A 72089-nucleotide genomic window follows, 5' to 3' on the forward strand; every position below is an offset into this window, starting at 1 on the left:
CTTTTCTTCCTATTCTCGTCGCTAGATTCCAACTTCCAGTTCACCCCCGCCGCGAACAAGAGGCAACCGGCGACGACGAAGGCAGAGGAGGACGAACCTTCGCACTCGCAGGGCGATGACCGGAGGCTGCCGGCCATGGATCATGTCAGGAAGCGCCACCAGGAGAAGGGCTTCCTCTATGACTGGTCAGTAAATTACATGTACACAGGCGCACGCTTGATGCTGTCGTTCTATCTCTTCTTGGTGTCTGCTTGCAGAGTTGCAGCAGCGTCCGTGTCATTGATCTAAGGGTTTTGTATAGCTGCAACTGTGGAAAACACATATGTGTACATAATATGTGGTGCGTCATGTTTTCTTCCTTCATTTGATTGCTGCAGCTTCTTCATGTTGTGCTGCTGCTTCTTCTGCCATGAAGCCTGCGAGCACTGCCTCAAGCGCTTCTGCTGCTGCCGCAACAAGGACGAGTGACCCACCAACCGGTCCGGAATCGGCGCTCATCCGAAGATAAACCTTGTGGATTTGTGATTGTATATTTTCAGTTTGGTTGCCAATTTGCACCATTTTAGTGCACTGGTGTAGTAAAGTCCGTGCGTGTACATCTGGAATTGGTCTTCCCCTGCATCTGAACACTGTACACCAAGAGACCCAGAGTAAGAAAACTGTGGTATTCTTTTTTTTAACCGTAAGGAAACTGTGGTATTCAGCAGATGCATACAGACGTTCCTTGTTGTTGTTGTTGTTGTACAATATCAGTTTGTTGTTGTTGCCTATGATTCTCCATTTCTGCATCATCTCAACAAAAATGCAGTCCCGATGACATTGCGTGGCTAGGAAGTGCCCAACGTGCTTGCAACTACAGTAAGCAGTGGCTGAGCCAATATGAGCCATGTATCCAGATTTCCAATACAGTGAGCTACTGAATCAAGCTTGCAAGGGGAAAAGAAAGAAAGAGATGTGACACCCGACCGAACTAACAGAAAAATGGTGCGTACGACACTATGTTTGTCGCAGAAAATACTCAAAGCATGATTGGTCTCTGGGTCCCCTTTGTTTTGCATGATTTTCACAACGAAATTTGTTTCCTATAATCCTGGCACAGCCGTCATCTAAGAGCGACTCTAGCGGTCATATATGATCAATAGCCACAATAATTGGCTGCACGACGATTTTGCCCACAAAGGCCGATCTAGCTGAGTCGCCATTCCGCGCTCGAATGCCATATTTGAAGATCACTCTGAATCGAGCCGGCGAGTCTCCATACTTGGAAGTAAACCTGATCATTTGTCGGGCCGGGTCGGGTTCAGGCCGGGCTTGACAAAGGCCGAAGGAAAAATCCCAAGCCTGAGCCCGGCCTGAAGTACATGAACAGTGGCATTTCTTAATTAAATTAATTATTTTTGAGATATTATATTAATTTATTATACCTATATTTTGAATAAAAAAATTATATGTACATTTCGGGCTTTATTTGGGCTTTCGGGCCGAGTTTCGGGTGAGAAAGTGAAGCATGAGCCTGGTCCGAATGTCGGGCTTCAGGTTCGGGCGGGCGGGCCGGGTTTTCCATGAACAGGTTTACTTGGAAGCACCGAAGAGACCTTTGGAGCACACTCCATCTCGAAAAACAGTTTGGTGCAAGCGACATTTCCACTCCAGCTCCTCTTTTTGTCGGCACCTCCCCTACCTCACCGTAGCGCCGCCTCCGGCTGCCTGCCCATAGTCCACGGACTCCGGATGGACCGATCCCATTCCATGCCCTCAGTTTGGAGGCTGATCCCACGACTTCCCCATATATTGTGCCTCCTGCTCCTCTATCGGCCCTGAAGGCAGCGCCTAAGCCAACAACTCGTCCATGTTGCCACCAGGCATCGTAGACTCAAGGCGTCGGCCTCCCCTCCGTAGGTGCCACATCAAAGAAACAGAGGAAGAAGGCAGCGCCCCACGTTCGCCCCCTCATCCCTTCATCTCTGCGGCATGCGAAACTCAGGCACCTACCCGACACACTCGGAGATTTGCCAATGAGTTTAAAAAAAGACCTCCCTTATCTTGTCTTTCGGATGGTTCAATTGAATGTAATGTGATCATGGAAGAGTGGTGGTAATTGTGCAATATTTGTGTTCAGTGATGATTTTGTGCATTCAAGGATGATCAGTAATGAATCATTTCTAGATAGTATAATGGGTGATTCCGTTGCGACCAATGATTTCCATCTTGATGGCACATTAGTGGCGCACTTTAAATAGTTGGATGCTCGCGAGAAGGAAAGCAATTCTGGCCGCAAACTATAGAATGAAAGAGGATGTTGCTCTTTTGAGGGCATGGCAAGAGATCACACTAGATGCGCTCGCTAGGAAAATCAAACGAATGCAAACTGTTGGAGGCGCATCGAGTATTGCCATCAACACCTTGGGCCTAAATTGAATCGTGTCTCAAATCTCTCACAAATGAATGGGGTATGATTCAAGAGATGTGCAACCATTGAGCGGGTTTTTTGGACCAAGTGAAGCACGCTCCTCCTAGCAGTGTCACCATTGACTAATATGCCAGCACTCTCACTGTTCTTTGATTGCCATATGTGAAATTGGGTGAAGAGATTGCTATGTCGGAGCAGGAACTCGTGCGCGTATATATATAATAGGAGAGATTTACAAAGGTTGCTTCACATTGTGCGAGACTTAATCTCTATGATAACTATACAAGAGATAGGATCAATCTGTACAACAATCTGAATTGGGTTACAACAACTTGAAGATGAATATAAAAATGTACATGCACAAGAATATTACATAGGTATTTCAACATCCCCTTTCAATCAAACTTGTCTAAGTTGAGATTGCGCTGAAAAGTTTCTAGCTGCCTTACTATAGGAGGTTTAGTAAACCCGTCTGCAACTTGATCTCCTATGGGTATAAACCAAATATTGAGTAACTTATTTGATACTCTTTCTCGGACAAAATTACAATCAACTTCAATATGCTTGGTTCGAGCACGAAATACAGGATTTGTTGACAGATAAGTGGCATCAAGATTATCAAAACATAAGGTTGTTGTTTGTGATTGATTAATACCAAGTTGTAACAGACACTGCACCCAAATTACTTCTGTTACATTTGCAAGAGACTTGTATTCTGCCTCAGTGTTGTACCTTGATGTTGCAGCTTGTTTTCTTGCAATCCATGAGACAAGATTGCATCAAAAAAATATGGCAAAACTTCTGGTGAACTTTCTATCATTAGGATACCCTACCCAATCAGGATCAGAAAATACACTTACAAGAGATGAGTATGACTTCACAATTTTGAGTCCAGGAGAGAATGTATATCTGGGATATCTAATGATTCTTTCTACTGCTGACCAATGAACAGTTGTAAGAGCATGTAGATATTGACATATCTTATTTACTAAGATGATATATTAGGCCTAGTTAGTGTTGGATATTGCAATGCACCAACTATGCTTTTGTACCTGGTAGAGTCTTCTTCCCCAAGTATTTCACCCTCTGTCGTTGACAATTTCTCTAAACTAGATAAAGATGTGGTGACTGGCTTACAATCATTCATGCCAATTCTTCTAGTTATGTCTGCAATATATTTTCCTTGAGATAAAATAATCCCATTGTATACTGGTGTTACCTCTTTTCCCAAGAAGTAATGCAAGACTCCCGGATCATTCAATGAGAAATCCCAACGCAAATCATGGAGTAGGGCTTCAACTACCTTTGGACATGCGCTTGTGACAATAATATCATCAACATAAATAAGCACATATATGGTTATTCCATTTCTACCTTTGAGGGAGTAAACCAAGTGACTGTAATTTGGTGAGTACACGAGTGTACCATGCACTTGCTTCATATTTTAGCCCATATAATGCTTTATCTAGCTTGCACAAAAAAACAGATTCTTGAGATCCTCATATCCTTATGGTTACCTCATATAGACCTCCTCTTCCAGAAAGCCATGAAGAAACTCATTATACACATCTAACTGTCGCATACACCACCCTCTTGACACAACAACGGAAAGAATTAATCTGATTGTTGTTACCTTGACTACGGGACTGAAAGTGTCTTTGTAGTTAATACCACAATGATGCTCTACATGTGCCTTGTACATGTCAACAATACCATCAGATTTTCTTTCAACCACTTACAGTCAATGACGTTGTATCCCCTCTAAAAAGGAACTACATGCCACATCTCATTTTTCATGAGAGTAAAATACTTGACATCCATTGCATGCTTCCACTTCACATCACCAAAAGTTTCCAGTAAATTTCCTGGTTCCCTGTACTACAAAAACTAGCCAAATGAATACAATCGTTGTTTTATTATTTAGGACGAAAAATACCATATTTTGCGTGTGTGTGCACATGGAGAGGCAGCTGGGAAGGCTTGGGCACATAAATGATGGAATATCCGGCGGCAGCAGCATCATGTATGCCGGGGACCAAAGGGTCAGCGGCGTCAGAGCAAGTACAATAGCGTGATGTAGACGGGCTATAAGAGAGCCACACCGGATGTGTGCCTAGTTGGACGAGAGAGGAGAGAAGAGAGAAAAGAAGCGGGCTACAAACTTACAGCCAGCTATAGCACGAGCTCCAACACTCTTTGTGAGGGAAAGAGGTGGGCCATATATTAATGGTATAGCATACTTGTATGACTAACTATTGTATGAGTGGGCTATTATGTTGGCCATACGGCCTCTTCCAATGCTCCACCATGTACAGATGCTAAGGCTACCAAGTAGGCATAAAATCTGATGTGGCGAGTTATTAATTATGAAGAGAGAGACTAGTTTGGTGACCACAGGAACAAATGGTGCTAAGCGCATGTACCTAGGTGGGAAGACAATTTTGAGTTTATAGCTAATTAAATGGAGGAAGCTTAACAACAAAAAATAAATACCTATGCATTGAGGACTTCAGTTGCTAAGCTATTTAATGCACTTAGCACCTCATCTAAGCATCTTTGCATTGGAAGAGGTCTAAGTGATGTGGCAACTCCATATAGTCGGATGTTGGTTATACTATTAACCATGCTCTCGGCTTCTGGTGAGAGGGGAATCCGCTCGCTGGAGTGCGCCTGACGAAAACTCCTCACATGGTGAGCCATGGTTGGTGCAAAGGGTGGACATCGTGTCCTCCTGAGAGGCGGCGCCACTTGGGGAACCCAAAGAGATCGGCAATCACGCGGGACCGTGCGATGCAGTTTCCCCTTGATCCCGCGTGACGAACGTTAATCCAAGAGTGAGGTTGATCCCGAGGCAGATTCGCTACCAGCTTCCGCACGCGATCACTTGTGAGCGGGACAATCGGTCTTGTTGCTTGTCTCCTGATCTTCTATGGTTCTTTGATCCTGCATATAAAATCACTTATGGAAACACCATTTTAGGATCCTTGTGTATCATTAGTATTAGAACTAGACATATTATCATTATACGCATGACCCCCATGACCCAAAGGCATAAATGGATTGAGAAGGAAAGGTGGTAATATGAGAATTTCATCCCGGAGTTGAGATCCAACATGAGGATGTAAATCGGCAAATGGAAATTTGAATCATCATACATTACATCTCCAAATATATAAACTTAATCGATGATGACATCTAGACATTTGTATCCTATGTGAAGGCCACTATAGCCTAGAAAAAACACATTGTTTTGAACGAAGTTGGACCTTATGTTGGTTGTATGGATGAAGATTAGGCCACACCGCACATCCAAAAATTCATAAAAAAAGAATAGTCTAGTTTAGCGTGCAAAAGACGTTCCATGGGTGTTTGGAAACTAATGACCTTGCAAGGGAGTCTATTAATAAGATAGAAAGGAGTAAGAAATGTTTCATCCCAGAATTTAAGTGGAATGCATGCATGCACAAAAAATGACAAAAACAAGTTGAACTATATGACGATGTTTTCGATTAGCGGAACAGTTCTGTTGATGAGCACAAGGGCATTAAACATGATGTGATATACCAATGTGATTGAAAAATTAATCTAACTAACTATATTCACCTCTAAAATACATGATGCTGAAAATCATGAAATCTCTAAAATACATCAGATTTATTTTTCAACAAATATATATGTATAAATTTGTTGAAGTCATCAGTAATCTTACATAGAATTTATTTCTACCGACTGAAGGTGTGGTAGGACCCGATACATTAGAGAAAATGAGCTCCAAAGGAGCGCTAGAAACACTTTTGAAATAAACCATAACTTTATTCATTGGAAATAACCAATACATCATTTATGAGGATCGTTAAAGTTTCATTTGATGCCTCCTTAAACCAATCAGAACTTAAGGAAAATCTAGCTAATCTAGCAAGGTCGTGAGCAACTATATTTGCTTCTCTATTACAGTGTTCAAACCTAGTAATAATGAAACTATAGGCAAAATGAAAACAATCATAAAAGAATTGCCGCTGCCACACCCGCCGACCATCCTCCATCTTTCATGGTATCAATCACATCTAGATTGATAATAACAAGGTGATTGCATCCTGTCCTTTGCGCAAGCGAAAGATCAAGTTTGAGGGCCAAAGCTTCAACTGTTAGGACATCCGCACAATAGTCTATCTTCTCATTCCCCCAGCGATAAATCTTCCTTTGTCGTCCCTTAGGACTGCCCCCATCGTGCCCTAAGCAGGTCATGGTCGAAAGAAGTATCAACATTAAGTTTAACAAAATCCACTAGAGGGTCAGACCGGCCCCATCTTTTCATAGAAGGCTTTGGAGAGGAGGCAGTAACAAAGTTGGTCGTAAGAGATAGTATCCCTGTAGATATTGTTGGGGAACATAGTATTTCAAAAAAATTCCTACGATCATGCAAGATCTATCTAGGAGAAGCATAGCAATGAGCGGGGAGAGTGTGTCCACGTACCCTCGTAGACCGAAAGCGGAAGCATTTAGTAACGCGGTTGATGTAGTCGAACGTCTTCGCGACCCAACCGATCAAGTACTGAACGCATGACACCTCCGTGGTCTGCACACGTTCAGCTCGGTGATGTCCCTCGAACTCTAGATCCAGCTGAGGCTGAGGGAGAGTTTCGTCAGCACGACGGCATGGTGACGGTGATGATGAAGTTACCAGCGCAGGGCTTCGCCTAAGCACTACGACGATATGACCGAGGTGTTAACTGTGGAGGGGGGGCACCGCACACGGCTAGGAACAATTGATGTGTGTTCTAGGGGTACCCTCCCCACGTATATAAAGGAGGGAGAGTGAGGGAGGCAGCCTAGGGCGCGCCCAAGTAGGAGGAATCCTACTTGGGCCCCTAGTCCAATTCGGCCCCCCTACCATATTTGGACAAGGGGGAAAGGAAGGAGGGCGGAGGGGAAGGAAGTAGGAGTCCTACTTCATACTTTCCTTTTCCTCCTCTCCTGTCCATTTCTCCCCACGTGGCTGGCCCTATAGGGGGCGCACCAGCCCCTTGTGGGCTGGTGTGTTCCCTTACTTGGCCCATTAAGCCCATATCTTTGCTGGGGGGTTGCCCGAAACCCCTTCCGGTGACCCAATATCACCCGAAACACTTCCGGTGTCCAATTATCATCGTCCTATATATGAATCTTTACCTCTCGACTATTTCGAGACTCCTCGTCATGTCCGTGATCTCATCCGGGACTCCGAACAAACTTCGGTCATCAAATCACATAACTCATAATACAAATCGTCACCGAACGTTAAGCGTGCGGACCCTACGGGTTCGAGAACTATGTAGACATGACTGAGACACATCTCCGGTCAATAACCAATAGCGGAACCTGGATGCTCATATTGGCTCCTACATATTCTATGAAGATCTTTATCGGTCAAACCGCATAACAACATACGTTGTTTTCCTTTGTCATCGGTATGTTACTTGCCCGAGATTCGATCGTCGGTATCATCATACCTAGTTCAATCTCGTTACCGGCAAGTCTCTTTACTCGTTCCGTAATGCATCATCCCGTAACTAACTCATTAGTCACATTGCTTGCAAGGCTTATAGTGATGTGCATTACCGAGAGGGCCCAGAGATACCTCTCCGATACACGGAGTGACAAATCCTAATCTCGATCTATGCCAACCCAACAAACACCTTCGGAGACATCTGTAGAGCATCTTTATAATCACCCAATTACGTTGTGACGTTTGATAGCACACAAGGTGTTCCTCCGGTATTCGGGAGTTGCATAATCTCATAGTCAGAGGAACATGTATAAGTCATGATGAAAGAAATAGAAATAAAACTAAACGATCATTATGCTAAGCTAACGGATGGGTCTTGTCCATCACATCATTCTCTAATGATGTGATCCCGTTCATCAAATGGCAACACATGTCTATGGCCAGGAAACATAACCATCTTTGATTAATGAGCTAGTCAAGTAGAGGCATACTAGGGACACTCTTGTTTTGTCTATGTATTCACACATGTACTAAGTTTCCGGTTAATACAATTCTAGCATGAATAATAAACATTTATCATGATATAAGGAAATATAAATAACAACTTTATTATTGCCTCTAGGGCATATTTCCTTCAGTCTCCCACTTGCACTAGGGTCAATAATCTAGTTCACATCGCCATGTGATTTAACACCAATAGTTCACATCACCTTGTGATTAGTTCACATCGCCATGTGACTAATACCCAAAGGGTTTTACTAGAGTCAATAATCTAGTTCACATCGCTATGTGATTAACACCCAAAGAGTACTAAGGTGTGATCATGTTTTGCTTGTGAGAAAAGCTTAGTCAATGGGTCTGTCAAATTCGGAGTTGTATGTATTTTGCAAATTTTCTATGTCTACAATGCTCTGCATGGAGCTACTCTAGCTAATTGCTCCCACTTTCAATATGTATCCAGATTGAGACGCGGAGTCATATGGATCGGTGTAAAAGTTTGCATCGGCGTAACTCTTTACGACGAACTCTTTATCACCTCCACAACCGAGAAATATCTCCTTAGTCTTCTAAGGATAATTTTGACCACTGTCAAGTGATCCACTCCTGGATCCATATCGTACCCCCTTTCCAAACTCATGGCAAGGTACACAATAGGTTTGGTACACAGCATAGCATACTTTATAGAACCTATGGCCGAGGCATAGGGAATGACTTTCATTCTCTTTCTTTTTTCTGTCGTGGTCGTGTTTTGAGTCTTACTCAACTTACACCTTGCAATATAGGCAAAGAACTCCTTCTTTGACTGTTCCATTTTGAACTACTCCAAAATCTTGTCAAGTTATGTACTCATTGAAAAAACTTATCAAGCGTCTTGATCTATCTCTATAGATCTTGATGCTCAATATGTAAGCAGCTTCACCGAGGTCTTTCTTTGAAAAACTCCTTTCAAACACTCCTTTATGCTTTCCAGAAAATTCTACATCATTTCAGATCAACAATATGTCATTCACATATACTTATCAGAAAGGTTGTAGTGCTCCCACTCACTTTCTTGTAAATACGGGCTTCACCGCAAGTCTGTATAAAACTATATGCTTTGATCAACTTATCAAAGCGTATATTCCAACTCCGAGATGCTTGCACCAGTCCATAGATGGATCGCTGGAGCTTGCACATTTTGCTAGCACCTTTAGGATTGACAAAACCTTTTGGTTGTATCATATACAACTCTTCTTTAATAAATCCATTAAGGAATGCAGTTTTGATATCCATTTGTCAGATTTCATAAAAAGTGGCAATTGCTAACATGATTCGGACAGACTTTAAGCATCGATACGAGTGAGAAAATCTCATCGTAGTCAACATCTTGAACTTGTCAAAAACCCTTTTCGACAAGTCGAGCTTTGTAGATAGTAACACTACTATCAGCGTCCGTCTTCCTCTTGAAGATCCATTTCATTCTCTATGGATTGCCGATCATCGGGCAAGTCAACCAAAGTCCATACTTTATTCTCATACATGGATCCCATCTCAGATTTCATGGCCTCAAGCCATTTCACGGAATCTGGGCTCATCATCGCTTCCTCATAGTTCGTAGGTTCATCATGGTCTAGTAACATGACTTCCAGAACAGGATTGCCGTACCACTCTGGTGCCGACCTTACTCTGGTTGACCTACGAGGTTCGGTAGTAACTTGATCTGAAGTTTCATGATCATCATCATTAGCTTCCTCACTAATTGGTGTAGGCATCACCGGAACTGATTTCTTTGATGAACTACTTTCCAACTCGAGAGAAGGTACAATTACCTCATCAAGTTCTACTTTCCTCCCACTCACTTCTTTTGAGAGAAACTCCTTCTCTAGAAAGGATCCACTCTTAGCAACAAAGATCTTGCCTTTGATCTGTGATAGAAGGTGTACCCAACAGTTTCTTTTGGGTATCCTATGAAGACGCACTTCTCCGATTTGGGTTTGAGATTTATCAGGCTAAAACTTTTTCACATCAGCATCGCAACCCCAAACTTTAAGAAATGACAACTTAGGTTTCTTGCCAAACCACAGTTCATATGGTGTCGTCTCAACGGATTTAGATGGTGCCCTATTTAACGTGAATGCAGTTGTCTCTAATGCATAAGCCCAAAATGATAGTGATAAATCGGTAAGAGACATCATAGATCGCACCATATCTAATAAAGTACGGTTATGACGTTCGGACACACCATTACGCTGTGGTGTTCCAGGCGTGAGTTGTGAAACTATTCCACATTATTTCAAATGAACACCAAACTCGTAACTCAAATATTCGTCTCTGCGATTAGATCGTAGAAACTTTATTTTCTTGTTACGATGATTTTCCACTTCACTCTGAAATTCTTTGAACTTTTCAAATGTTTCAGACTTATGTTTCATCAAGTAGATATACCCATATCTGCTCAAATCATCTGTGAAGGTCAAAAAATAATGACACCTGCCGCGAGCCTCAACGCTCATCGGATCGCATACATCAGTGTGTATTATTTCCAATAAGTCAGTTGCTCGCTCCATTGTTCCGGAGAACGGAGTCTTAGTCATCTTGCCCATGAGGCATGGTTCGCAAGCATCAAGTGATTCCAAAAGCCCATCAGCATGGAGTTTCTTCATGCGCTTTACACCAATATGACCTAAACGGCAGTGCCACAAATATGTTGCACTATCGTTATCAACTTTGCATCTTTTGGCATCAATATTATGAATATGTGTATCACTACGATCGAGATTCAATAAACCATTCACCTTGGGTGTATGACCACAGAAGGTTTTATTCATGTAAACAGAATAACAATTATTCTTTTAAATGAATAACCGTATTGCAATAAACATGATCCAATCATATTATGCTCAACGCAAACACCAAATAACATTTATTTTAGGTTACTAATCCCGAAGGTAAAGGGAGTGTGCAATGGTGATCTTATCAACCTTGGAGTTACTTCCAACACACATCGTCACCTTGCCCTCAACTAGTCTTTGTTCGTTTTGTAACTCCTGTTTCGAGTTACTAATCATAGCAATCAACCCAGGGGCTACTATGAACACTAGTAAAGTACACATCAATAACATGTATATCATATATAATTTTGCTCACTTTGCCATCCTTCTTATCCGCTAAGTATTTGGGGCAGTTCCGCTTCCGGTGACCATTTCCTTCGCAGTAGAAGCACTCAGTTTCAGGCTTGGGTCTAGCTTTGGGCTTCTTCATGGGAGTGGCAACTTGCTTGCCATTCTTTTTGAAGTTCCCTTTCTTTCCCTGGCCCTTTTACTAGTGGTCTTGTCAACCATCAACATTTGATGCTTTTCTTGATTTCTACCTTTGTCGATTTCAGCATCACGAAGAGCTCGGGAATCGTTTTCGTCATCCCTTGCATATTATAGTTCATCACGAAGTTCCAGTAACTTGGTGATAGTGACTAGAGAACTCTGTCAATCACTATTTTATCTGGAACATTAACTCCCACTTGATTCAAGCGATTGTAGTACTCAGACAATCTGAGCACATGCTCACTGGTTGAGCTATTTTCCTCCATCTTGTAGGCAAAGTACTTGTCAAAGGTCTCATACCTCTCGACATGGGCATGAGTCTGAAATACCAATTTCAGCTCTTGGAACATATTATATGCTCCGTGGCGTTCAAAACGTTTTTGAAGTCCCGGTTCTATGCCGTAAAGCATGGCGCACTAAACTATCAAGTAGTTATCATACCGAGCTTGCCAAACCGTCATAACGTCTGCATCTGCTCCTGCAATATGTCCGTCACCTAGCGGTGCATCAAGAACATAATTCTTTTGTGAAGCAATGAGGATAATCCTCAGATCACGGACCTAGTCCGCATCATTGCTACTATCATCTTTCAACATAGTTTTTCTCTAGGAGCATATAAAAAATAAATGGGGAGCTACATCGTGAGCTATTGATCTACAACATAGTTATGCAAATACTATCAGGACTAAGTTCATGATAAATTAAGGTTCAATTGACTTAAGAACTCCCACTTGGAAGGACACCCCTCTAATCATCGAAGTGATCACGTGATCCATATCAACTAAACCATGTCCGATCATCACGTGAGATGAAGGAGTTTTCAATGGTGAACATCACTATGTTGATCATATCTACTACATGATTCACGCTCGACCTTTCGGTCTCAGTGTTCCGAGGCCATATCTGCATATGCTAGGCTCGTCAAGGTTAACCCGAGTATTCTGCGTGTGCAAAACTGGCTTGCACCCGTTGTATGTGAACGTAGAGCTTATCACACCCGATCATCACGTGGTGTCTCAACACGAAGAACTGTCGCAACGGTGCATACTCAGGGAGAACACTTATACCTTGAAATTTTAGTGAGAGATCATCTTATAATGCTACCGTCGTACTAAGCAAAATAAGATGCATAAAAGATAAACATCACATGCAATCAAAATAAGTGATATGATATGGCCATCATCATCTTGTGCCTTTGATCTCCATCTCCACAGCACCGTCATGATCACCATCGTCACCGGCTTGACACCCTGATCTCCATCGAAGCATCGTTGTCGTCTCACCAACTATTGCTTCTACGACTATCGCTACCGCTTAGTGATAAATTAAAGCAATTACATGGCGATTGCATTTCATACAATAAAGCGACAACCATATGGCTCCCGCTAGTTGCTGATACCTATTACAAAACATGATCATCTCATACAACAATTTATATATCGTCACGTCTTGACCATATCACATCACAGCAAGCCCTGCAAAAACAAGTTAGACATCCTCTACTTTGTTGTTGCAAGTTTTACGTGGCTGCTATGGGCTTCTAGCAAGAACCCTTCTTACCTACGCATCAAAACCACAACGATTTTTCGTCAAGTGTGCTGTTTTAACCTTCAACAAGGACCAGGCGTAGTCAAACTCGATTCAACTAAAGTTGGAGGAACAGACACCAGCCAGCCACCTGTGTGCGAAGCACATCGGTAGAACCAGTCTCATGAACATGGTCATGTAATGTCGGTCCAGGCCGCTTCATCCAACAATACCGCCGAATCAAAGTAAGACGTTGCTGGTAAGCAGTATGACTATTATCACCAACAACTCTTTGTGTTCTACTCGTGCATATAACATCTACGCATAGACCTGGCTCTGATACCACTGTTGGGGAACGTAGTATTTAAAAAAAAAATCCTACGATCACGCAAGATCTATCTAGGAGAAGCATAGCAACGAGCGGGGAGAGTGTGTCCACGTACCCTCGTAGAACGAAAGCGGAAGCGTTTAGTAACGCGGTTGATGTAGTCAAACGTCTTCGCGATCCAACTGATCAAGTATAGAACGCACGACACCTCCGCGATCTGCACACGTTCAGCTCGGTGACGTCCCTTGAACTCTAGATCCAGCTGAGGCCGAGGGAGAGTTTCGTCAGCACGACGGCATGGTGACGGTGATGATGAATTTACCGGCGCAGGGCTTCGCCTAAGCACTACGACGATATGATCGAGGTGTTAACTGTGGAGGGGGGCGCCGCACACGGCTAGGAACAATTGATGTGTGTTCTAGGGGTGCCCTCCCCACGTATAAAAAGGAGGGAGAGTGAGGGAGGCAGCCTAGGGCGCGCCCAAGTAGGAGGAATCCTACTTGGGCCCCTAGTCCAACTCGCCCCCCTACCATATTTGGACAAGGGGGAAAGGAAGGAGGGGGAGGTGAAGGAAGTAGGAGTCCTACTTCATACTTTCCTTTTCCTCCTCTCCTTTCCCTTTCTCCCCACGTGGCTGGCCCTATAGGGGGCGCACCAGCCCCTTGTGGGCTGGTGTGTTCCCTTACTTGGCCCATTAAGCCCATATCTTTGTCGGGGGTTGCCCGGAACCCCTTCCGGTGACCCGGTATCACCCGGAACACTTCCGGTGTCCAAATACCATCGTCCTATATATGAATCTTTACCTCTCGACTATTTTGAGACTCCTCGTCATGTCCGTGATCTCATTCGGGACTCCGAACAAACTTCGGTCATCAAATCACATAACTCATAATACAAATCGTCATCGAACGTTAAGCGTGCGGACCCTACGGGTTCGAGAACTATGTAGACATGACCGAGACACATCTCCGGTCAATAACCAATAGCGGAACCTGGATGCTCATATTGGCTCCTACATATTCTACGAAGATCTTTATCGGTCAAACCGCATAACAACATACGTTGTTCCCTTTGTCATCGGTATGTTACTTGCCCAAGATTCAGTCGTCGGTATCATCATACCTAGTTCAATCTTGTTACCGGCAAGTCTCTTTACTCGTTCTGTAATGCATCATCCCATGACTAACTCATTAGTCACATTGCTTGCAAGGCTTATAGTGATGTGCATTACCGAGAGGGCCCAAAGATACCTCTCCGATACACGGAGTGACAAATCCTAATCTCGATCTATGCCAACCCAACAAACACCTTCGGAGACATCTATAGAGCATCTTTATAATCACCCAGTTACGTTGTGACGTTTGATAGCACACAAGGTGTTCCTCCAGTATTCGGGAGTTGCATAATCTCATAGTCAGGGGAACATGTATAAGTCATGATGAAAGCAATAGCAATAAAACTAAACGATCATTATGCTAAGCTAACAGATGGGTCTTGTCCATCAGACCATTCTCTAATGATGTGATCCCATTCATCAAATGATAACACATGTCTATGGTCAGGAACATAACCATCTTTGATTAACGAGCTAGTCAAGTAGAGGCATACTAGGGACACTCTTGTTTTGTCTATGCATTCACACATGTCCGAAGTTTCCGGTTAATACAATTCTAGCATGAATAATAAATATTTATCATGATATAAGGAAATATAAATAACAACTTTATTATTGCCTCTATGGCATATTTCCTTCAGATATGTGTCACTCATTCTAAGTTGTCTTCTTGTGCACCAATTTTTTCTTTCCAACCACAAATACCAGGCTGAGATGGCAATCATTTCACACACATTCTGATGACTCATAATACACAATTCTTGTTCTGGCAGAAGAAGTAAATACTCCAACACCGCCTCACCAGCACCATCAACTTCACAGGCTTTATCAATAATATCATCCACCCCTAAGCTTTTCCAAACCTCCCTTGCTTTGTTGCAGAGAAATAGCAGGTGCTTTCGTATCTTCTAGACCAGCAGAGCATGAAGGAGAAATGGGCGAGATTTTCATATGTCTATTTGCAAGCGTAACACGACATGGCAGAGTGCCATGTAGCTTACGCCAGATAAATATTTTAACCTTTATCGGGCAAGATAATTTCCATATCGTAGAGTACAATAAACACTAGTTGAAATAGGATAAGGGAACTGATGACTCTTTGCCTTTTGACAGGCATCACAAACTGACTCCTAACTTTTATTGAAGACTGGAAGACCGTTTTCTCGAAGAACTTTGTCAACCACCATATACGAAGGATGCCCTAGACGCCTATGCCACCACCGAGAGGAAGATGGTTTGCTTGCTTAAAGAGCTTGCCGGCCATGAACAGACCTTGTGTCCTTAAACCTATAACCATCTTTCAGCTAACCTAGCCTCCTCCGTGGATTACATTATAGGGGATATAGTCCACCCCCTACTCTGAGCGTGTAGCAACACCTTCCCCATTACTTGATCTTTAACAGAAATAAATTCTGGCCAAAAATCTAGGTAAGTGAGGTTATCTTGGGTAAGTTTATGGGTAGAAATAAGATTTTTTGGATGTGGATGAAACATGTAAGACATTCTTGAGATATAAAGGACGATCCTGCGTAGGAAAATGTGTTTTGCCAACATGTGCTATTTCCATACCTACTCCGTTAATCGCATGGACTTGATCATTGCCGGTGTAGCGATCATGTACTATGAGCTAGCTTTGTTCACCCGCGATGTAGTCGGTTGCCCCGGTGTCGGCATACCAATTAGTATCCACAACATCGGATTTTGCCACTGCATCCGTTGTCTTCTTCGAGGTTACTGATGGTGTTAGAAAGAGCTTATCATGCCTTTTCCAGCAGTGGTACGCTTTGTGGCCTTCTTTGCGACAAATCTCGCACTTCTCTTTAGTATCACCCCGTTGTTGCCTTGACATTCGCCTCCAACATGATAGCCGCTCCCACCCTGGTAGCCACCACCAGGATGACCACCGCTAGGATAGGAACCGCTGCTGCCTTACTTCATTTTGGATTGGTAGCTGCTACTGCTACCACCATCACGATCATCATAGTCGTTGCCATTATTCCAGTGTGGACCCCAGTAGACGCCCGCTGTGACGCCCCCGATTCAATTGTACACTAATCATGCACGTAAACGTGTACGATCAAGATCAGGGACTCACGGGAAGATATCACAACACAACTCTAAAAATAAATAAGTCATACAAGCATCATAATACAAGCCAGGGGCCTCGAGGGCCCGAATACAAGTGCTCGATCATAGACGAGTCAGCGGAAGCAACAATATCTGAGTACATACATAAGTTAAACAAGTTGCCATAAGATGGCTAGCACAAACTGGGATACAGATCAAAAGAGGCGCATGCCTCCTGCCTGGGATCCTCCTAAACTACTCCTGGTCGTCGGCGGCCTGAACGTAGTAGTAGGCACCCTCGGTGGAGTAGGGGTCGTCGAAGGTGGCGTCTGACTCCTGGGCTCCAGCATCTGGCTGCGACAACCGAGAAGAATGGAAAGGGAGAAAAGCAACCGTGAGTACTCATCCAAAGTACTCGCAAGCAAGGATCTACACTACATATGCATGGGTATTTGTGTAAAGGGGCAATATCGGTGGACTGAACTGCAGAATGCCAGAATAAAAGGGGGATAGTTAGTCCTGTCGAAGACTACGCTTCTGGCAGCCTCCATCTTGCAGCATGTAGAAGAAAGTAGATGGCAAGTTCACCAAGTATCATCGCATAGCATAATCCTACCCGGCGAGCCTCTCCTCATCGCCCTGTGTGAGAGCGATCACCGGGTTGTATCTGGCACTTGAAAGGGTGTGTTTTATTAATTATCCGGTTCTAGTTGTCATAAGGTCAAGATACAACTCCGGGTCGTCCTGTTACCGAGGATCACGGCTATTCGAATAGATAAACTTCCCTGTAGGGGTGCACCACATTACCCAACATGCTCGATCCCCTTTGGCCGGACACACTTTCCTGGGTCATGCCCGGCCTCAGAAGATCAACACGTCGCAGCCCCACCTAGGCACAACAGAGAGGTCAGCACGCCGGTCTAAATCCTATGTGCGCAGGGGTCTGGGCCCATCGCCATTGCACACCTGCACGTTGCGAACGCGGCCGGTGAGCAGACCTAGCAACCTCCATTACAAAGGAAGTTGCGTTACGCGGTCCAACCCGGCGCGCGCCGCTCAGTCGCTGACGTCAAGAAGGCTTCGGCTGATACCACGACGTCGAGTGTCCATAACTGTTCCCGCATAGTTGGTTAGTGCGTATAGGCCAGTGGCCAGACTCAGATCAAATACCAAGATCTCGTTAAGCGTGTTAATTGAAGTATCCGCGAACGCCGACCAGGGCCAGGCCCACCTCTCACCTAGGTGGTCTCAACCTGCCCTGTCGCTCCGCCACAAAGTAATAGTCGGGGGCCGTCGGCAACCCAGGCCCACCTCTACCGGGATGGAGCCACCTGTCCTTTCAGCCCCTACATCAGAATCACTTGCGGGTACTCTACAAGCCGACCCGACTTTAGTCACCACATGTATCATATAATGTATACAAGTATATACCCGTGATCACCTCCCGAGTGATCACGGCCCGGTAGTATAGCATGGCAGACGGACAAGAATGTAGGGCCACTAATGGAATACTAGCATCCTATACTAAGCATTTAGGATTGCAGGTAAGGGTAACAACTGTAGCAACAATGACAGGCTATGCAGCAGAATAGGATTAACCGAAAGCAGTAACATGCTACACTACTCTAATGCAAGCAGTAGAGAGAAGGAATAGGCGATATCTGGTGATCAAGGGGGGGGCTTGCCTGGAAGTTCAGCCGAGGAGGGGTCGTCAACACCGTAGTCGTACTGGGTAGCAGGGCGTCGGTCTCGGTGTCTAGCGAGAGAAGAGGGGGAAGAAACAATAAATATAATGCAAACATATGCATGACGATGCATGACATGACAATGAGCGGTGCTAGGTGTGCCCTAACGCGGTAGTAGGTGATACCGGCGAAGGGGGGAACATCGGGGAAAGTATCCCCGGTGTTTCGCGTTTTCGGACAAAGGAACCAGAGGGGGAAAGTTGCGTGTTTGCTATGCTAGGGATGTGTGGCGGACGAACGGGCTACGTATCCGGATTCGTCTCGTCATTCTGAGCAACTTTCATGTACAAAGTTTTTCCATCCGAGCTACGGTTTATTTTATATTAATTTAAAAAGGATTTTATCTTTTTCTAGAATTAACAGAACTAATTTAATTAGAAAAGGTAATTATGATGTCAGCATGATGTCAGCATGACATCGACAGTCAACGTTGACCGTTGACCTAGTCAACCTGACAGGTGGGTCCCACTTGTCAGGGACTGTTTAGCTAATTAACAGTGGTTAATTAGGTTAACTTGTTATTAGGTTAATTAATGTTAATTAGTTAATTTAAACAGAATTAATTAAGTTAATTAATTAATTGATTGATATTTTTATTTTATTTTTTAATTCCTTTTTTAAAAACGTTCTAGGGGCTGGGCCCCTTGTCCAGTGGCCCAGGGCCTTAACGGGCACAGGGGAAGCGGGCGCTGGGTGATGCGGTTACGGGCGCCGGGGCGTGCTGGCGCCCGAGCGGAGGCCGAGCCTGGGCGGCGGCCAACGAGGGGCCGCGGCGGAGGCGGTGGCCGGCGCAGGGCCCGCGGACCGGCTGCGGAGGTGGGCAGCGGCAGGGGAGGCGCTGGGAGTTGCGGGCAGAGGCGGGCGCAGTGGCAGGGGCAGGGGGGTCGCGGTGGCCGTCGGGGGTGGCCGCGATCGGGTGGCACACGGGCGAGGCGGCGAGTGGGATGGCGGGGCCGTTGTCCACGGCGGACGAGGCAGGAAGCGAGGCGAAGGGCGAGCATGGGTGCGCGTGCCTGAGCGGGACGCCGATGCGAGCGAGGGAGCAGCGGGATGGCGCGGGGCGGCGGAGGGTCACTGCAGAGGTGCGGCGAGTCGCGGACGACGACGGCGAGCGCCGGCGAGCGAGAGGCGCCGGTGCAACAAGGGGGTTGCGAGCACGCGGGGAGGCCAGAGACGGCGCAATGCTACCTCTTGAGCACTGCATTGGTTTTCCCTTGAAGAGGAAAGGGTGATGCAGCAAAGTAGCGTAAGTATTTCCCTCAGTTTTTGAGAACCAAGGTATCAATCCAGTAGGAGGCTACGCGCGAGTCCCTCGCACCTACACAATACAAATAAATCCTCGCAACCAACATGATAAGGGGTTGTCAATCCCTTCACGGTCACTTACGAGAGTGAGATCTGATAGATATGATAGGATAATATTTTTGGTATTTTTATGATAAAGATGCAAAGTAAAATAAAAGCAAAGTAAAAAAGCAAAGGAAATAACTAAGTGTTGGAAGATTAATATGATGAAGATAGACCCGAGGGCCATAGGTTTCACTAGTGGCTTCTCTCAAGAGCATAAGTATTTTACGGCGGGTGAACGAATTACTGTTGAGCAATTGACAGAATTGAGCATAGTTATGAGAATATCTAGGTATGATCATGTATATAGGCATCACGTCCGAGACAAGTAGACCGACTCCTGCCTGCATCTACTACTATTACTCCACTCATCGACCGCTATCCAACATGCATCTAGAGAATTAAGTTCATGGAAACAGAGTAACGCCTTAAGCAAGATGACATGATGTAGAGGGAGAAATTCATGCAATATGATAAAAACCCCATCTTGTTATCCTCGATGGCAACAATACAATACATGCCTTGCTGCCCCTACTGTCACTGGGAAAGGACACCGCAAGATTGAACCCAAAGCTAAGCACTTCTCCCATTGCAAGAAAGATCAATCTAGTAGGCCAAACCAAACTGATAATTCGAAGAGACTTGCAAAGATAACCAATCATACATAAAAGAATTCAGAGAAGATTCAAATATTGTTCATAGATAATCTTGATCATAAACCCTTAATTCATCGGTCTCAACAAACACACCGCAAAAAGAAGATTACATCGAATAGATCTCCACGAGAGAGGGGGAGAACATTGTATTGAGATCCAAAAAGAGAGAGGAAGCCATCTAGCTACTAACTATGGACCCGAAGGTTTGAGGTAAACTACTCACACTTCATCGGAGAGGCTATGGTGTTGATGTAGAAGCCCTCCGTGATGGATGCCCCCTCCGACGGAGCTCCGGAACAGGCCCCAAGATGGGATCTCGTGGGTACAGAAGGTTGCGGCGGTGGAATTAGGTTTTTGGCTCCGTATCTGATCGTTTGGGGGTACGTAGGTATATATAGGAGGAAGGAGTACGTCGGTGGAGCAACAGGGGGCCCACGAGGGTGGAGGGCGTGCCCTGGGGGGGTGGGCGCGCCCCCCTACCTCGTGGCCTCCTCCTTTTTTTCTTGACGTAGGGTCCAAGTCTCCTGGATCATAATCTTCCTAAAAATCACGTTCCCGAAGGTTTCATTCCGTTTGGACTCCGTTTGATATTCTTTTTCTGCGAAACTCTGAAATAGGCAAAAAACAACAATTCTGGGCTGGGCCTCCGGTTAATAGGTTAGTCCCAAAAATACTATAAAAGTGGATAATAAAGCCCAATAATGTCCAAAACAGTAGATAATATAGCATGGAGCAATAAAAAATTATAGATACATTGGACCCGCCCCCCTTTGTTGGCATGATTGGCAGATTATTCGCCCGCCTAATTTTAGGCTTCAGGGCGCCCTTTTGCTACAAGAAGTTTCCCGTACAAATTGCCAAGGGACAAGGACAACTATTTGCACGACTAGTCATTGCAGAGATGGCAAAGACAGAAGGATTATAGTTGTTGTCCAGCCCCGCAAGGATTTGTGAGATCAGATCATCTTCGTCCACCTTGTTCCCGATGGTTTCCATCTCATCTGCTATTCTTTTCATCTTGGTGAAGTTTGCAGTCGACGTCATGCCCCCTTCTTTGTATTTGCGAGCAAGGTGCGAAGTTGAATTTCTCAGACACGAGATTGAGACGAAAGCATCACTGTAAGGAGCTTCCAAAGTGATGCAGAAAAGGTGATATGGGAGACTTGAGCGAGGACCTCTCGGGAGAGGGATCCTGATAAATCCAGATTTAGTGCAATGGATTTGATACCTTCTTTGTGCCAGATTTATCCGGCTCCTAGACCTCCACCTCGTTCCGGTGGTGCCGTTGAGGTAACCAAACATCCTTGTGCCTCTGATCTGTGGGGTACCTGAGCTTTCCAGAGAAGGAAATTATCTGGGTGAGGCACTCCGTGACCTGCTAACTCAAGGGATTGGTATATAACAGGAGAGATTTACGGAGGTCGGTTCAAGTTGTGCGAGACTTGATCCCTACGATAACTTATAAGAGATGGGATCAATTTGTACAACAACATGAACCGGATTACATCAATTCCAAGATGAATACAACAACGTACACACATAGAAATACCGTATAGGTATTTCAACATCACATTTGCAACACTTTGAACATTTGTATGTTGTAGGATGAGATTATCCAACATAGGTATCGGTAAATGGCCAAGTTGTAGTATAAATATTTGGCCTTCAACATTATTAGAATGTGTTGGAAAGCAACGACAAGTGGAAATCAAGGAATGATGACGCTGCTCCAATGCATGGGAAGTCATGGAACATTTTTCTTCCAAGATGGACGACGGTGAGGAAGATGGTGGTGATGGAGAGGAAAGTGTACCTAGAAGTCCCACTCCATCATCTAGGATGGGTTGGCTTAATGGAAGGAAGGTGTCAATGGAGATGCTCAAGAGATAAGGAGAGGTTGAGGCGATGAAAAATAAGATCGATGAGTTTATGAAGTCGGGGAATAAGTTACTGGATATACGACCCTTAGCTCGTTTGGGTGCAGTGTAATTAATGATTTAATTTGTTATGGCTTATCTTCCTATTATTCACTTGTTTCTTTCTTTCTACCACTAGGCCACAAGATTAAGATGCAAATATAATCCTTAATCCGATTAAATGCAATACAGAAGTAAGAGACAATGCACTTTGATAATTATCTAAAAAAATCCACTATCTATGACATGTCAAGTTAAGAGCCAGTACATTAGAGTTAGTGTCGGTGCTACATGTTGTATATGATGTCAAGTGACATCACAAAAGTTGGATTAGCAGCACTAATACACCTACGTTTTATAGTAGTTTGCCTACGTATATGCATGTGTACAGTGAACATATCCAGTGATACGGATGTTTCCCATGCTACGGTGCAATGACAACCAATGGATTCATATCGGACGAACAGGATTGGTGTGGAAGCACCCTGTATATAATGTTTAGGAACCACCCTGAGAAAGTGAAATATTGCGAAGGGATGTTCTAGTCCGTGGCACATTTATATCTGCATTCTTATATTTGGTCTTCTTCTCATTCCAGGTCCTTTCCCATTCTTAGTTCCTTCTACCAAATCGCTTTCCTTTGGAAACATGGAAGACGAGGAAGAGCAACCAATCAAGTGCGGTGCGCAAAAAGCACATGTACAATTTGAGCTACCTATTTCTGTTTTAGTCCAAGTTGGTGTTCATTTCTCCTTTTGTTTCTCAATCTTGCTCCTCAATGTCCATGTTACTCAAATGAAGGCGTGCATGCAACATAGATTTCAAATTCACATATCATGTAGTTGCTCCACTTGATGCGGTGATAGACCACGAGGACCTATGCGGGGACTGTGATATTGCTGCTGAATCTGTTTTGTCCAGGGCTAGTAGGGATGCCTCTAGATTTTTCTGTTTTCATCTAATTTTGGCCAATTTTTGGGTGTCGTTGGTATTCATGCCATAGAGTAGAAAAAATCTGAGAAGTGAAGCATCTTTTAAGAGGCTGTATAGAAAAGAACACCAGACGTTGCATCCTATTCCTATCCCTTCATTTATGCTTTGACGGGTGCCATTGTTCCGTGGCATGGTAGCATGGGCAGGTCGGTAGCACCTGATATGCTATCCACATGCACATAGCTTTGACATCACTTGCTTTGACTCCTAGTAGCACCGCCACTGCATTAGAGTGATTCAAATCGTGCGGTGTAAGGGACACGTGGAAGGCAAACGAGGCGTCCGACGCCAACGAGTTATCAGCCGGCTGGAACGAACATGTGCAATTATCTCAAATGGAAATGGCGCTGTAAAAAAGAAAACCTCCCCCGGGGGCTCGCGCGGATTCCAAGGCACCCTGCGGACTAGGAGCGGCGGCCGCCGGAGCCCGCGGGGGGGAGCCTGGTAGGGCCGGAAGGGGGAGCTTTGCTCTGAAGCAGACGAGGTTGAGGTGCTGCTGCGCCCGTGATGGAGGCAGAGGAGTCGATGTTGATTCGGTGGTGGGATCGATTGGGTGTGCAGGGGACCGCGACACTCCTTCAGGTAGTCCGTACTCAAATCTGCAGAATCTGGCGGAAGTGGATGCCTGTTCTCAGAGTTCATTAGCTAGTGTCGATTCTACCAGCATTAGTCTTATGCTACTGTTTCGAATTCTCAGGGCTATAATCTCAAAAGAAAAAAACTCAGGGCTATGATGAAATCATGTTTGCTGCTCCAAAATTATCGCTTTTATAACAAAACAATTTGAGACACAATAGCTTTCCACCCTGTTAGTTGTTGAAATAAGATAGTAACTGAATTTGAGACACCTCAACAATTGAAAATGTGAATACATTCAGCCAGATAGCAGCACCCTGTTAGTCGTTGAAATGCGAGTTCCTTCTTCTTCTTTAAGGTTCATTAAGGCTCTATTTTCCAAGTGCTACAATGATATTTAAACTGCCAAAACGTCTTACATTTGTTTACAGAGGGAGTACTTGTGAACGAGCAATTCGTATGCTGAACACAAACACAGCGCATCACCATTCACAAATCTTGATTATACTACCAGTTTCCAAAGCTAGTTTTCACTGGAAATTTGTTAAGTTTCCCACAATATTCTTCGGAACTATATAAGCCAAGTCATCTTTTTGGCCATGTTAGTCGGTAATGGGCTTTTCGAAGGGAACATGTATCAACTGAACCAAAGATAGACAATCTTGCATAAAAATATTTGAACTTTTGGCAATTTTACAAAATTACAACGGGCCCTTCTCTGATAGTTACAGTATACAGTATATATACATAATTGAACTGCTGATCTAAGAAATATGTTAATTGCATGAGAAACGGATACCAAATATTTGTGCCTCTAAACTTACTTTCCTGTGTTCCCTACTGCCAAGCCAACACTCTATTAGCTATGGCGATCTGAAGCTGTTTTCAGATAGCCTCTCTATCTTCTTTGGAAGTTCAAGACTTTGATAGAGAAGGCAAAAACGAAAGCGAAGAGAACAGTGAATCCTACAACACCGACAGCCATAAAACCTACGTAATCATGCCTGAATCCAAAGAATCTGTGGATGAAAGCGTTCACTTGTTCCCCATCCTCCAGCCTAACGTCTGCGATGTCTCCATATTGTGAGGCAACAAGCCCGTAGAGTGTCCATGCCACCGGGCATGCCCATGAGTACCACCTCCACCATATTGGTATCCTCTGCAAGCCAGACAAGACACATATAGTTTAGCATCGACAGTATGGAGAAAATGTAGAGGTTGGTTCACTGCAAATAAACCAGTCATAGGACACTTACTGATCGGGGGACTAGGAAGCCGGCAAAGATATTCCATACCGCATAGAATGCAGTTGCCACTATGGCAGCAATGTCACTGTTTGGCGTCATAGCGACCGCCATCATCCCATAAAATGTGAAGTACAGGAAAGTGAAGAACATGAAGAACATGTACCAGAAGAATTTCATAAATGCCCAGTCCAAGCCAATCAAGCTGTAAACAATCAGACCATAAATAATGGTCTGCAGGAAGACGTGTGGGATCTCAATGAAAACCTGTTGAATGGTTAAATCATTATATTTTATTTTAAAAAAATGTTGAAGGAAGAAAAGTGCTATCTTTTCTTTCAAATCTTCTGGGACGAGCAATACCTGTGCAAAAGCATAGGGTAGAGCAGAGTACATCCCAGCAGCCTTTTCTCGGTAAAAAACTGTTCGCTCGACGTCGACAATAGGTTGAACGCATTGGCCATTCTGAATTCCAATGAAAATAACTGCTGCGTACATGGAACCCAAAGAATTGAACAGGTCTTGTCTCTTGCCGCTGAAAGGAAAGATGAAGTACAAATAAGTTTCTTTCTCACGCTGTGTCATTATGTATCAGTGTCTCATCTGGAGTTGTTAGCGAAGGTACTTACACTTTCTGTCCTAGGTTCAAAAAGATGGTGCCAAAGATGAGGGCGATAACCGTCGTGAAGAAGATTCTAGTTGCAGTGTATGATGGATTTCTCCAATATGACTTGTGCTGCTTCCACAGGCAAGCAACACATTGTGTGAAGAAGGACTGCGCGTACTGTTTTGAGAAGTACAGGTCCGTCGATCCAGGTGGAGGTGTGCTTAGTTCACTTATCAAAGCTTTGTTCCTCCTGATGATGCATTTGAATCAGTGAAATGATGGAGAAGTATACAAACATACAGAAACAACGCTCTGAGACTGCAACATACCGGTATAGGTCAGAATTCATGTATACTTCGGCAAAGTTGAGACCCAAGGCATCTTCCTGAGCTAGGGTGGTCACTTCTAACATCCAGGTTGCAGGGTTGTATCCATCCTTGATTTTCTTCACACCTTGTATGCCCTGCATTTGGGGCACCAAGCAAGGTTCATCATGCATGCTATAAATTGGAAATCGGTTGCTCTATCCAATAGATCAGTAAGGAGCCTCACCTCAAAGTAATCGATCAGATGGCATGAGTTGTGTCCCAAGGGGCCGACATAAATTTCTTCTCCTCCCCGTTTCATCAGGAACAACTGTAAATATTCAAGAATAACAAGTGAGTTCTCACATGAGACAATCAATACTTCTACAGATCACACAATTTCCTTGTCCTTGCTGCAATTTACCTCATCAAAAGCTTCAAATATGTCGATGCTGGGCTGGTGGATGGTACAGACAACTGTTCTTCCTGTGTCTACTGTGTTTCTGACCGCCCTCATCACGATGGCAGCTGCCCTTGCGTCCAGTCCAGAAGTTGGTTCATCCATGAATATGATGGAGGGGTTGGCAACAAGCTCAACAGCAATGGTGAGCCTTTTACGCTGTTCGGTGGATAAACCATTCACTCCTGGCAGTCCCACCAATGCTCCCCTCAATGATGTCAGCTCGACGAGATCCATGACTTGTTCCACAAACATCTGAATTCATAAAATGGATCAGTTCAGTACTCCAGAGATCAGTTGCAGTGTGTATTTTACGATGAGCTACTTATGAACTAGCAGAACAAAGGTCATTCAACTTACCTGTCTTGCTTCTGAGTCTACATCAGGGGACAATCGGAGCCACGCCGAGTACACGAGGGATTCATAAACGGTGACATGTGGAGAATGTATATCATTCTGCTCACAGTAACCAGCAATCCGGGCAAAAGTTTCTTGGTTCTTCGGGTATCCAGAGATGTTGATGTCTCCTTCAATGTAACCGCCAGTTTTCCGTCCCGCCAACACATCCATCAGAGTGGTCTTTCCCGCCCCGCTGACGCCCATCAATGCTGTAAGAACTCCTGGCCTGAAAGCTCCGCTTACACCTTTCAGGAGCACTAGCCGGTCTTCAGTAATACCTTTGTCTTTCATTTCCTGTCAAAGATTTGTGCATCACAATTAGTATCTGTCATTAGTACCAGCTGCCGCTGCGTTGAACCCGGGATAGAACTTCTTGGTTATGCTTACCTGAGGCATGTCCACAGAATATCTGATATTGTCGAATGTGATTGACAAGGGAGTAAATGGAAGTGCCATTCCCCTCTCCCTGGTGTCAGCGCCAGTGATTTCTCCTCCTCCTGCATTTGTTACACTTGTCACAATGATGCAGCGGTGGAAATGCGTTCCTTGATGCAGTCTATGCAAGAATTTCTACTGACCATTGGAAGGTGAATTCTCGGAATCGTTTCCAAGAAGCAGCAACTCTACATTTTCTCCGGTGCGGTTCACATGCTTCTCCATCAGTTCCTCTTCAGAAACAACATTTTGGCCCTTTCCAAGTGCTGTGGATAGAAGAAGGATGTCAGCGCCAACGTAAGATGTTAACGATGCGCGAATCAATGCATTTTACGGCTGGTGAGAAGGTACTCACGGTCAAGCAAGTCGAGGAACACAATGAAGAGTACATTGAAGAGCATGATGTACCCAAGTAAGGCACCAACACCGATCCAGTACCAGTTTGGGTCGACAAAGATGCCGCGCGACTTCAAGACTTGTACGCCAAGCGTGTCATTGCTGTCTGTCGGATCAACAACCTGTGCAAAGATTGGCATTTTTATAAATTATCTGTCTGAAAGTCGACTGGTCAAGGGTCCAGGAGACGCTGCATTACCATCCTCCAACTATGCCCAAGGAACTCGTTCACCGCTATGGCGTTCTGGGCATACATCAGAGGGGAGCACCAGTAGCCCCAAATCCACCATGCCTTGATGTTATCTGCAGAAATAGAACTCGGCATGATGTTCTTGACAGTTGACTACATGAACAGATGCTGAATAGAGGGAGATTCGACATACCTCTAGCTATCAAGAAGCCACCAAGAACCAGAAGAACAAGCTGAGCAAACGACCCAAACGTGTCTGCAACAACCATATCCCTTCCTAATGCAGCAAGAACCCGGAAGAGACCCGATGCCATCTGGCTGATCAGCACAAGCAGCAGGTAATGGCGGAAGAACCTTTCGATGTTTGGATCGAAGCCGATGACATAGTAAGTCATGCAGATCCATACGGCACACTCCAGAAATGATATCGGGATCTTGAGCAGCCATGTAGGCAATCCATACGCCCATGATGGATAGAAGAGCAGGTCCCTCTGCTTGTAGAATATGGGCAGCTTTGCAATGCTCATGGCGAGCTCGGCGAATGCATTGAATAAATGCGTGACCAGGCCGAGGAACATCGCGCCCATGTAGATCACTCCATCCTCGACTGAGTTCCGGTGCATCTCCGTACGCAAGAAGACAGTCATTGCGATGGTCCCAAGGATTATGAGCTGGTACAAACACGTAACATTCATCAGACTTCACTATCCGAGTTCAAAATTGAGGAAGATTTCAACAAGCAGGATGCAAACCTGGACTATCTTAAAGATGTAAACAAACGAGTTCCTCTTCATCAGCAGCCACTCCCTAGAGACGCATGCCTTAAGAAGCTCCATCTTGCTGATACCGAACTTGGAAGTAGTGAGCGCAGCAGGGTGGTTCCTGGTTCGATCAAACGGCACCCTGAGCTCTGAGCCCATCTTGCGGCCAACATGGAATGCTTTGAATGCCTCCGTGAAGTCGTTGACCGAGATGTATCGGTATGGCTCGTCATTTCGGCACCAGTACTGGTGCTGATCCTTCCTAGATGTTACCTGTGCATTCACAATGAAAAATGTCAAGTTTGAGTTCCTAGTCCTAACATGTAGCATAGGGAGTTTCTTTCAAAAAAAAAAATGCAGCACAGAGAACTCCTGTGTATCACATACTTCTTGCAAGAAGTCTGCAACGCCTTTCCTCTCAGGGCATCTGAATCCGACGGCCTCAAAGAACTCAAGGACACTTTCTCGAGGACCCTGGTACACGATTTTCCCCTCGGTGAGCAGAACAATGTCATCAAAGAGCTCGTATGTTTCAGGCGCGGGCTGAAGCAACGCGATTAACGCCGTGCCACCAAGGATGTGGACAGATTGCCTGAGGGAGTTGATGATCTGGTACGTTGTGGAGCTGTCCAGACCAGTGGAGATTTCATCCATAAACAGTGCCTTTGCTGGCCCGACAAGCATCTCGCCTATTTAAATTTCAATGATTTTAGAGATCTGATTTCACTGTCATGATCAAAAGGGCATCATTATGCGCATTTATTTCCTTCACTGCATATTGCATATACCTGTGGTGACACGCTTCTTTTGTCCTCCTGAGATGCCTCTGATCATACCGTCGCCAACCATTGTATCTGCACATATTTCCAGACCCAAAATCTGCACGACGGAGGCAAGTGTGTCAGGGGCATATGCACTTGTTTGGCTTATTTTTCATGTTATGTATGGTGCTCACTTTGAGGATGTAATCTGTGATCACGCTCTCTTGACCTTCCACAGAGATGGCCTGTTTGGACAGAGGAGCAGAATAACTTAGTAATTCTAGTTTATTTCGATTCTCTTCAAAAAGGCAAATATCGTTACTTCTAAATAAGCTGGGGTTTTGATCCGTATGGAATAACAGCTCACCTTCATGTAGACATCAATGTCAGGATCTGGCTTGATGTTGGCTTCTTTCTCCCTTCTTGAGAGTTCAGTAAGCATGTCTGCAATTTGAAACCACGATAAGAATCACTGTACAATTTGTGAATAGCTAGATATCCTTTTTCCAGCTCCCATGTCACCTACCGTAACGGGTTCCGACTCCTTGACATCTCGCAGAGAAGGCCAGCGTCTCCCTCACCGTCATTTCACCGATGTGAAGATCATGCTGCCCGATGTACGCTGATGTCCTCTGGGGGACAAATTCATGCATGTCATGCCCGTTGTAAGTCACTCTCCCTGACACCTGAACATTTCCAATTTTAAATTCATCATGTTACAGCTTACATCTCTATATCTTCCCTGATCATACTGCAAATTTCTGTATCCGAACGAAAAAACAGAGTACTCAAAATCACGAAAGGATGTGAAGATGTGGTACCTTGAGAGTTGAGTCCAGCTTCCCTGCCAGTGCCAGGAGTAGGCTAGTTTTTCCAGACCCAGGGGGGCCAAGCAACAAGGACATCCTGAAGAAACTCCACAAGATTATGGAAAGAACTGTGAGATGATGCAAAACAAACAGGTCCGTGATCTCTCGCTCACCTGCCGGGCCTTACGATTCCGCTGATGTCATGGATGATAGAGATGGGCCTCTTCCCGCTTGACACGATGCGCAGAGCACTCAGCACATTCTGAAGGATTCAAACAAACAAGGATCAGAAGCTGGAGTTGGAACCACTCAGCGTGAACTTTGTTCGGTTCTCCCATTCCATGAGTGAAGGATCATGAAGCTGCTGTGCCGAAGAATAAGATGCATACCATGATTTTGTTGGAGAAGAAGTTGATGAACGTCGGGATTCCCCGGTTGCCGACGTAGGCCTCGGCGTCGATGTTGAGGTTCTGGAACCGCACCTCGATCGTCGGGTTCTCGATCCCAACCCTGCCAAGCACATCAAACATCAGCGCCCGTCGTGCCGGGAGAGAGAAATGGATGAACAGAGCTACGGAAGCGAGGTGATGAATTGAGCCGAGACGCACCGCTCCATCCGGTCGCGGAGCTTGAGGAGGAAGCGCTCGTTGTCCTCCTCGGCGGTGCGTATGAGGCGCTCGATGAGGTTCTTCCTCTCGTTGAGGCCGAGCCCCTGGATGTCCACCTCCTGCCCGGCGCCGCCGACGCCGGCGACGGCGCCGGGGAGCAGGATGCCCTTGCGCATGCGGTCGTACGTGGGGAGCTTCTCGATGGCCGCCCAGCGCAGCGCCTCCTCGTCGTCCTCCTCCCTGGCCGACCGCCCGAAGGCGTCGCTCCTCCCCGACGCCCCACGCCAGGACGACGCCGTCCGCCGCACGCCGCTCCCGCCCCCCGCCGAGCTTCCCATCCTCACGATCTCCATCGGCCCCTCCTCCTCCTCCTTCAGCCGCTAGCCGCCGTTGTTCGTGCTGCTAGCTGCCTTTATTCTTGCTTTGCTGATGCTCTCGTGGAAGATGCGTACGAGAGGGTTGGAAATGGCTTCGTCAGTGGCTGATGACTGACTGACTGACGGACTGTCTGAGGAGAAGGTGCCGGGGCACGAGCTATATATGCCCGCGCTCCCGCGCCGTCGGCTTGCCGGCGAACACGCGGTTTAGTGGCGCGATTAGGGCGTCGTGATCGAGAGTACGACTACGTACCAGGGTGGCGGGCGTGGAATCGCATGGGTCCTTGTCGTTCGGCTCTACTGCTCTCTAGTCGGACTAGGCTCGAGCGTGCATGGTTTGACCCGCCCAGCGCCCCAGCGCATGAACGGCTTGACCCGTTCAGGTCGCCTCTGTCGGACGGACGCTGCCGTCCAGCCCGGACGCGGCGGGCGCCCGTGGCCGTCCATCGGTGGATCGGAGGGATTACGTACGGAGATCAGGGAACTGGACTTTCAAGCCGGCGGGCCGGCCGGCCGTGTGGCGGTGGCTGCAGGTAAACGTCGGTTAGGGGATGCTTGTTTGTGACGTTGGCTAGCCACTCTCTTGATTTCACATTACTAGAACGAAATGATTCTCAAACATGCATTGTGACGAAAATTAATTCTCTGGATCAAAATTAATTTTCACAAAAATGACCCTCACACTATTCATGTAGACGATGATGTAGCTACTAGCTAGTTGCTTTACTAGGTTTCTGTCGTCAACTTGGCTCCTTCCCTTTTAAGAATTTGGGTGTGCCCCTTCCATTTTATAAAAAAAAACTTAGAAAGGAGACATACAACCTATTATTGACAGAATTATTGAAGACATCTCTGGTTGGTTAGACAGAATCTTTCCTATATGGGTAAACTTATCCTCCTCGGCACGTGCATTGCTAGTATTCCTACTTACCTTATGTCTATCATGAAGTTTTGTAAGTGGGCCATTGATGCCATCACTTCCCAAATGACTCATTTCTTCTTGGGCAACTTGGGCAATGATCATAAGTACCATCTTGCTACTTGGGGTTTAATCTCCAGAAAAAAAGAATTTGGGGGTACGGGTGTCCCTAATCTTAGGGATTTTAATTTGGCAATGTTGGCCTTTTGAAGTAAGAGATTGTTTGATGGTAGACCCAGTGATTGGAAAAAACTTCTGGAATGTAAGTATGTTACTGACAAACCTAACATTTTGTCGGCCAATCCTAGACAGAGGTCTCCCTTTTGGAAAAGTATCTCTTGGGCTTTTGCTTCTGCAAAAAAAAAATACTTTTACAAGTGGAAGATTGGTGATGGGCAAAGTGTCTCCTTTTCGCATAACATTTGACTTGTTGATGTTTCTCTGAAAACCCAATTTTGGGATCTATTTGCAATTTGTCAACAATAAAATGCTTCTGTTGCCCAGGTGTGGGATGGTACTTCTCTTAAGTTATCCTTTAGGAGATGTGTTGATGAAGTGCTCATGGGTCAGTGGTTTGATTTGCTTAATTTGGTCAAAATTGTAACTCTTACTTCTAGTAGTGATGCTCCCCATTTGGTTGCTTGAACCTTTTTGTTCCTACTCAGTTAGATCTCAAAATTGGGTTCCTCTTCTGAACTGAGATGCTATTTGGAAGATTAAGGTTCCTCTAATGTACATGTTTTCTTGTGGCTCATTATTAATAACAAGAGTCCACTCAAGACAACTTGGCTAAACATAGACATGTTGATGATCTGACATGTGTCTTTCGTAATGAGCTAGAATCCATCCATCATCTATTTTTGTGTCTGCATTGTTGCAAAAAGTATTTGGAACGTGATTGCTGATATTCTCAATATCTCAATTCCCAGTTCTTTTGATGACCTAGTTCTTTTCTGGAAACAAAGTAAACACTATGAAGTTGTTAGCATCTTTATTGCTGTTACCTGTGGGGCTTATGGCGTTTTCACAATGATTTTGTCTTCTAGGGTTGAAGGTGGCGAAGTATGAAATGCATCCTGGCTTCGACAGGTGCACTCGTTTGACTTTGGGAGGTGCCCTATGTCGGTGCCCAAGCTACGTGGCTTCTTGAATATCTCCGGCTGCTTGATCGGGAGTTGCTTAGGATAGCTTGGCATTGATCTATCTATCTTAGTCCGAGACTTTAAATTCCTCCATGTTTGTAATAATCTGCCGCAGCTACTTTGTGTTGTGACCGAGAGCTGTAAATGTTTGTGATGTGGGATACTTGGCCTTGGATTTTTTAATAAAAAGTTGGGAACACCTTTGATTAAAAATAATGCACTGTGGCGGGACATTGAGGGGTAACCGAATATTTTATTGTTCTTTCAACAAATTTGAAAAAATATACATACTTGTATAGAATGCAACATATATTTTTTTTTTGGAAAAGGAGAATGACCCCGGCCTCTGCATCTGGGAGATGCATGCGGCCATTTTATTAATTATTCTTAAGGACCTTACAAAGTAGAACAACAATATGCCTGAATCCACCATCTTAGCAACATCTGCCGCTACTCCTATCCAAATGATGAAAGGGTGCAAGCTGGGCCACATACCCAGACCTCTCACCTAAGCTATCTAAAGCCGGAGGCCCCGACCAAGCCATCTGCCGGGTCCGGGGCTCAAACCGGTCCGACGCACTCACATGTGTCGTCGCCGCCATCTTTCACTGGTCCATCTTCAAAGCAGATTGAGGTGACAACATTGGCAGGTCCTCCGCGATCGACGCCACCACGACGCCAAACGACGACCTCTACCTACGTGAGCCTTGGCAGGTCCTCCGCCATTGACGCCACCACGACGCCAGCCGACGACCTCCACCTATGCGAGTCTATCTTCAAGCAACGGACGTAAATCCATGCTAGGATAAGGCCGCACCACCGCCGTCGCCCACCACCCACAAGCGCCACCCAATCCCAAGGTTCCCAAAGCGGAGGCTTCAAGAAGGGAACGGCGCCGTGAGTGCCGCCGCCGCCCAACAAAGTTAGGGCTTTCGCCCGGGAGACCTAGGGGAAGGTGAAGTGAGGAGATCAGTCCATACGGACGCCTCCAAGGAGGGGAACGGCGCCCTCAGGCGTCGCCGTCGGCGCGGCCGGTCATGGCCGGCCAGGGATTTCGCCCGAACTAGATCCCCGCCACCAGCAGCGCCTCCTATACAGAACCGGCGACCAAGAGGAAGCGCGGCCCGACCAGGCTGCCCCGCACGCCGAACAGGGGAGGAGGCGAGGCGCTGCTTGAGAAGGTCGCAAATGCACGTGTTGCAAATGCAATTGGAATTGCATTCTACTCCATTGGTCAGCGGCTCGTCGTTGCCGCGACGGACCGGCTCGCTCACACCACGTCCTGTCCCGTCATGCATCCTGGTTCCGTCGCTAGGAAGTAAGTAGTGCGCGCGTACGTACGAGGAGTCTAGCAGGCCACGTCTCCACTGCCGTCCCCCTCGGTGCACCGCGCCGCGTCAACAGTTCACGAGCGGCCGGTCAACAAGGGCCTGCGCTTCTCGACGCCACGAACAGGACAATCAGGGCGGCTGACGGATCGGCACCATTTGTTGTACGTATGCATGGTACGCCAAGGTAGATCAAGTCACGGCGCCTCCGGTCTAGTCAAGGATGGATAGCCCGCCGGCTGTCGGATAATTGGATTGTAGTGCTGTGCTGCTGCAGCTGGTGTGATTCTTCGAACGAGAATGGTACACAGAGATATACGGGTACTGGTTGCAGTGGACCTCGACGGTCATTTTGCTTGACGAGGGACCTTCTCTCTCCCGCCTGCCAGACTTGTACTGCTCGTACTACTATCATCCTCGTTTACTTACTTCCGCCGAGAAATGATTTATTTTTTTGGCGGGGAGAGAAATGATATTGCATGGGAAATGATATAAATATATACTGGAGTACCATGAATTGATCCACCGATCAGTGTTGTGTTTGAGATCCGTGCTCACGTTTTCTAGGTTTGGCATATTGTAAACCATAGAAGACAGAACATAAGAGGGCCGATGTTTTCTAACCTTTCGTCGTGTACCAGTAAGTTCAGTCTCAAACAAATGCATTTGTTTTTGTTGGTACACTTTAAAATAATAAAACTTTGTGTACCCGGAAACAAGATTAATTTTATCAAAAATTAAAAATATAGCACAGAAACTCAAATTAAAGGCGAATTGTAGATACATGCATGGTAAAAGAATCATTATTCCTTTTGCTATGTCTTTCACTCCATCGCTAATGAGAACATCTCTCCCACAGCTACACCCAAAGGTCATGCTACCACACCTGCTCAAGTACAAGAAAGACACACAACGTTCGGACCCAAATACACCACTCGATCGGATCCCTCAAACTCATCTCAAACGTCTGTGTTGTCCGATACCCTTCATATACGATTGGGACGGTCCGGACGCAATGACCATGTACGATCTGACGCACTCTAGCCACCTTGACACCAAAAAAATCCCACCCAGACCAAACCCTAACCACTTTCGCTTTCACTTTCCTCAACCTCCTCGTCCACTCCCCTTCCAATGTCCTCTCCCCGTCCGCTCCTCCCCCCCCATCGCCTGAGCATGGCCGGATCCGGTAGCAGGTCCTCGTCTGAAATTGACCCGGTTGACTGAGACACCTTCACGACAGAGTCGAAGGGGGAGCTCGCAGTCAGGGTTGCCATCGACCGGCCGTGAGTGGGTAGGGGTGGCTTCTCCTCCTCGTCTTGCTCGTCCTCTACACATTCCTTGGTTGCCCGGTGGATCTCCTCCTCCTCTGCACACCGGTGCTGGTTATTCCCAATCCACCTGCCCCGGTGGCCCAGCAGGGCTCTTGGAGCTCCAGGTCATCACATTCGGCCCCGCTTTTCCCATCGACGATGGGAAATGGTTCCAACACGGCCTAGCCCATGGTCGCGGCTCCCCGCGTCAGAGGCGCGGGCAGCCCATCGCGCGAGGCAAAGGGCGCAACCCGGATGCCGGTTCGGCTGTGGATCATGTAGCGTGTCGGTTGCCCTGCCCTCCAACTCGGACGAGGAGCTCCTTTGTGGAGTCATCTGCCGATTATTGACCACAGCCGAGATGGATGCCCGTCGTCGCCTCCGCAAAAATGCCAAGGCATTGCGGCTTGGACTCGAGGAGTCCGAGCGGTTCACAAAGGAGCAGGCTGAAGGAAATATGCCTTAGAGGCAATAATAAAGTTATTATTTATATTTCCTTATATCATGATAAATGTTTATTATTCATGCTAGAATTGTATTAACCGGAAACTTGATACATGTGTGAATACATAGACAAAACAAAGTGTCCCTAGTATGCCTCTACTAGACTAGCTCGTTAATCAAAGATGGTTAAGTTTCCTGACCATAGACATGTGTTGTCATTTGATGAACGGGATCACATCATTAGGAGAATGATGTGATGGACGAGACCCATCCGTTAGCTTAGCATAATGATCGTTAAGTTTTATTGTTGTTGCTTTCTTCATAACTTATACATATTCCTTTGACTATGAGATTATGCAACTCCCGAATACCGGAGGAACACCTTGTGTGCTATCAAACATCACAACGTAACTGGGTGATTATAAACATGCTCTACAGGTGTCTGATGACCCACAAGTATAGGGGATCAATTGTAGCTCTTTTCGATAAGTAAGAGTGTCGAACCCAACGAGGAGCAGAAGAAAATGACAAGTAGTTTTCATTAAGGTAATGTCTGCAAGTGCTGAAATTGTAAGTAGCGAGTAGTTTGATAGCAAGATAATTTGTAACGAGCAAGTAACGATAATAGTAAAAAGTACGCAGTAAGGTAGCCCAATCCTTTTGAGGAAAAGGACAGGCTAAAACGGTCTCTTATGATAAGCAAAGCGTTCGCACACGGGAATTTCATCTAGTCACTTCACCATGTTGGTTTGATTTGTGTTCGGTACTTTGATAATTTGATATGTGGGTGGACTGGTGCTTAGGTGTTGTTCTTACTTGAACAAACCCCTCCTTATGATTAACCCTCCCGCAAGCATCCGCAACTACGAGAAAAGTATTAAGAATAAATTCTAACCATAGCATTAAACTTTTGGATCCAATCGGTCCCTTACGGAATAACGCATAAACTGGGGTTTAAGCTTCTGTCACTCTCACAACCCATCATCTAATTGCTACTCCACAATGCATTCCCTTAGGCCCAAATATGGTGAAGTGTCATGTAGTCGACGTTCACATGACACCACCAAAGGAATCACAACATACATACAATCAAAATATCGAACACATATCAAATTCACATGATTACTTGCAACATGATTTCTCCCGTGACCTCAAGAACAAAAGTAACTACTCACAAATGATAAACATGTTCATGATCAGAGGGGTATTAAATAGCTAATGGATCTGAACATATAATTTTCCACGAAATAAACCATATAGTAATCAACTAGAATATGTAATCAACACTACTAGTCACCCACAAGCACCAATCTATAGTTCTGGTAACAAGATTGAATACAAGAGATGAACTAGGGTTTGAGATGAGATGGTGTTGTTGAAGATGTTGATGGAGATTGCCCTCCCCAAGATGGGAGAGTTGTTGGTGATGATGATGACGATGATTTCCCCCTCCGGGAGGGAAGTTCCCCTCGCGGAATCGCTCCGCCGGAGGGCAAAAGTGCTCCTGCCCAAGTTCCGCTTCGAGACGGCGGCGCTCCGTCCCGAAAACCTTCTCCTTATTTTTTCTAGGTCAAAATGACCTATATACCAGAAGATGGGCACCGGAGGTGGGCCGAGGAGGCCACAACCCACCAGGGTGCGCTAGGGGGCCCTTGCGCGCGCAGGTGGGTTGTGCCCACCTGGTGGCCCCCCTCTGGTAGTTATTTGCTCCAGTAATTCTTATATATTCCATAAAAAATCCCCGTCAAGTTTCAGCTTGTTTGGAGTTGTGCAGAATAGGTGGCCCGACGTAGCTTTTCCAGGTCCAGATTTCCAGCTGCCGGAATTCTCCCTCTTTATGTATACCTTGTAAATTATGAGAGAAAAGGCATTAGAATTACTCCAAAAAACATTATTATGGATAAAAACATTATAAATAACAATAAGAAAACATGATGCAAAATGGACGTATCAACTCCCCCAAGCTTAGACCTCGCTTGTCCTCAAGCGAAAACCGAAATCGAAAAACATGTCCACATGCTTTGAGGGAGAGGTGTCGATAAAAACAAAATACGGACATAGAAGCATCATGTTGATTATTATAACAACAACAAAATTAAACATAGGAATTTTATCATAGAACTTTCATCATACACTTCCCATGAATAAGTAATAGTTCATCACACAATCGAAGTATAAAGCAAAAACTCTATTAGAAACCAACAAACTATGTTCTCAGTCAACTTTGCAATTATAATTCATCATTTTTTCAGGAAGGGTCACGTGTCGGAGCCTTTAGGCAAGTCCACATACTCAACCATCATATAGTCTTCTATGATTGCTAACACTAACCGCGTACCCATGAGCAAAACGTTTCAACCAGACACATAGAAAGATAGGGGCTTATAGTTTCGCCTCCCAACATACTCACCTCAAGGGTGATGTCAACAATAATAACTCATGCTATCTATATTCAACTGGACATATGTGCCTAGATCTTTCCTCACCACATGATGCTTGCCAAAGGAGAAAATAAAAAGGAATATAAGGAAAACTTTGACTCTTTGCATAAAAGTAAATACATAAAAGTAAAAGATAGGCCATTCGCAGAGGGAAGCAGAGGTTGCCATGCGCTTAATTGTTTGTATGCTCAATCCCTTAGTGCAAGAGAATGTCACGTTGTATTGCCCCTTAAGATGACAACCTTTATTATGCAGTCTGTCGTTTTATTCTTTGCCATCCAAGTTCGTACAACGCTGAATTTTATCTTACACTAAATGATCTCACACTTTTAGAAGCAATTTTTATTACCTTTTTGCACCGATGACACCTTACTTGAGGGATCTTGCTCAATCCCTATGTAGGTATGGTGGACATTTGAAAAAGATTTGGGATTAAGGTTTTTCTGGATGCACAAGTAGTATCTCTACTTAGTGCGTAATTTCTGGCTAGCAATGATAGGGGCAAGCACCACATGTTAAAGGATCTATGACAATATGACTTCTATGTGAATATAAACAAACATAAACCATTAAGTTGTCTTCCTTGTCCAATGTCAACAATTTTGGCATATAATATTTTGATGCGGGCTCACGATCACAAAAGATTTCTATGATAGTATATTTATATGTGAATCTTCTCTTCCCTTATTAATTCTTTCTTGAGTTGCATCATTGACAATGTTCAAGAAATCGTTAACTGGTAGCTGCTCGGTCAGTTTAGGAGTAGCGATTAATCGGTGAATCGGCCTATTAACTGGATTAATCGGTAGATTGAATAGAAACTTTCCAACATATATCTAGATTTTTTATATACCATACTCTCATGCTCCCAGCTATGTAGTATACCAAAATATGCTGCCATACACATATGAAAAGCATAGAGAGGAGGTAAAATTATTAATCCTATCTATTAAGGAGCGGCATGGGGCCGGAAGGGGTTATGGACCAAAATTTTGGGCTTTGTTTGCCCACCCGTTAATGGGCCAGTAGGGATTAGTCGGCACGACAACTGATTAATCGGTCTAACTAGCTAATTAATCGGCATGACAAGTTAACGTGATGAATAGGTGTTATTCGATTCGGCCATGCTATGAGTAGCGATTAGTTGGCTCGTTAACTGATTAATCGGGTGAATTCTTGAACGGTGATCATTGACTAATACTCTGTTTGTCAATCTCTAACAAAATTTCCTACTTATACTTTTCCTTATGTGGTGCTATCACCTACCATAGAATTAGTATATAATCTTATTGATTTATTTCCTTTCTTTTTATTTATTTCCTTTCTTATTTCTTTATTTCTTATTACTTTTCTTTATTTAAAACATGAAAGTAAAGAAAGCAAAAACTCAAACTAAACTTTATTATATAATTTGCACACGATTACAATGATAGATCACTAAGCAAACTCTTGAAGAAGAAAGGATCGAACTAACTTTATTTCATCTAAAGCAAAAAGAACGAACTAAGATAAGTAAAAGCAAAAAGATCATGGGATGATACGATACCGGGGCACCTCCCCCAAGCTTGGCGGAAGCCAAGGGGAGTGCCCATACCTAATACTCAGTTCTTCTTTGGTGGTGAAGAAGATGGAGGTGGTGATGAAGAAGAGGCCTTGTCCTCATATTTCCATGGTAGTGGTCCACCATCATAAGAGGGAGAGTGAGTCTCACGGGTCCTGCAACTAGCAGCCAAACTCATACCTTTAAACCTCGCCTCATATTCAAAGACTTGGTTTTGAAGGTCATAGATCTGGCTTTGGAGGAAGTTGATTTGCTCGTTGAAGGTGAAAATGATGTCCTTCATGGGCTTGCCATCCACCTTGAGATCACAGGAGAGGTCCGTGATCATGAGGTGATTGACATGGAGTCCACGCTCCACCATCCCCTTGCACCGGAAGACATCTTGCTCCATAGCTTCAAGCCTAGCCTCCACGGTTCCCGTCCCCTTGGGACAGGGCACATCGCAAAGGTGAAGCACCCCCTCATGCATCTCAATGACCTGAGGGTGCTGCACCACCTCCCGCAAATATGGGTTGATGACGTTCTTGAAGAACTTGTCCTTGGAGGAGCTTGAAGCAGCCATGGTAGATGGGATCTAACAGAAAACAGCAAGGGAAAAGGAGAATAGAGGATTTTCTCCGCGATATAGTGATTAACAGGTTCGGGAAGTATATATAGATTTTTTATCTTGGGAGACAAGTACATGGAAGAAAAATGGAGTACAGGAGGTGTCCCAGGTGGGCACAACTCACCTGGGCGCGCCAGGCTGCCTGGCACGCCCTGGTGTCTTGTGCCCACTAGGGGACGCTTCCTGTGAGTTTCTTTATTTCCAAAATTCTAAAATATTCCAAAACTGATAAAAAAATATTTTTGCGGATTTTTTGGAGTCCGTTTACTTTCCGTATCACGTACCTCCTTATTTTCATGATTCTGGAGTGCTTCGAAAGGACTCTTTTATGTGTTCTTCCGGTGTCAAAGTTTGGATAATATTACTTTCAACATTAATAGAGGTACCTGAGATATAATGCTTTATTCGTTGCCCATTGACAACCTTCGGGTTAGTACCTTCGGAATTATTTATTTTGATGGCTCCAGACCGGTAAGCCTCCTCGATGACATATGGGCCTTCCATTTTGAGAGGAGCTTTCCTGCAAAAAATCTAAAACGAGAGTTGTACAAAAGAACATATTCTCCGACTTTAAACTCACGCTTTTGGATTCTTTTGTCATGCCATCTTTTAACTTTTTCTTTGAATAACTTTGCATTTTCATAAGCTTAGGTTCTCCATTCATCTAATGAGCTAATATCAAATAACCTCTTTTCACCAGCAAGTTTGAAATCATAATTGAGCTCTTTGACTGCCCAATATGCTTTATGTTCTAACTCAAGAGGCAAATGACAAGCTTTTCCATAAACCATTTTATAAGGAGACATACCCATAGGATTTTTATATGCTGTTCTATAAGCCCAAAGTGCATCATCTAATTTCTTAGAGCAATTCTTCCTGGACCTATTAACAGTCTTTTGCAAAATTAATTTTATTTCTCTATTGCTAAGTTCAACTTGACCACTAGACTGAGGATGATAAGGTGATGCAATTCTATGGTTAACATCATACTTGGCAAGCATTTTACGGAAAGCACCATGAATAAAGTACGAACCACCATCAGTCATTAGATATCTAGGGACTCCAAACCTTGGGAAAATAACTTCCTTAAGCATTTTAATAGAGGTGTTGTGATCAGCACTACTGGTTGGAATAGCTTCTACCCACTTAGTAACATAATCAACAGCAACCAAAATATGTGTATACCCATTAGAGGAAGGAAAAGGTCCCATGTAATCAAATCCCCAAACATCAAATGGTTCAACAGCAAGTGAATAATTCATAGGCATTTCTTGACGCTTACCGATATTACCTATCCTTTGACATGCATCACAAGATGAGACATACTTATGGGCATCCTTGAAGAGAGTAGGCCAATAAAATCCAGACTGCAATACCTTGTGAGCAGTTCTATCTCCAGCATGATGCCCTCCATAAGCCTCGGAGTGACATTTCCATAGGATTTGTCCCTATTCATGCTCATGTACACAACGTCTAATAATACCATCTACTCCTTTATAAAGATGTGGGTCATCCCAAAAGTAGTGTCTTAAATCATAGAAGAATTTTTCTTTTGTTGGTAAGTAAAGCTAGGTGGCAAATATTTGGCGACAATGTAATTAGCATAATCAGCATACCAAGGAGTACCATTAGCAATATTTATTGCAGCTAACTGCTCATCAGGAAAACTATCATCAATAGGTAGTGGGTCATCAAGCACATTTTCATGCCTAGACAAGTTATCGGCTACGGGGTTCTCAGCTCCTTTTCTATCAATGATATGTAGATCAAATTCTTGTAACAAGAGAACCCAACAAATAAGTCTAGGTTTAGCATCTTTCTTTTCCATAAGATATTTAATAGCAGCATGGTCTGTGTGAACAGTTACTTTGGAATCAACAATATAAGGTCTAAATTTATCACAAGCAAACACCACTGCTAAGAATTCTTTTTCAGTAGTAGCATAACTTCTTTGAGCACTGTCTAGAGTTTTACTAGCATAATGAATAACATTCAATTTCTTATCAACTCTTTGTCCTAGAACAACACCAGCAGCATAATCACTAGCATCACACATAATTTCTAAAGGCAAGTTCCAATCAGGTGGTTGAACAATAGGTGCAGAAATTAAGGCTTTCTTGAGTGTTTCAAAGGCTTCAAGACAATCATCATCAAAAACAAAAGGAATATCATTTTGCAAAAGATTAGTAAGAGGCCTAGAAATTTTAGAAAAGTCTTTGATAAATCTCCTATAGAAACCAACATGACCTAGGAAACTACGAATACCTTTGATGTCCTTAGGACATGGCATTTTCTCAATTTCATCAACCTTAACTTGATCCACTTCAATACCTCTTTCAGAGATTTTATGACCCAATACAATGCCTTCATTAACCATAAAGTGGCACTTCTCCCAATTCAAGACAAGATTTGTTTGTTCACATCTCTGCAAAACTCGGTCAAGATTGCTTAAACAATCATCAAAAGACTTCCCATAAACAGAGAAGTCATCCATGAAAACCTCAACAATCTTTTCACAAAAGTCAGAGAATATAGCAGTCATACATCTTTGAAAGGTAGCAGGTGCATTGCATAAACCAAAAGGCATACGTCTATAAGCATAGGTTCCAAAAGGACAAGTAAAAGTGGTCTTTTCTTGATCAGGTTCAGAAACAGGTATTTGTGAAAAGCCAGAATATCCATCAAGGAAGCAAAAGTGTGTGTGCTTATATAATCTTTCAAGCATTTGATCAATAAAAGGCAAAGGGTAATGATCTTTCCTAGTTGCTTTATTTAATTTTCTAAAATCAATTACCATTCTATAGCGTGTAACAATTCTTTGTGGAATAAGTTCATTATTATCATTAGGAACAACAGTAATACCTCCTTCTTAGGGACAGAATGAACAGGACTTACCCATCTACTATCAGTTATAGGATAAATTATACCTGCTTCTAGAATTTTTAGTATTTCCGTTCTTACCACTTCTTTCATCTTCGGATTTAACCGACATTGGTGATCAACAACGGGTTTAGCATCAGGTTCCATATTAATTTTGTGTTGACATAGAGTGGGACTAATGCCCTTTAAATCATCAAGAGTATATCCAATAGCAGCTCGGTGCTTCCTTAGAACTTTCAATAATCTTTCTTCTTCATATTCTGAAAGGTTAGCACTGATAATAACAGGATATATTTCCTTTTCATCAAGATAAGCATATTTCAAAGTGTCTGGCAATTGTTTTAATTCAAACACAGGATCACCTTTAGGTGGAGGAGGACCTCCAAGAGTTTCAATAGGCAAATTGTGTTTAAGTAGAGGACGTTGTTCAAAGAAAATCTTATCTATTTCGTTTCTTTCATGCATATGTAAATAATTTTCATGGTCTAGCAAATACTGTTCTAAAGGATCAGTAGGTGGCACAGCAATAGAAGCAAGACCAATTATTTCATCCTTACTAGGCAATTCTTTTTCATGAAGATTTCTACTAAACTTGGAAAAATTAAACTCATGAGACTCATCACCAAAGCTAACACCGACAGTTTGTTTCTTGCAATCTATCTTAGCGTTAACTGTGTTTAAGAAAGGTCTACCAAAGATAATGGGACAAAAGTCATCTTGTGGGGAACCAAGAACAAGAAAATCAGTAGGGTATTTTATTTTCCCACACAAGACTTCAACATCTCTAACAATCCCAACTGGTGATGTGGTGTCTCTATTAGTAAGTTTAATAGTAACATCTATTTCTTCTATCTCAGCTGGTGCTATGTCTTTCATAATTTCCTGATATAAAGTGTAAGGAATAGCACTCACACTAGCACCCATGTCACATAAACCATGATAACAGTGATCTCCTATTTTAACTGAAATAACGGGCATGCCAACAACAGGTCTATGTTTATCTTTTCTATCAGGTTTAGCAATTCTAGCAGCTTCTTCACAGAAGTAAATAATATGCCCATCAATATCTTCTTCCAAGAGATCTTTAACCATAGCAATGCTAGGTTCTACTTTAATTTGTTCATTAGGTTTAGGTGTTCTAATATAGCTTTTGTTAACCACAATTGAAACTTTAGCATGTTCCTTTATCCTAACAGGAAAAGGTGGTTTCTCTATATAAGCAGAGGGAACAACTGGATCAACGTTATAAAGTATAGTTTCTTCTTTAACTGGTACCGGTTCTTTGATTTCATCTTTAATAGGTGGGTGATATTTAAACCACTTATCTTTAGGGAGTTCAACATGAGTAGCAAATGATTCACAAAAGGAGGCTGCTATCTCAGAGTCAAGTCCATATTTAGTGCTAAACTTTTGAAAAGCATCGGTATTCATAAAAGATTTAACACAATCATACTTAAGTTTAATACCTGACTCTTTACCTTCGTCGAGTTCCCAATCTTCAGAGTTCCGTTTAATTCTTTCCAAAAGATCCCACCGGAATTCAATAGTCTTCTTCATAAAAGAACCAACACAAGAAGTATCAAGCATGGTTTGATCATTACGAGAAAGCCGAGCATAAAAATTCTGGATAATAATTTCTCTTGAGAGCTCATGATTGGGGCATGAATATAACATTGACTTAAGCCTCCCCCAAGCTAGAGTGATACTTTCTCCTTCACGAGGCCAAAAATTATATATATAATTCCGATCACGATGAACTAGATGCATAGGATAAATTTTTTGGTGGAACTCCAATTTCAAACGATTCCAATTCCAAGACCCGATATCATCGCATAGCCTATACCATGCCAATGCTTTTCCCTTCAAAGATAAAGGGACAACCTTTTTCATCACCTCATCTCCGGGTAAACCTGCAAGCTTAAACAATCCACAAATTTGTTCTACATATATCAAGTGCATATCAGGATGTTCTGTTCCATCTCCTGCATAAGGATTAGCTAGCAGTTCTTCTATCATACCCGAAGGAATTTCATATTCAATATTTTCAGTAGGTGCAGTAGGTTGAGGGGTAGCTAATTGTGGTTCTGGACAAGGTGAAGATACCCCGAACAAACCCCTCAAAGGATTATTTTCCATAGTAACAAGTGACAATAAATTTCAGCACACTATATAAATGTTTCCTTACCAGATTCCACTTACCAAAGGCGCTTCACTCCCCGGCAACGGCGCCAGAAAATAGCCTTGATGACCCACAAGTATAGGGGATCAATTGTAGCTCTTTTCGATAAGTAAGAGTGTCGAACCCAATGAGGAGCAGAAGGAAATGACAAGTAGTTTTCAGTAAGGTAATGTCTGCAAGTGCTGAAATTGTAAGTAGCGAGTAGTTTGATAGCAAGATAATTTATAACGAGCAAGTAACGATAATAGTAACAAGTATGCAGCAAGGTAGCCCAATCTTTTTGAGGCAAAGGACAGGCCAAAATGGTCTCTTATGATAAGAAAAGCGTTCTTGAGGGCACACGGGAATTTCATCTAGTCACTTTCACCATGTTGGTTTGATTTGTGTTCGCTACTTTGATAATTTGATATGTGGGTGGACCGGTGCTTAGGTCCTGTTCTTACTTGAACAAACCTCCTACTTATGATTAACCCTCCCGCAAGCATCGGCAACTACGAGAAAAGTATTAAGAATAAATTCTAACCATAGCATTAAACTTTTGGATCCAATCGGTCCCTTACGGAATAGCGCATAAACTGGGGTTTAAGCTTCTGTCACTGTCGCAACCCATCATCTAATTGCTACTCCACAATGCATTCCCTTAGTCCCAAATATGGTGAAGTGTCATGTAGTCGACGTTCACATGACACCACTAAGGGAATCACAACATACATACTATCAAAATATCGAACACATATCAAATTCACATGATTACTTGCAACATGATTTCTCCCGTGACCTCAAGAAAAAAGTAACTACTCACAAATGATAAACATGTTCATGATCATAGGGGTATTAAATAGCATAATGGATCTGAACATATAATCTTCCACCAAATAAACCATATAGTAATCAACTACAAGATGTAATCAACACTACTAGTCACCCACAAGCACCAATCTATAGTTCCGGTAACAAGATTGAATATAAGAGATGAACTAGGGTTTGAGATGAGATGGTGTTGTTGAAGATGTTGATGGAGATTGCCCTCCCCAAGATGGGAGAGTTGTTGGTGATGATGATGACGATGATTTCCCCCTCCGGGAGGGAAGTTCCCCCGGCGGAATCGCTCCGCCGGAGGGCAAAAGTGCTCCTGCCCAAGTTCCGCCTTGAGACGGCGGCGCTAACTCCCGAAAGCCTTCTCCTTTTTTTCTAGGTCAAAATGACCTATGTACCAGAAGATGGGCACCGGAGGTGGGCCGAGGAGGCCACAACCCACCAGGGCGCGCCAGGGGGCCCTGACCCGCCCAGGTGGGTTGTGCCCACCTGGTGGCCCCCCTCTGGTAGTTATTTGCTCTAGTAATTCTTATATATTCCATAAAAAATCCCTGCCAAGTTTCAGCTTGTTTGGAGTTGTGCAGAATAGGTGGCCTGGCGTAGCTTTTCCAGGTCCAGATTTCCAGCTGCCGGAATTCTCCCTCTTTGTGTATACCTTGTAAATTATGAGAGAAAAGGCATTAGAATTACTCCAAAAAGCATTATTATGGAGAAAAACATTATAAATGACAGTAAGAAAACATGATGCAAAATGGACGTATCAGTGTCTCCGAAAGTGTTTGTTGGGTTGGCATAGATCAAGATTAGGATTTGTCACTCCGAGTATCGAAGAGGTATCTCTGGGCCCTCTCGGTAATGCACATCACTATAAGCCTTGCAAGAAATGTGACTAATGAGTTAGTTGCAGGATGATGCATTACAGAATGAGTAAAGAAACTTGCCGGTAACGAGATTGAACTAGGTATGAGGATACCACGATCGAATCTCGGGCAAGTAACATACCGATGACAAAGGGAATGATGTATGTCGTTATTGCGGTTTGACCGATAATGATCTTCATAGAATATGTAGGAACCAATATGAGCATCCAGGTTCCATTGTTGGTTATTGATCGGAGATGTGTCTCGGTCATGTCTACATAGTTCTCGAACCCGTAGGGTCTGCACGCTTAACGTTCGATGACGGTTTGTATTATGAGTTATGTGTTTTGGTGACCAAGATTGTTCGGAGTCCCGGATGAGATCACGGACATGACGAGGAGTCTCCAAATGGTCGATAGGTAAGATTGATATATTGGACGAGAGTATTTGGACACCGGAATGGTTTCGTGACGTTTCGGATATTTATCGGAGTACCGAGGGATTACCGGAACCCCCCGGGGAAAGTAACAGGCCTACATGGGCTATAGGGCAGAGGGGAGGCAGCCCACAAGGGGTGGCCGTGCCCCCTCCCATAGGGAGTCCGAATTGGACTAGGGGAGGCCCCCCCTTTCCTTTTCCTCTTCCTCTTCCCTCTCCCTTCCCTTTTTCCCCCTCCATGAGAAGTGTCGTGGAATTGTCACGGCAGATGTCCTCGAGCTAGGACTTAGTCGTGGAGCCATCGCAACTAGGAAGCTTGAAGGGGTTAATGCGGGACAAGGAACACGAGGGTTTATACTGGTTCGGCCCCTTACGGTGAAGGTAAAAGCCTACGTCCAGTTTGAGGTGGTATTGATTAGGGTTACGATCACCAGGGAGCTAAACTGCTATGCCCGGCTCTCGATGAGATTGTTCTTGTCCCTAAACCGCTGCCGGGTCGTCCCTTTATATAGGGAGGCTGACGCCCAGCAGCCCTTAGAGTCCCGGCCGGCTCATAAGAGTGTCCGGCTCGGACTCTCAACTATACTTGCCTTACACTACAAGTTCTACCATAATAATGATTGTAACTACGGGCTTTAAGCCATATCCGGGTCTTAGCCCATCTCTGGCCCATCGTCTTCAAGCTTGGCTCCGGGCTTCTGGCAATGACCATACGAGTAACCCGGCCCCTCCTGGCGGGTGACTCTAAGGTCTATATCCTCAACATTAGGCCCCAGATTGATTTGAGCCGGCTCATGTCAATCTTCAACTCTTCTGACAGAAAAAATCTCCGGCTTACCATTCATGTGAAGGCCATAACCCGGAGTGACGTCATCCTCTGGACTCCGGATAATCCGCCGTGACGTCATCCTCCATTAAGTCCGTTTTTTACTCCGCCAGATCCGCAACGGATCTTTGCTTTTACTGTCATTCCGAAAATCGAGGCGTCGTGGGGGGAGATAACCACGCCGTGGTCTCCTTGAATCTCGCGCCCACTTATGACCTTGCCTTATAAATAGGCCGGCCCGACGGGCTCTTCTCACGCTCCCTTCTTCCTCCTCGCGCCGCTGCCTTTCTCACTGAGCTCGCACTCCGCCGCCGTCGTCTCGCCTCCGGTCTTCGTCAACCTTGGCCGCTGCATCACCCTGACTCGGACCAGATAAACGGCGGCGACTCCCGCACCTCTTCAGCTCCGGTAAGTTCTCACCACCCCGTAGAGTAGATCTGCAGTAGGGTTCCTCCACGTTCTTCGTGTTCGTCACCATTGCCCGCAAGTTCGGTAGTTCTCCTAGTTACTGCTCCTGCTTGATGTTAGTCCTGCATAGAACTAGTGCGGTGGTTGTTTAAGATCCATTTCATACGCAAGTAGCCTTCCTTGAACTGCATAAGAACTCTGTTTGAACCCAAGAACTCCCTCACTGTTGTTTCTAGGTCTAGAAATTTTTTCTTTTGCCCGACCATTTTGATCCAAAAAAGTTACTGCAATATGTGAAACCTGTTTTACCACACTTAGTAAAAACTGCAACCATTGAATCTTGGCGGCTTACAATTCCGGTTTAAAGAAACCACGCGACGTAGAATCTTCCGGCTTAAAGGAAACCATGCTTCGTAGAATCCTCCGGCTTAAATAACCCACTGTATTTGAGTATATACCATTAGTCCCCTTCATAAGCCGCCACCTTAGTTTTGAACTGTAGATCTCCGGCTTATAATTAACCCGGACATTTTTCCTTTTTGTCATAGACCACCAACTTTCACCATGCCTCCCAAGGCTCCCATCACTTGCAACTGGATGAGGTCCAACGTCACCAACGAGACCCTAGCCAATTTTGTTAAGTCCGGATATTTGCCTAAGAAGGAAATCATGTCCTACCGTGCCCCTGACCCGTCAGAAGAGAGACCACAGCCAAAGGACGGGGAGGTAGTGATTTTCGCAGATCATATGAGCCGGGGCTTCGCACCGCCCGGCTCAAAGTTTTTCAGGGACGTGCTCAACTTCTTCGACTTGCGGCCTCAAGATATAGGCCCCAACTCCGTATCCAACATCTGCAATTTCCAAGTCTTCTGCGAGGTTTACCTTGGAGAAGAGCCTAGTCTGCTGCTCTTCAGAGAGCTTTTTTACTTAAACCGCCAGAATGAGTGCGCCAACGGGCCAAGTCTGGAGTTAGGTGGCATTTCCATCCAGTGGCGTAGGGACTGTCTTTTCCCTTACGCAGAGCCGCCGAGCCACCCCAAGGACTGGAACATGACTTGGTTCTACTGCCAAGATACGTCCCCGGCTGATGAAAGCCCGCTGCCCGGCTTTCGCCCAACACGTCTGGAGCCGACTCACCCACTGTCGGACAAGCTGACTCAAGCGGAGCGCCAGCCTCTGCTTCCTACTATCAACAAAATCAAGGCCCTCCTGGGCAACGGTCTGAACGGAATCGACCTGGTCCGGGTCTGGATCTCATGGCGGGTGATCCCATTGAGCCGCCGCCCCGGCTTAATGTGTGAGTACACCGGGCGAAAGGATGACCCTCAGAGGCACAGCCGCAATGATCTTCCAGAAGACGTTGCAGAGGAGGAGACCAAGGCTCTTTTAAACGAGAGCCTGGCAGACTGCGGAAGGACCGGGTTAGCCCCCTTCTGCAAGACCAATCCAGCCCCAGCGGTAAGCCGCTGACTTTAACTTTTTATCTTCGTCTGCATATAACCTTCATCTGAACCGTTTTAAGAATCCATCATTGTATTTTTCAGGCTGATGATAAGTTCTGGCGGGTCAAATATGACCATGAGGCGGCCAAGAAGCCAGGAAGGCGAAGAAAGCCGCCAAGAAAGCCGCCCCTCGCAAAAAAGGAAGCAGGCCTACTGCTTCGGAGCTGATGCAATTAAGCGACAGCTCCGAGTCAGAGGTAACTCCTAAGCCTTTAAATTCTTGCTATATTCACTGTTTGTTGCTGTCCGCCTTATCAACACTTGCTCATTGACAGGATGACACCGGCGCCAGTAACCCGGTGGTTGAAGAGGTAATGTCACTTTCCTCCGACTCGGAGCCCTTGCCACAGCTGAAAATCCGAAGGGTAACCCGGAAAGTAAGCTTTTCACATCCTTTAGCTCATCAAGACCCTCAATTTCTTTTGAAGCGACAGGTTCATGAAAGCCGGCGTCACACCCGGACCAACAAGGACACCGACCTCTCCGCCGGGTTACCCGACGCAACAAGGAAGCGCCGAACTGAGGTTTTTCCCACTTGTACCCTTTTCACCCGTTGGCGGGTGTTATCCGTCAGCCACTCAACTCTTCTGACTCCAATTACCAGGAGACCTCCCCCTCTTCGGGTGACTCCATGCAGTCAAATCTGCCGGCTTTCAAGACCGCGCCCGGGTAACAACAATCATCTTATGTTGTTCGGATCTTTATTCATATTCTTTGTACCAACCTTTATTGTTCTTTCAGTGCCCAGGCAAAGCTCACCAAGAGGGTGAAGAAAACCAAGTCGGCCGGAGTGCCGGATCTGCCTGAGCCGGCGGTGACAGTCCAAGAACCGCCAGCTGCCTCCGCCCCCGAAGCCACCACTCCAATGGACACGGCACCTGAAGCCCCGCCCCAACTACCAAGGCAACGACCGAAGCTTCGGTTAACCCGGAGGCCTCCGGCTCAGCTCCTCCAGCAGACGACCCGGACGTGGTAATCACCCGGACGGAGTATGTTGAGCCGGGGAGACCGACCGTGTTGGCCAAGTGCTCCGCTAAGGGGGAGTTGCTGCAGCCCCACCGGGCGAATCTGGACCTCTCCAACTACAGCAACCTGAGCATTGGAGAGCTCGTCTCTGGCTACATCAGCCAAGTACACAAGAGCCGGGACGCCGAGGTCGCCATGGTAAACCAGATCCAGCAAAAATCTGAGGTATCCTTCTGCTCTCTTCTTACTTACTGCATAGTTACCTTTGCCATGCTAGCCCCCAAGTCGACGACTTATGATTGAATATGTTGTAGACTTAGGTTCCGGCTTACTCAATTGAGCCGGCAGTATGTAGATAGATACGTTCAATATGCATTAGCCCCCAAGTGCCAAGTGTCTTTGCTTGGAAAGCGCTTGGGACTTATATAATGACTGTTAATAACCCGGAAATTTATTCAGGCTGTTGGCAAGAAGCTAGAGTCGGACCTTGCGGATCTCAAGAGCCGGCTGAAGACGCAGGAGATGGAGACCCGGAAGGCAAACGCCAAGTTTGTCTCCAGCATCGCCGCTCAAGAGAAGCTGAAGACAGAATTTGATGCTGAGCGGAAAGGCCTGGGCTGAAGAGAAGGCCGCACTGGTGACCCGGGCGGAACAGGCGGAGAAGGCTCTCTCTGAGAAGACCGCCGAGCTCTCCGGCCTAAAGCGCCAGGTTTCCCAAATGGTGGCCGCCATCTTCGGTAAGTCGCCTCACCGGCTTTCATCAATGTTAGAATGTTTATATCTCATGATTCATCCTTGTCGCCGACTTATCTGATTCTGTTAAACAGGTCCCAGAAGTGCCAACCTCAACCAGAGCGTGGTCACCAAGCTAAAGGCCGTGTATACCCTGGTGGAGCAGCTCTACACCGGGTCACAGCGTGCCTTAGCTGTGGTGGCCCTATCCAACGAGGTGCCGACTCACCTGGCAGAAGTCCTGCGCCGGCTCGCCGTTCTGCCTCAGCGGATCCAAGAGCTGCGACGGGCCTCTGCGAGAGCCGGAGCAATCGCCGCGCTGAGCCGGGCCAAGGCATTCCTGCCGGAGTTAGACCCGGCAGACATTGCCCTTGGCTACCCAAGCCTGAAGGAAGACGGCTCAGATTTCGATCAAAAGGACTTCGCAGCGTGCGTGAAGGCTGTACGCCCGGTGGCCACCCTCATCGGGAATGACACAGATCTGACCAAGTACCAGCCGGGTTATGACGTGGAGAATCAGAGGATTCAAACCCCTCGCTATGAAGCCCTCAACCTGATCCCGCCGGCTCGTCAGCACACCTTCGCCCCAGAGATTGACCCGGCCGGGTTAATTGACGAGGAAGCCCAGTTCGAGGCTCTCAGCGGCATCGACTGGAAGTCATCAACCTTCCAGGTCTTGGGATCAACCGGAGGAGAAGACAGGAACGAGCCGGAGACTTCCACCCAGCGGGCATCGTGACTCGGCTGGCGGTTTACCAAACAATGTTCCACCCGTCTTAGACTTGATGAGTTTTTGTAATAGAATAGGTGCAACAGTTCATTTCTGCCGTGCCATCGTGCACGTATTGAATGCGAAAGTCCTTTGAAGTTGTCTCTTTGATATTTCTCCGGGTTATAACCATCCCTTTGTTTTTCTCAACCTCAAAGAGGTGCCTTTAAATAACCTGCATAGAAAGGCAAATCACAAGTCTCAAGGCAGCTTACCGCCCTGAGAATCAGGTGTTTTGGATAGATAACCCGGAATATGAATCAAAAAAGACTGGTCCTCAATTATATCCTTAACACAGCCGTAATAATACACTTAGCGGCCTGTAAGCATACTTCCGGTTTAGATAACCCGGGTAACAAGGTTGGTATCTTAACTCCGATTTACCTGTCGTAATGACACCCATGGCGTTCAACGAACACTGTAAACCAAAGTTAAGCCGGTAAAGTGAGACCCGGCCGTACACACCTTGACATAATCAGAGTAAACTTGTGATAAAGCAGAGGAACTTTAGGGGCTTCCGGTTCGAATACGACCAGAGACCCGGCCCAAAGGGGTTAAGCCAAGATTCGGATACGATCATATAGCCCCCAGTGGGTGTGGCGATGCCAATCAAGAGGGTACCGACAGCTATGTTCTCTTTGGTTCGAATACGACCCATGTTTGAACAGGAAGCCCCCAAGTGACTTTTAGAATTGTTTAACGACGCTGATTCGAATACGATCCACGTCGGTTCTCAGAGGGGGTAAACCATGATTCAAATATGACCAAAGGTAACCTCCCAATGAGCTCGGCACTTTGCCAATCAAATGGGTATCGACAGCTATGTTCTCTTTGGTTCGAATACGACCCATGTTTGAACAGGAAGCCCCCAAGTGACTTTACTGCTTACGGCTAGATTCGAATACGATCATAAGCCGGATCCTCCTTTAAGTCATCATGTAATCTTGTAATAAAACAACACGTGCATATTTGGAGGAGAAAAAAGGACAGAGGTCCTGCTTTATTGCTTATCATAATATATACATGGCTGAGAGAAATATGTACACCACGAGAGCCGGTGGCTCAAGTGTAGTAAGGCCGAAGCTGAGCTATGTTCCACGGCCGACGGGTCTCCTCCTCCGACTTACGTGAATCTTTGTGCTCCCGAATGTCAATGAGGTAATATGACCCGTTGTGCAAGTTCTTGCTGACCACAAAGGGCCCTTCCCAAGGTGGGGATAACTTGTGTGCATCTGTTTGATCCTGGATGAGCCGGAGCACGAGGTCGCCTTCCTGGAAGACCCGGGATTTGACCCGGCGGCTATGATAACGGCGCAGGTCTTGTTGGTAAATCGCTGAACGGGCTGCTGCCACATCACGCTGTTCGTCCAACAAGTCAAGAGCATCTTGGCGCGCCTGTTCATTATCCGTCTCAACATAAGCCGCCACGCGAGGTGAGTCGTGACGGATGTCGCTGGGGAGGACTGCTTCTGCTCCATAAACCATGAAGAAAGGCGTGAAGCCTGTAGACCTGTTAGGAGTAGTGTTGATGCTCCATAAGACGGAGGGCAACTCCTCCACCCAACAACCCGGCGTCCGTTGCAAAGGGACCAAAAGCCGGGGCTTGATGCCCTTCAGAATCTCCTGATTAGCTCTCTCAGCTTGACCATTGGATTGAGGATGAGCCACTGAGGAAACATCAAGTCGGATATGCTCTCGTTGACAAAACTCTTCCATGGCGCCTTTGGAGAGATTGGTGCCATTGTCAGTTATAATGCTGTGCGGAAAGCCAAAGCGGAAAATCACCTTTTTCATAAATTGAACCGCCGTGGCTGCATCGCACTTGCTAACTGGCTCAGCTTCCACCCACTTTGTGAATTTGTCCACTGCCACCAAGAGGTGGGTCTTCTTATCCTTGGACCTTTTAAAAGGCCCAACCATATCAAGCCCCCAGACCGCAAAGGGCCAAGTGATTGGGATCATCCTCAGCTCCTGAGCCGGCACATGAGCCCGTCGTGAAAACCTCTGGCAACCATCACATTTGCTGACCAAGTCCTCTGCATCAGCATGAGCCGTCAGCCAATAAAAACCATGACGGAAAGCCTTGGCCACAAGGGACTTTGAGCCGGCATGATGGCCACAATCCCCTTCATGGATCTCACGCAAGATCTCTTGACCCTCCTCAGGGGAGACACAACGCTGAAATGCTCCCGTGACACTGCGATGATGCAATTCGCCATCGATAACAATCATTGACTTAGCCCGCCGGGTTATTTGCCTGGCCAAAGTTTCATCCTCAGGCAACTCGCCCCGGGTCATATAAGCCAGATATGGCATTGTCCAGTCTGGTATGACATGAAGAGCCGCCACCAGTCGTGCCTCCGGGTCAGGGACAGCCAAGTCTTCCTCTGTAGGCAACTTAACCGAAGGGTTATACAGGACGTCCAGGAAAGTGTTAGGCGGCACCGGCTTTCGCTGAGAGCCTAGCCGGCTTAGAGCATCAGCCGCCTCGTTCTTCCTGCGATCAATGTGCTCTACTTGGTAGCCCTGAAAGTGCCCCGCAATGGCATCAACCTCGCGGCGATAAGCCGCCATGAGAGGATCTTTAGAATCCCACTTGCCTGATACTTGTTGAGCCACCAAGTCTGAGTCACCAAAGCACCTTACCCGGCTCAAGCTCATCTCCTTAGCCATCCGAAGACCGTGGAGCAAGGCCTCGTACTCAGCCGCATTGTTAGTGCAAGGAAACATCAACTGTAGCACATAATGGAACTTGTCACCTTTAGGGGAAGCCAATACAACGCCAGCCCCCGAGCCCTCCAACTGCCTGGATCCATCAAAGTGAATAGTCCAATATGTGTTATCCGGCTTTTGCTCGGGCACTTGTGACTCTGTCCAATCGTTGATGAAATCCACCAAGGCCTGAGATTTAACAGCAGTGCGTGGCACATATTGAGACCATGAGGTCCAAGTTCTATAGCCCACTTAGCAATTCTCCCTGTGGCCTCTCTGTTTTGAATGATATCACCAAGGGGGGCAGAGCTGACCACAGTGATGGGATGACCCTGAAAATAATGCTTAAGTTTCCGGCTCGCCATGAACACACCATATACCAGCTTCTGCCAATGCGGGTACCGCTGCTTGGACTCAATGAGCACTTCGCTGACATAATAAACCGGCCGCTGAGCCGGATGCTCCTTACCCGCCTCCTTGCGCTCCACCACAATAGCCACACTGACGGCTCGTGCGTTTGCCGCCACATACAGTAGCAAGGGCTCCTTATCAACCGGAGCAGCAAGGACTGGGGGCTCTGCCAGCTGCTTCTTCAAATCCTCAAAGCGGTATTAGCCGCATCATTCCAGACAAAGTTATCAGTTTTCTTCATCAACTGATATAAGGGCATGGCCTTCTCACCCAAACGGCTTATAAACCAGCTTAAAGCAGCGATGCGACCCGCCAAGCGCTGAACGTCATTTATACACGCTGGCTTAGCCAGGGAGGTGATGGCCTTGATCTTCTCCGGGTTAGCCTCAATGCCTCTGTCAGAAACCAAGAAACCCAAGAGCTTGCCTGCAGGAACACCAAAGACACACTTGGCCGGGTTAAGCATCATCTTATAGACCCGGAGATTATCAAAGGTTTCCCTTAAATCATCTATCAGGGTTTCCTCTTTGATGGATTTAACCACAATATCGTCCACGTAAGCGTGAACATTGCGCCCGATCTGCTTATGAAGACAGTTCTGTACACAACGCTGGTAAGTCGCCTGTGCACACTTGAGTCCAAAGGGCATAGACACATAGCAGAAGGCTCCAAAGGGAGTGATGAACGCCGTCTTCTCCTGGTCCTTAACTGCCATCTTAATCTGATGATATCCGGAATAAGCATCCAAGAAACTTAAGCGTGCACAACCTGCCGTAGCATCAATGATTTGATCAATACGGGGGAGGGCAAAAGGATCAGCCGGGCACGCCTTGTTCAAGTCCGTGTAGTCCACACACATCCGCCAGGTGCCGTTCTTCTTGAGTACGAGCACCGGGTTAGCCAACCACTCTGGGTGAAAGACTTCAACGATAAACCCGGCCGCCAAGAGCCGGGCCACTTCTTCACCAATAGCTTTCCGCCTCTCTTCATTAAACCGCCGAAGGAACTGTCTGACCGGCTTAAATTTCGGATCAACATTGAGAGTATGCTCAGCGAGTTCTCTAGGTACACCTGGCATGTCAGAGGGTTTCCATGCGAAGATGTCCCTATTCTCACGGATGAACTTGATGAGCGCGCTTTCCTATTTCGGATCCAGATTGGCACTGATGCTAAACTGCTGAGATGAATCTCCTGGAACAAAATCAACAAGCTTAGTTTCATCAGCCGACTTAAATTTCATCGCCGGCTCATTCTCCGTAGTCGGCTTTTTCAGAGAGGTCATATCTGTTGGGTCAACATTGTCCTTATAGAACTTCAACTCCTCTGTAGCACAAACAGATTCTGCATAAGCCGCATCGCCTTCCTCACACTCCAGAGCCACTTTCCGGCTGCCGTGAACCGTAATGGTCCCATTGTGACCCGGCATCTTGAGCTGTAAGTACACATAACACGGCCGTGCCATGAACTTGGCGTAAGCCGGCCGTCCAAATATAGCATGGTATGGACTTCTTATCTTGACCACCTCAAAGGTCAATTTCTCCACCCTGTAGTTGTTCTCATCACCAAAAGCCACTTCCAATTCGATCTTGCCGACTGGATAAGCCGATTTGCCAGGTACCACACCATGGAAGATAGTGTTTGACTGGCTGAGGTTCTTATCAACCAACCCCATACGGCGAAAAGTCTCATAATAGAGGATGTTGATGCTGCTGCCTCCATCCATGAGCACCTTTGTGAACTTATATCCTCCCACTTGAGGAGCCACCACTAAGGCCAAGTGGCCCGGGTTATCCACCCGGGGAGGGTGATCCTCCCTACTCCACACTATAGGCTGCTCAGACCACCGCAAGTAGCGTGGGACCGCCGGCTCAACAGCATTCACAGTCCTCTTGTGAAGCTTCTGATCTCGCTTGCACAAACTAGTGGTAAACACATGATACTGTCCACCGCTAAGCTGCTTTGGATTGGTCTGATAACCCCCCTGCTGCTGTTGATGACCCTGTCCAGACTGTTGATTAAAGCCTCCTTGACCGTTCTGAGGACCGGAATTTGGGCCGCCCCCCGGGCCATGAAAGCCGCCGGCGCCTGAGCCGCCGGCACCTGAGCCGCCACCCGGGCCATTGTAGTTTTTAAAGGCTTTCATGATTGCACAATCCTTCCATAGATGAGTCGCTGGCTTCTCTCTAGAGCCGTGCCTCGGACAAGGCTCATTCAACAGCTGCTCTAGTGAAGGTCATGACCCGCCGCCTCGGGGAGGGGGCCTCCCCTTGCGTCGCTGGTTATTGCCTTGCGCGCTGGCGTTGGCCACAAACTCTAGGCTGCCATCTGCCTTGCGCTTGCCTCCTCCTTGGTTCCCCGGGTTAAACTGAGGACCCTTGCCATTGCCGTTCTTCTTTCCCTTCCCTGTCCTTTCATCATCTGAAGGGGGATCCTTGGTACCATCAGAATCGGCGTACTTGACAAGAGCTGCCATTAGTGTACCCATATCACTGCAGTCGCGCTTAAGCCGCCCGAGTTTCATCTTCAGGGGCACAAAACGACAATTCTGCTCCAGCATTAGAACCGTTGAGCCGGCATCCATCTTGTCTGATGAGTGTATGATCTCCTTAACCCGGCGAACCCAATGTGTCGTGGACTCACCCTCCTGCTGTTTACACTTAGTCAAATCCACAATTGACATAGACTGCCTACAGGTATCTTTGAAGTTTTGGATGAACCGGGCTTTCAGCTCAGCCCAAGACCCAATGGAATTCGGTGGTAGCCCTTTCAACCAAGTGCGGGCAGTCCCATCTAACATCATGGTGAAATACTTGGCCATGGCCGCCTCACTGACCTCCAGTAGCTCCATAGCCATCTCATAACTCTCGATCCAAGCTACGGGTTGCAAGTCAGCTGTGTAGTTAGGCACCTTCCTAGGGCCCTTGAAGTCCTTAGGTAGACGTTCATTACGGATAGCTGGCACTAAACAAGGGACACCCCCGGTCCTGGTAGGGATACCCACATCAATGGAAGTCGTTGGATAAGCCGGGGGGTCTGGTAAGCCGTCAGCTGAGGTACTTGCTCCGCCTCTTGCCGCGCTTGGTCTGCTGCGTAAAAGGCTCCATTATGAGCCGGGCCATGGCCAGGGGGCGGGTCATGGCGTCGGACGTTACTTGAGCCGGTTGCTGAGACCATGTGCCGGCTGTAACTCAGGCTTTGGCCTGGACGAGGGGTCGAGTGGATCCTGTCCCGGCTGTAGGAGTACGCCTCTTGCTGCGCCAGTGCTGTCTGAAGGAGTTCCCTGACCCGGCGGGTCTCAATGGCTGTCGGAGAGTCGCCATCAACTGGTAGAGCCGCCAGCCGTGCTGCCGCAGCGACCATGTTCTTCAGCGGGTTATTATAATGACCCGGGGGTATTGGCACGTACTGAGGCGGGGCAGGGGGCACCTGGGGAGGCCCCATCACTCGTGGCTGAATAAGGGGTCCAGACCCGGGCGTTATGATCCCTGGCGGGTTACTGGACCCTACACCTGGCGTGTTGAAGAGGTTGCGTGGATCGTAAACCGGAGGGAGTCGAGATTGGGCCTTTTGATGCCTCCTTCTCAGGACCTCATTGGCCGCGTTTTGATCCATCGTGAGTTGGAAAGACTGCGCCTGGATCAGCTGAGTTTGGGCATCGAGAGCCGCCCTCTCCGCAGCCAGCCTGATCCCTTCCGCTGCGAGATCCTCTTTAGCTTTCATTAGATCCAATTTTAGCTGTGCCACCTCGGCATCATGCTGAGCTTGATCTGCCGGGTCAACTGTGGCGGTTAACAGGGCCGTCATCTTGTCCGTGAGATCCATCAGCACCTGAGCCGGAGAAGGCACCGGGTTTCCCGCTCCAGCTGCGGGGTTCTGAACAGGCTGCGCACCGGCCATAAAGATTCCAACCTGACTCGGCGGCTCAAACGGGTCTGGAATACTGTCACCATCGGAACAGCCCATGAGCCTGCCATCTTGAAGTTGGTACAACGAGTTTGACTCATCGGTGGCCGACTCGCCGTCAGAGCCGGCGGCCGCCTCATCACCAGACCCAGATGGATCAGAGGGCCCTCCATGGATGCATCCCACAAAAGCGCGCCTTAAGGCAGGCCGGGCCTGGGCGGGTCGTGCGCGCTGAGCCGTTTCGATGAGATCGGCGCAGAGATCCGGCTCGGGGCCCGGCTCACCAATCTTGCCAATGAAAACATGAATTCCGCCGAAGGGGACCCGGTACCCGTACTCAATTGAGCCGGCGTCGGGGCCCCAGTTTGCATCGTCGATGTAGAGCTTGCCGCGACGACTCTTGGTCATCCGGCCCACGGCGTATCCCTTGAGCCCTTCGAAGCTGCCCTTCAAGAACTCAACTCCACCGTGCGCTGGCCCCACGGTGGGCGCCAACTGTCATGGAATTGTCACGGCAGATGTCCTCGAGCTAGGACTTAGTCGTGGAGCCATCGCAACTAGGAAGCTTGAAGGGGTTAATGTGGGACAAGGGACACGAGGGTTTATACTGGTTCGGCCCCTTACGGTGAAGGTAAAAGCCTACGTCCAGTTGAGATGGTATTGATTAGGGTTACGATCACCAAGGAGTTAAACTTGCTATCCCGGCTCTCGATGAGATTGTTCTTGTCCCTAAACCGCTGCCGGGTCGTCCCTTTATATAGGGAGGCTACACCCAGCAGCCCTTAGAGTCCCGGCCAGCTCATAAGAGTGTCCGGCTCGGACTCTCAACCATACTTGCCTTACACTACAAGTTCTATCATAATAATGATTGTAACTATGGGCTTTAAGCCGTATCCGGGTCTTAGCCCATCTCTGGGCCAGCGTCTTTAAGCTTGGCTCCGGGCTTCTGGCAACGACCATACGAGTAACCCGGCCCCTCCTGGCGGGTGACTCTAAGGACTAGGGGAGGCCCCCCCTTTCCTTTTCCTTTTCCTCTTCCCTCTCCCTTCCCTTTTTCCCCCTCCATGAGAAGGAATAAAGGGGGGGGGGGGCGAATCCTACTAGGACTAGGAGTCCTAGTAGGACTCCTCCCTCATGGCGCGCCCCCTAGGGTCGGCCTCCTCCCTCTCCCTCCTTTATATACGTGGGCAGGGCACCCCTTGGAGACACACCAATTGTTCCAAGCCGTGTGCGGCGTCTCCCTCCACGGTTTACTCCTCCGGTCATATTCACGTAGTGCTTAGGCGAAGCCCTGCGCGGATCACATCACAATCACCGTCACCACTCCGTCGTGCTGACGAAACTCCCTCGACACTTTGCTGGATCAAGAGTTCGAGGGACGTCATCAAGCTGAACGTGCTGAACTCGGAGGTGCCGTACGTTCGGTACTTGATCGTTTGGATCGCGAAGACGTTCGAGTACATCAACCATGTTAAACTAACGCTTCCGCCTTCGGTCTACGAGGGTACGTGGACACACTCTTCCCCTCTCGTTCGTAGGAATTTTTTTGAAATTGCATGCTACGTTCCACAACAGTGGCATCCGAGCAAGGTCTATGCGTAGATGATATGCACGAGTAGAACACAAAGAGTTGTGGGCGATAATAGTCATACTGCTTACCACCAACGTCTTATTTTGATTCGGTGGTATCGTTGGATGAAGCAGCCCGGACCAACCTTACATGACCACGTTCATGAGACCGGTTCCATCGACAAACATGCAACTTGTTTTGCATAAAGGTGGTTGGCGGGTGTCTGTTTCTCCAACTTTAGTTGAATCAAATTTTACTACGGCCGGTCCTTGTTGAAGGTTAAAACATCACACTTGACAAAAAATCGTTGTGGTTTTGATGCGTAGGTAAGAACGGTTCTTGCTAGAAGCCTGTAGCAGCCACGTAAAACTTGCAACAACAAAGTAGAGGACGTCTAACTTGTTTTTGCAGGGCATGCTGTGATGTGATATGGTCAAGACATGATGTGATATAAGTTATTGTATGAGATGATCATGTTTTGTAAAAGTTACCGGCAACTGGCAGGAGCCTTATGGTTGTCGCTTTATTGTATGAAATGCAATCGCCATGTAATTTCTTTACTTTATCACTATGCGGTAGCGATAGTTGTAGAAGCAATAGTTGGCGAGACGACAACGACGCTACGATGGAGATCAAGGTGTCAAGCCGGTGACGATGGAGATCATGACAGTGCTTTGGAGATGGAGATCAAAGGCACAAGATGATGATGGCCATATCATGTCACATATTTTGATTGCATGTGATGTTTATCTTTTATGCATCTTATTTTGCTTAGTACGGCGGTAGCATTATAAGATGACCCCTCACTAAATTTCAAGGTATGAGTGTTCTCCCTGAATATGCACCGTTCCGACAGTTTGTCGTGCCGAGACACCACGTGATGATTGGGTGTGATAAGCTCTACGTTCACATACAACGGGTGTAAGACACTTTTGCACATGTAGTATACTCAGGTTAAACTTGACGAGCCTAGCATATATAGATATGGCCTCAGAACTGAGACCGAAAGGTCGAACGTGAATCATATAGTAGATATGATCAACATAGAGATGTTCACCATTGAAAACTACTCCATCCCACGTGATGATCATACATGGTTTGGTTGATATGGATCACGTGATCATTTAGATGACTCGAGGGATGTCTATCTAAGTGGGAGTTCTTCGGTAATATGATTAATTGAACTTAAATTTATCATGAACTTAGTGCTGATAGTTTTTGCATATCTATGTTGTTGTAGATCAATGACCCGTGCTACCGTTCCCTTGAATTTTAATGCGTTCCTAGAGAAAGCTAAGTTGAAAGATGATGGTAGCAACTACACAGACTGGGTCCGTAACTTGAGGATTATCCTCATTGCTGCACAGAAGAATTACATCCTGGAAGCACCGCTAGGTGCAAGGCCTGCTGCAGGAGCAACTCCGGACGTTATGAATGTCTGGCAAGCTAAATCTGATGACTACTCGATAGTTCAGTGTGCCATGCTTTACGGCTTAGAATCGGGACTTGAAAGACGTTTTGAACGTCATGGAGCATATGAGATGTTCCAAGAGTTGAAGTTAATATTTTAAGCAAATGCCCGAGTTGAGAGATATGAAGTCTCCAACAAGTTCTATAGCTGCAAGATGGAGGAGAACAGTTCTGTCAGTGAACACATACTCAGAATGTCTGGGTACCATAACCACTTGACTGAGCTGGGAGTTAATCTTCTGGATGATAGTCTCATTGACAGAGTTCTTCAATCAGTGCCACCAAGCTATAAAGGCTTCGTGATGAACTATAATATGCAAGGGATGGAAAAGACAATTCCCGAGCTCTTCGCAATGCTTAAAGCTGCGGAGGTAGAAATCAAGAAGGAGCATCAAGTGTTGATGGTTAATAAGACCACTAGTTTCAAGAAAAAGGGCAAAGGGAAGAAGGGGAACTTCAAGAAGAATAGCAAGCAAGTTGCTACTCCCGGGAAGAAGCCCAAGTCTGGACCTAAGCCTGAAACTGAGTGCTTGTACTGTAAAGGGACTGGTCACAGGAAGTGGAACTGCCCCAAGTATTTGGCGGATAAGAAGGATGGCAAAGTGAAAGGTATATTTGATATACATGTTATTGATGTGTTCCTTACTAATGCTCGTAGTAGCGCCTGGGTATTTGATACTGGTTCTGTTGCTCATATTTGCAACTCGAAACAGGGGCTACGGATTAAACGAATGTTGGCTAAGGACGAGGTGACGATGCGCGTCGGAAATGGTTCGAAGGTCGATGTGATCGTCGTCGGAACGCTACCTCTACATCTACCTTCGGGATTAGTTTTAGACATGAATAATTGTTATTTGGTGCCAGTGTTGAGCATGAACATTATATCTGGATCTTGTTTGATGCGAGATGGTTATTCATTTAAATCAGAGAATAATTATTGTTCTATTTATACTAGTAGAATGCATGTGCGTTGCCACGGGCATTTGAAATATTTTAGCTAGAGTTATATATAAACATAATGCCTGTTAAATTTCACATGTATAGAAAAAAAATATCCAGTAACAATTGGGTAATAATTCAAATCCACTTGACTTGAAATGAAGTTGATAAAAAAATAAGTACATAGAGAGCAGTGATCCAACAAATTAATAATCTGTAAAAAATTAATATCTACTTGATGCACTTAAGATGTTCTCGCACAATATCAGAAATGATATATTTAGCTTCATTCCTATGATATTTGAGCAAGTATAATAAAAACTTCTTCCTCAACTTATAACCATCTTGCAGAAGCAATATATGTAGTTAGCATGAATATTTCACATGGAAGTCCAAATATGTGCAACGGAGAATACTAATCGTGCAAACCGGACTAACCAAATCTTTATCGTTCCACGAGAGCATAAAATCAAAAATAAAATAGCTAGACACATCCCTGCAATTGAATATATTAGTATTATCTTGAATATAGTGATAACAAAAATATATGCTTGTACCTTGAAAGTTATGATAATGTAATATATAAATTTACCAGTCCGTGCTTGTTGGAATACCAGCCGAAAATATACGTTGCCATCTAGATATCAGAATTCCAGCCGGATTGCGCTATTTCGAGTGCGTCGTTGAATTCCCTTCCAATTTTTTGCAATTTCTCTAATTGTCTCAAAGTTTTAATCTCTGCCAACTGTGATGTATGAAGTGTCCAGAATGTATACACGACGTGCATGTTTGTCGATGGCGTATAAGATGTATGGGTCGATGAATGCAATTGGAAGATAAATCTACAAGTCGTAGCTATTAGAAACCATAAATCATGAGAAAAGTGGACCAGATACCTTACTTACCAAGTTGCACGATGAGATGTTGTTCTCTACCCAGGCCAGCTACCAAACAGTGTTGCCACCATCAGAATATTTGGCTTCACACTGAATATTAGATCTCGTGTTTCTTCACGCTAAACTTTAGATCTCGTGTTTCTTCATGTTGAACGTTAGATCTTGTCTTGAATCTAACGTTGTCGACTTAGTAAATGCATAATGCATATTAATATTGAAGATGAAATTAATTGCACGTTGATAATAGATAGGACATGTTATTAGTCACACGCTATAGACGCGCCAGAAATAATATGTGTCGCTTGCAACATGATTTCAGACAAAAAAGGTAACTCTTTAATATATGACTGCAACAAACATAATGGAAAACAATTGCGGTGTAGATTAAAAAATCAAACTAACGCAAAGACGTGAATAACTTCTTCCATTCTATTGTGTTGATCATTATGGATGACGTGGGTGGTGGGATTGCACTAAGAACATTCACTTATGATACCGATTTTTCTATTCCCTCTGTTCGTAAATACTTGTCAGGGAAATGATTGTATCTAGATGTATTTCAATTCTAGATACATCCATTTTCATCCATTTATGCTACAAGTAATTTCGGACGGAGGGAGTACGAAATACCTACAATTATTTAAAAAACTGCTAAGTTAAATGAAATATAACTATTTAAGAAAAACAGCTAAGTGAAATGAAATTCATTCTGATCAGCAGTAAAAAGATTCAAAATAATGGGCATAAATTGTTAATAGAATAATATACATAGTACATGATCCTCTTCAAGAATTCAGGATAAAAACACAGTACAAGAGCCTTAAAATAATACAGAATTTCTTATGTGACTTCTTCTTCTTCTTTTACAACCTCTTCTTCTCTGCATCTTGGTTCTGCCCTCAACAGAAGCTTCATCATCTTTTCAGTTACAAAACAAGACGCTTTAGCCACACAAAACAAATCCATATGATCAAACTATAAAGGACATCTAGTCAAAAGTATCAAGACAATATGTAGAGGCCTAATATCTTGGTTGCCTTGCCAGTAGGCACTCACAGTTTAATGTTTAAGCATACATCATTGATCCTAGAAGTCCCATGAGTGAACAGAAGGTTGTTAAGCTGCCAGCAGCATCAGTGTACTGATGAGTGATGAGATTTTAGCATCTATATTCACGCAAGTTTTATTACCTAATTGTGGGTCAATGAAAAAAGTAGACGGAAAGAGAAAAGGAAAAAATAGTATCATGGACACATAAACAAAACATGAAGTGTGTAGTAGGAAATCGTATAAGTGCATGCTGGATATAGTGATTTGTTAGCTCAGGGCAACAATTTCCTCATTCTGGTCTACACATTCAAAGGTTGTCGACTTGTTAATTTAAGTTGCTCTTATCAGCCTATGAAGTAAATACATAGCTCTAACGAAAACTCAATGCATGGAAAATTAGCATATCCACATTCGACAATAAGAAGTGCGCCCTACCATATCTAAAATAGATGAGGAACAATGGCTAACATGTGCTGCTCCCAAGTGGTTGCACAGATGGAGTGGTGGTGCCGACCAGAATGGAGTCTTCCCACAGAGGTTTTTACGGGTAGGACAACCTTCTGGATTATTATTTTTTTAGAAAAGGAGGATTACCCTCGGCCTCTGCATCTCGACGATGCATGCAGTCATTTTATTAATTATTCAAGGACAACCTTCTGGATGGAGTAGACACCAAGTGCTCGGATACCTTGACCGTCTGCCCATGTCCGTTGGATATATATCCCTTCCCACCGTGGTGCCCCTGCTGCTGGAGAATGGTCATAGCTGCAATAATGGTGGTGGTGAGGGTCCTTTGGATATACAGGACCCACAAATTAGTTTTTGCTTTGCATACCTGATGGGGAACAAGTTGGTAATGCTTCATGAGGGAGACATGAACCCCACAAGAAGTTGTAAACTATCACCATAAAAATTGTTCCAACCTGAAAACCAATGGCAATATAAAGGTCATTAATTATAAAGATGTAGACATTGATCAGTAACCGAACGGTCATTTAAACAATGTTCAGGAAAGTCGACAATGCATATAATACCCACATTTTAATTGTCAATAAAAAAGAGGTAAAAAACTCCTATAAATGATAAAATGTCGATAAAACTACAGTGAAGTGTAGTCAAAATGTATTATATCAATTTCTACCCATCCCTTTCAGAGAAAGAATTAATACAAACTATAATAAAGTTAAAACCTGAAGTTCTGATGTGTCCGTAAGAAACGGCTAAGATCAACGGAACCTTCTGATTCACGACATATTGTTGGTGCATCCCTAGTTGATTTCAAGCTTGGTGCCTGTTCATATATTCCAGTAGCCCAGAAAAAGTAATCTACACAATCTACTCTCACCGTCACCGCCAACAACTCGGGAGTCAAAAGATTTTACATACACTTGCTCCGATGCTTGTAATTCAGAGAATTAAAACACAGAGTAGATGATTTCTGTTTGTACGACACTTGTGTACATGTTTCCCCCTGCTTGGAAGTTGCATTTGCTTACCCAGTAGAACTGGCAGTATTTGCAGTGCCATGGAACTAACATGATACAGCTTATTTGAGGGGACAACAATAGCAGCCAAGGTGGCAGCAACGTCCATGAGGAAGTCCTCGACGTGTAACCTGGGCAGCGTCTTGGTCATTGCTCACGCTCGCCGAGACACACTGCCGTCACCATTGTCGTAGTATTTGTTGCTGGGGCTGGCGCTGATCCCTTTCTACTTCCTACTTGATTCTATCACGGAGGCACATTTGACCTGATTGCCTGTGCATTGCAATGGGGGTCTAAATATTTTAGGGGTTAAATGATACAACAACAGAACCTCACATAGTTCTTTTATAGAGAACTTCAAAACCCCAACAAATCTCTATCATGCGGGGAAAGTATCAAACATATATATCTTCAGAATCCCCATACATATCAAGCAGCATTATCACCCTTTTCTTACTGTTATTAAATCATTCTTATTTCCTCCCCCTCCTCCAACCAAACTTGTGCGCCATGCCTATATCCTTCGAGCCAAGGGAACATTGTACCGTGCAGAGGAGAAGATTAACACTCCATATTGAGAGAACAAATCAAGTTTAGTATAGGTGGTACCAGTGGCATGTTCGAGATCATGTCGTCGCTGTTGAATCTTGTACTATGTCATCTAGCAGAACACGTAACCCTTTGCCTCGTATATCTTTCCCTTGATGGATGGAGCTGAACATACCCTGAACTATGCTCTCCTTTCCTGCTAATCTTTTGACTTTAATAAACTTGAGTAAAAGGTATCCATACTACTACTATTGTACAACATATAATTAATATTTTACAGTGTGAAAAGAAATTAAGTCAACACCCTAAAGAATGCTACAAAATAATAAAATGTCCAAAGCGATGTTCTTAAATTCTAGACAAAGCTCTTAACCCAGATATATCAATGAGCTTATAGTTTCTGCACCAATGAATATATACCGGAGTCTAGCCTTTTGTAGCCAAACAAGGCTAGAAAACAAAGATTAGAAGGGGGGAATAGAGTCTGTCCACTTGCTCACATTAGCAGCCATGATATGCCAGTTTTTTGCTCAACTACTTTAAGTATAAACCACTTTTACTACTGAGTGCCAACTCGAGAAACAAAATACCATATGTCATCTTACTACATAGCAGTAAGCGTTAATTAAGAAGCAATATCTCATATTGTGTAGCTAGAGGAAATGAACATATCAGTCATCAAAGTTGACTCACGGTGTTCTTCCTGGGGGCATCCAACCTAGTTGATAGCAAGAACTCTTCATGAACTCTTCTCCTTGTTGGTCGCCTTTGTCACCTACGACATAGTCATAACCTGCATGTGCGAGTGCCAAGAACCCAAAGTTGAAGATCAAATTAAATTAATCGCCAAATAACAACTTGGAACTTGTGAAGAAGCACAAAATGCCAGAGTCGAGAAATATAGGCAGATTAAAAAACAATTGTGGCAAGTCATACAACAGACAAATAAATTAGCCCTAGAACTGATCATCTGTGTCCGGAGAGAGGGGCAGTGTGTCGACAATCACAGCTACATGGAGGATTTCAACATGTTTAAATGAAAAACTTTGAGCATATTTACATCCTCCAAAGTCTGAATCTCCCCACCTTCCACTCTATGGGCATCGTCTTCCATGCGATAAATGTAACTACTTCGCATGAAAGCTAGAATATAAACTCCGAACAGAAGCTCAGAATTAACATGTTCAAATCCAGTGATGGACAAAAGGTTCATGACTTGCACAAAGACAACTGTTGTGTGCAAGAAGGGGACCCATGCGTTTCTGCTTCTTTGTTTCTCTGATCAGTTTGTGCTAGGACTGGACTGAAGAAGAGTTCATGTAGAAGATCCTAAAACCTTGCTTGTTGTAGAACCCCTCTCTGAGTTTCAATTTTTTGCAAGAGCGGTCATTGTACATCATAATTTACCACGTGATTCATCAAAAAAATGGAAGGAAAAATGCCATCCTTCGAACATAATATAACTGAATATCACATTGTCATATACAGTAGGGATTATAAGACGCATAGCTCTAATATCATCATTTTGCAGAAGGAAAGTCTTTAGACTTTTAGTCCATTAACATCGGAAGATAATGCCCACAATAGAAAAGAAGTGGCTTACATTTAGAGAAGTAGTACATGAATAAAAGGGAAGCAATATACATAAATGGCAAGATATTATTGTTGGGGAACGTAGTAATTTCAAAAGAATTCCTACGCACACACAGGATCATGGTGATGCATAGCAACGAGAGGGGAGAGTGTGTCCACGTACCCTCGTAGACAGAAAGCGAAAGCGTTAGCACAACGCGGTTGATGTAGTCGTACGTCTTCACGATCCGACCGATCCAAGTACTGAACGCACTGCACCTCCGAGTTCAGCACACGCTCAGCTCGATGACGTCCCGCGAGCTCCGATCCAGCAAAGCTTCGCCGGAGAGTTTCGTCAGCACGACGACATGATGACGGTGATGATGATGCTATCGACGCAGGGCTTCGCCTAAGCACCACTACGATATGATCGAGGTGGATTATGGTGGAGGGGGGCACCGCACACGGCTGGGAGAGATCAACAGATCAACTTGTGTCTCTAGAGGTGCCCCCCTGCCCCCGTACATAAAGGAGCAAGGGGGGAGGCCGGCCGGCCCCTGTAGGGCGCGCCAGGAGGAGGAGTCCTCCTCCTAGTAGGAGTAGGACTCCCCTCTTTCCTACTCCTACAAGGAGGGGGAAAGGAAGGGGGAGACGGAGAAGGAAAGGGGGGCGCCGCCCCCCTCTCCTAGTCCAATTCGGACCAGAGGGGAAGGGGCGCGCGGCCAGCCCTAGGCCAGCCCTCTCTCTCTCCACTAAGGCCCATGAGGTCCACTATTTCTCCTGAGGGGTTCCGGTAACCCTCCGGCACTCTGATACGTCTCCAACGTATCTATAATTTTTTATTGCTCCATGCTATATTATCTTCTGTTTTGGACATTATTGGGCTTTATTATACACTTTTATATTATTTTTGGGACTAACCTATTAACAGGAGGCCCAGCCCAGAATTGTTGTTTTTTGCCTATTTCAGAGTTTCGCAGAAAAAGAATATCAAACGGAGTCCAAACGGAATGAAACCTTCGGGAACGTGATTTTCGGAACGAACATGATCCAGAGGACTTGGACCCTACGTCAAGAAAGCTACCAGGAAGCCACGAGGTAGGGGGCGCGCCTACCCCCCTGGGCGCGCCCTCCACCCTCGTGGGCCCCATGTTGCTCCACCGACGTACTCCTTCCTCCTATATATACCTACGTACCCCCAAACGATCAGATACGGAGCCAAAAACCTAATTCCACCGCCGCAACCTTCTGTACCCGTGAGATCCCATCTTGGGGCCTGTTCCGGAGCTCCGCCGGAGGGGGCATCGATCACGGAGGGCTTCTACATCAACACCATAGCCTCTCCGATGAAGTGTGAGTAGTTTACCTCAGACCTTCGGGTCCATAGTTATTAGCTAGATGGCTTCCTCTCTCTTTTTGGATCTCAATACAATGTTCTCCCCCTCTCTTGTGGAGATCTATTCGATGTAATCTTCTTTTGCGGTGTGTTTGTTGAGACCGATGAATTGTGGGTTTATGATCAAGTTTATCTATGAACAATATTTGAATCTTCTGAATTCTTTTATGTATGATTGGTTATCTTTGCAAGTCTCTTCGAATTATCAGTTTGGTTTGGCCTACTAGATTGATCTTTCTTGCAATGGGAGAAGTGCTTAGCTTTGGGTTCAATCTTGCGGTGTCCTTTCCCAGTGACAGTAGGGGCAGCAAGGCACGTATTGTATTGTTGCCATCGAGGATAACAAGATGGGGTTTTATATCATATTGCATGAGTTTATCCCTCTACATCATGTCATCTTGCTTAAAGCGTTACTCTGTTCTTATGAACTTAATACTCTAGATGCATGCTGGATAGCGGTCGATGTGTGGAGTAATAGTAGTAGATGCAGGCAGGAGTCGGTCTACTTGTCTCGGACGTGATGCCTATATACATGATCATGCCTAGATATTCTCATAACTATGCTCAATTCTGTCAATTGCTCAACAGTAATTTGTTCACCCACCGTAAATACTTATGCTCTCGAGAGAAGCCACTAGTGAAACCTATGGCCCCCGGGTCTATTTTCCATCATATTAATCTTCCAACACTTAG

General features: G+C 45.4%; 2 protein-coding genes, 1 long non-coding RNA gene and 1 pseudogene across 4 annotated transcripts in view; 2 read left to right on the top strand and 2 right to left on the bottom strand.

The window, feature by feature from the left end:
- LOC123144337 (uncharacterized) overlaps positions 1-722 on the top strand; it is a 17759-nt gene extending 17037 nt beyond the window's left edge. The window contains exons 1-2 of one of the 2 annotated variants that reach the window (XR_006471381.1): positions 1-185; positions 378-722. The exon at positions 1-185 is cut by the window's left edge and continues 9219 nt beyond it. Coding sequence is in view for 1 of the 2 variants with exons in the window: in XM_044563439.1 (XP_044419374.1) it covers positions 378-508 (131 nt within the window). In the remaining variant the exon portion in view is untranslated. The remainder of the gene's footprint in view (positions 186-377) is intronic. The other variant, XM_044563439.1, reaches the window with a different exon arrangement.
- A 20648-nt stretch (positions 723-21370) lies between these two features.
- On the bottom strand, positions 21371-21454 carry LOC123146602 (uncharacterized; annotated as a pseudogene).
- A 2281-nt stretch (positions 21455-23735) lies between these two features.
- LOC123144339 (uncharacterized) lies at positions 23736-33560 on the top strand. Its single transcript, XR_006471382.1, has 3 exons — positions 23736-23967; positions 30079-30184; positions 33279-33560. It is a non-coding gene; the product is annotated as an uncharacterized lncRNA (long non-coding RNA).
- Positions 24604-31623, bottom strand: LOC123144338 (ABC transporter G family member 39). The gene is made up of 23 exons (XM_044563440.1): positions 30937-31623; positions 30718-30838; positions 30502-30590; positions 30341-30425; positions 30046-30205; positions 29887-29963; positions 29714-29764; positions 29547-29637; positions 29146-29447; positions 28750-29031; positions 28191-28668; positions 28007-28110; positions 27767-27929; positions 27555-27677; positions 27364-27473; positions 26938-27270; positions 26542-26832; positions 26365-26448; positions 26142-26275; positions 25835-26062; positions 25569-25740; positions 25218-25472; positions 24604-25120 (listed from the first exon to the last, which is right to left on the bottom strand). The coding sequence occupies exons 1-23, from the start codon at positions 31287-31289 to the stop codon at positions 24860-24862; spliced, it is 4347 nt and encodes a 1448-aa protein (XP_044419375.1). The 5' UTR covers positions 31290-31623; the 3' UTR covers positions 24604-24859.
- Positions 33561-72089: the final 38529 nt, after the last annotated feature.

The sequence above is a fragment of the Triticum aestivum genome, chromosome 6D, assembly GCF_018294505.1.
Source record: "Triticum aestivum cultivar Chinese Spring chromosome 6D, IWGSC CS RefSeq v2.1, whole genome shotgun sequence".
Classification (NCBI taxonomy): Eukaryota; Viridiplantae; Streptophyta; class Magnoliopsida; order Poales; family Poaceae; genus Triticum; species Triticum aestivum.

What these genes read in the sequence shown, in the direction of transcription:
- LOC123144338 (XM_044563440.1), bottom strand. Translation starts at nt 31,289, where the DNA reads ATGGAGATCGTGAGGATGGGAAGCTCGGCGGGGGGCGGGAGCGGCGTG. An exon ending in GGAATCGTAAGGCCCGGCAG is followed by an intron (nt 30,426 to 30,501) that starts GTGAGCGAGAGA and finishes GAGTTTCTTCAG; the next exon opens with GATGTCCTTGTTGCTTGGCC. An exon ending in GCTTCCTAGTCCCCCGATCA is followed by an intron (nt 25,121 to 25,217) that starts GTAAGTGTCCTA and finishes TCTGGCTTGCAG; the next exon opens with AGGATACCAATATGGTGGAG.